The 54,294-nt window shown below is 40.5% G+C and overlaps 3 protein-coding genes across 5 annotated transcripts; 2 read left to right on the top strand and 1 right to left on the bottom strand.

Moving 5' to 3' along the window:
* The first annotated feature begins 6,012 nt into the window (after nucleotides 1–6,012).
* LOC109891205 (advillin) lies at nucleotides 6,013–27,807 on the top strand. Of its 2 annotated transcripts, XM_020483565.2 has the most exons (20): nucleotides 6,013–6,219; nucleotides 8,244–8,366; nucleotides 8,472–8,546; nucleotides 16,966–17,162; nucleotides 19,427–19,535; nucleotides 19,651–19,761; nucleotides 21,279–21,484; nucleotides 21,701–21,779; nucleotides 21,895–21,993; nucleotides 22,155–22,308; nucleotides 24,304–24,404; nucleotides 24,523–24,660; nucleotides 24,787–24,945; nucleotides 25,148–25,327; nucleotides 25,588–25,739; nucleotides 25,981–26,125; nucleotides 26,326–26,514; nucleotides 26,645–26,713; nucleotides 27,027–27,137; nucleotides 27,305–27,807. In XM_020483565.2, the coding sequence occupies exons 2-20, from the start codon at nucleotides 8,307–8,309 to the stop codon at nucleotides 27,416–27,418; spliced, it is 2,448 nt and encodes an 815-aa protein (XP_020339154.1). In that variant the 5' UTR covers nucleotides 6,013–6,219; nucleotides 8,244–8,306; the 3' UTR covers nucleotides 27,419–27,807. The 2 variants fall into 2 exon arrangements, with proteins under 2 accessions (XP_020339154.1, XP_031681197.1); XM_031825337.1 differs by lacking the exons at nucleotides 6,013–6,219; nucleotides 8,244–8,366; nucleotides 8,472–8,546 and adding an exon at nucleotides 15,059–15,338.
* Nucleotides 27,808–30,830: 3,023 nt separating this feature from the next.
* LOC109891204 (probable Bax inhibitor 1) lies at nucleotides 30,831–40,094 on the top strand. Of its 2 annotated transcripts, none has more exons than XM_020483564.2 (10): nucleotides 30,831–30,972; nucleotides 32,488–32,586; nucleotides 35,610–35,718; nucleotides 35,941–36,061; nucleotides 36,868–36,916; nucleotides 37,012–37,109; nucleotides 37,356–37,435; nucleotides 37,605–37,705; nucleotides 37,989–38,064; nucleotides 38,352–39,846. In XM_020483564.2, exons 2-10 carry the CDS (start codon nucleotides 32,531–32,533, stop codon nucleotides 38,370–38,372), a joined length of 711 nt encoding a protein of 236 aa, XP_020339153.1. In that variant the 5' UTR covers nucleotides 30,831–30,972; nucleotides 32,488–32,530; the 3' UTR covers nucleotides 38,373–39,846. The 2 variants fall into 2 exon arrangements, with proteins under 2 accessions (XP_020339153.1, XP_020339152.1); XM_020483563.2 differs by having other exon boundaries at nucleotides 30,839–30,972; nucleotides 38,349–40,094.
* Nucleotides 40,095–45,197: 5,103 nt separating this feature from the next.
* On the bottom strand, nucleotides 45,198–48,512 carry LOC109890244 (ly6/PLAUR domain-containing protein 1-like). Its single transcript, XM_020482227.2, has 3 exons — nucleotides 47,831–48,512; nucleotides 45,991–46,128; nucleotides 45,198–45,830 (listed from the first exon to the last, which is right to left on the bottom strand). Exons 1-3 carry the CDS (start codon nucleotides 47,880–47,882, stop codon nucleotides 45,610–45,612), a joined length of 411 nt encoding a protein of 136 aa, XP_020337816.1. The 5' UTR covers nucleotides 47,883–48,512; the 3' UTR covers nucleotides 45,198–45,609.
* Between the last annotated feature and the right edge of the window lie 5,782 nt (nucleotides 48,513–54,294).

Here is a 54,294-nt window from a genome sequence, read left to right as displayed (position 1 = left end):
AGTTGTGCCCTTTATCATGAAGTTAGAGGACTCATGATATAACCCATTTAGCATGGACTTTGCCATTTTAAAGTAGTCAACTGGGTGGGGATTCCAAAGATTTCGAAGTCAATCAGCCAATGAAAAATATAGCACGGGCAGCGCCATTGAGGCTGTCACAGACGCTATAATGGCACAGATACAAAGATGAGTCCTCTTATCTATCTCTATGCCCTGTTGTTGAAGCACGTATATGTCCTCTCATTGGCTAGAATGGTCAGACCTGATCTCGCCTGCCTTCATCTTTGAGGACATGTACAGTGCCTTGCGAAAGTATTCGGCCCCCTTGAACTTTGCGACCTTTTGCCAAGTTTGAAATATCCAATAAATGTCATTCCACTTCATGATTGTGTCCCACTTGTTGTTGATTCTTCACAAAAAAATTTATATCTTTATGTTTGAAGCCTGAAATGTGGCAAAAGGTCGCAAAGTTCAAGGGGGCCGAATACTTTCGCAAGGCACTGTATTGCTTGCTCTCTGGGGTTTTAGGCTCAGTTTCTGTTTAAGCAATTTGCAACAACTGCTGATGTATAAAGGGCTTTATAAGTAAATGCGATTGAAGTATTTCCATTGTTAGAGAGCAGTCACTTGACTATCTTGTTAATATAACAATCTTTGGCAATAGCTAGGGCAGATGCGGGGCTTATATAATGAAAGTGGGTCATTCTGATCACATAGGATTGTCCAATCACAGAGGTCAGCATGAGGAAATATAGCTCCTTCTCTGGGTTGTTAACTAATCCTTTTATGTTTCACTAATCTTACATTATTTCCATTCTGCAGGGGTTTCCCTGAGAACAGATCGCTTGTAGATGTTCCATGTTCCTCTGAATTTGTTTTCATCAAGGGTGAGGTAGTATAATAGTCACAAACTGTGACCAGATTCAACATTATGAAGCTCTGTACAAAATAAACTCAGCAAAAACAGAAACGTTCCTTTTACACGACCCTGTCTTTCAAAGATAATTAGTTAAAAATCCAAATAACTTCACAGATCTTCATTGTAAAGGGTTTAAACACTGTTTCTCATGCTTGTTCAATTAACCATAAACAATTAATGAACATGCACCTGTGGAACGGTCGTTAAGACACTAACAGTTTACAGACGGTAGGCAATTCAGGTCACAGTTATGAAAACTTAGGACACTAAAGAGGCCTTTCTACTGACTCTGAAAAACACCAAAAGAAGGATGCCTAGGGTCCCTGCTCATCTGTGAGAATGTACCTTAGGCATGCTGCAAGGAGTCATGAGGACTGCAGATGTTGCCAGGGCAATAAATTGCCATTTTTACTGTGAGACGCCTAAGACAGCGTTACAGGGAGACAGGACGGACAGCTGATCGTCCTCGCAGTGGCAGACCATGTGTAACAACACCTGCACAGGACCGGTACATCCGAACATCACACCTGCGGGACAGGTACAGAATGGCAACAACAATTGCCTGAGTTACACCAGGAATGCACAATCCCTCCATCAGTGCTCAGACTGTCTGCAATAGACTGAGAGAGGCTGGACTGAGTCCTGTTGTAAATGCAGGTCCTCACCAGACATCACCGGCAACAACGTCGCCTATGCCACAAACCCACCGTCGCTGGACCAGACAAGACTGGCAAAAAGTGCTCTTCACTGACAAGTCATGATTTTGTCTCACCAGGGGTGATGGTTGGATTTGCGTTTATTGTCGAAGGAATGAGCGTTACACCGAGGCCTGTACTCTGGAGCAGGATCGATTTGGAGGTGGAGGGTCCGTCATGGTCTGGGGCGGTGTGTCACAGCATCATCGGACTGAGCTTGTTGTCATTGCAGGCAATCTCAACGATGTGCGTTACAGGAAAGTCATCATCCTCCCTCATGTGGTACCCTTCCTGCAGGCTCATCCTAACATGATCCTCCAGCATGACAATGCCACCAGCCATACTGCTCGTTCTGTGCGTGATTTCCTGCAAGACAGGATTATCAGTGTTCTGCCATGGCCAGCGAAGAGCCCGGATCTCAATCCCATTGAGCACGTCTGGGACCTGTTGGATCGGAGGGTGAGGGCTAGGGCCATTCCCCCCAGAAATGTCCAGGAACTTGCAGGTGCCTTGGTGGAAGAGTGGGGTAATATCTCACAGCAAGAACTGGCAAATCTGGTGCATTCCATGAGTAGGAGATGCACTGCAGTACTTAATGCAGCTGGTGGCCACACCAGAGACTGACTGTTACTTTTGACCCCCCCTTTGTTCAGGGACACATTATTCCATTTCTGTTAGTCACATGTCTGTGGAACTTGTTCAGTTTATGTCTCAGGTGTTGAATGTTAATACAAATATTTACACATGTTAGGTTTGCTGAAAATAAACCCAGTTGACAGTGAGAGGATGTTTCTTTTTTTGCTGAGTTTACATGTTTGTGATGGCCTTAACACAAACACAAACACAACACTTCAACACAAGTAATTTGCCTGTCAAACTTCTCAGGCTGTTAAGGGCTCTCTGGTATTTGCATTATGTTTCCAACTAGGTCGAGAAATGCACTTTTGAGTTCTTGAACAAACCTTCCAGACTGCCTCCCCACTGGGCACAGACGTCAGTTAAACGTCTAGTTTTGATTTACATTTGGTTGAGTTGTCAACTAACGTGAAATCAACAAAAAAATTCACCATGTCATTGGATTTAGGTTAAAAGTTGGGTGAATAAAATAAGACATTCAATTACCTTTTACTTTTTTCAAATCCAATCAGTTTTCCACATTTATTCAATGTCATCAAAATATATTTTGTTGTTGTTGAAATGTTGTGGAAACAACATTTATTCAACAATTTTTTTCCCAGTGCGTATGTATGTCTGGCATGAACCATCAGATTTCATGGAAAGCTACAGTTAACTGCCAAAATAATGGAAACACTTGAGTAAATGAGTGATACAAAGTATATTGAAAGTAGGGAATTCCACACAGGTGTGGTTCCTGAGTTAATTAAGCAATTAACATCCCATCATGCTTAGGGTCATGTATAAAAATGCTATACAGGCCACTATGTTGGCTACCATGGCTATGCCCCCATTGGATCACAATGCCCCAACCACAGGGCGTGAGCGGTCACTGAATGGTTTGATGATCATGAAAACGATGTGAACCATATGCCATGGCTGTCTCAGTCATCAGATCTCAACCCAATTGAACACGTATGGGAGATTCTGGAGTGGTGCCTGAGAGTGTTTTCCACAACAATCAACAAGTCACCAAATTAGGGAATTTCTCATGGAAGAATGGTGCATCATCCCTCCGACAGAGTTCCAGACACCTCTAGAATCTATACCACGATGCATTGAAGCTGTTCTGGCTCGTGGTGCCCCAACGCCCTATTAAAATACCCTGAGTGTACAAAACAGCTCTTTCCATGATATAGACTGAACAGGTGACTCCAGGTGAAAGCTGTGATCCCTTCTTTAAATCAAATCAAATCAAATCAAATCAAATTTATTTGTCACATACACATGGTTAGCAGATGTTAATGCGAGTGTAGCGAAATGCTTGTGCTTCTAGTTCCGACAATGCAGTAATAACGAACAAGTAATCTAACTAACAATTCCAAAAAAAACTACTGTCTTATACACAATGTAAGGGGATAAAGAATATGTACATAAGGATATATGAATGAGTGATGGTACAGAGCAGCATAGGCAAGATACAGTAGATGATATCGAGTACAGTATATACATATGAGATGAGTATGTAAACCAAGTGGCATAGTTAAAGTGGCTAGTGATACATGTATTACATAAGGATGCAGTCGATGATATAGAGTACAGTATCTACGTATGCATATGAGATGAATAATGTAGGGTAAGTAACATTATATAAGGTAGCATTGTTTAAAGTGGCTAGTGATATATTTACATCATTTCCCATCAATTCCCATGATTAAAGTGGCTGGAGTAGAGTCAGTGGCATTGACAGTGTGTTGGCAGTAGCCACTCAATGTTAGTGGTGGCTGTTTAACAGTCTGATGGCCTTGAGATAGAAGCTGTTTTTCAGTCTCTCGGTCCCAGCTTTGATGCACCTGTACTGACCTCGCCTTCTGGATGACAGCGGGGTGAACAGGCAGTGGCTCGGGTGGTTGATGTCCTTGATGATCTTTATGGCCTTCCTGTAGCATCGGGTGGTGTAGGTGTCCTTGTCACTTGTTAAATCCACTTCAATCAGTGTAGATGAAGGGAGCCTTGTTAAGCCTTGAGACAACTGAGACATGGATTGTGTATATGTGCCATTCAGAGGGTGAATGGCCAAGACAAAAGTTTGTTGTGTGTATCAAGAATGGTAAAGGACATCCAGCCATCTTGACATAACTGTGGGAAGCATTGGAGTCAACATGGGCCAGCATCCCTGTGAAACGCTTTTGACACCTTGTAGAGTCCATGTCCTGACGAATCGAGTCCGTTGTGATGGCAAAAGGGGGTGCAACTCAATATTAAGGTGTTCCTAATGTTTTGTGCACTCAGTGTACACTTAATTATTTAGATTTTTCCTTTATTTTGGCAGTTACCTGTACTTCTAGAGTGCAGCTAGATTTGGCTTTAAGGACATCCAGTGAGAGCATTCTAAAAATCAATAACGCCATTTGAAACATAATCAGTGTAAAGTGAGTGTCACGTAGCTCTGTGTCATCATGTGAGATTCTCTCCACAGTATTGGCCTCTACTGGAGATGGCTCTCAGGACCTCTCCACAGTATTGGCCTCTACTGGAGAAGGCTCTCAGGACCTCTCCACAGTATTGGCCTCTACTGGAGGTGGCTCTCAGGACCTCTCCCACAGTATAGGCCTCTACTGGAGATGGATCTTATGACCTCTCCTACAGTATAGGCCTCTACTGGAGATGGCTCTCAGGACCACTCCACAGTATTGGCCTCTACTGGAGATGGCTCTTAGGACCTCTCCAACGTGTTGGCCTCTACTGGAGATGGCTCTCAGGACCTCTCCACAGTATTGGCCTCTACTGGAGATTGCTCTCAGGACCTCTCCCACAGTATAGGCCTCTACTGGAGATGGCTCTTAGGACCTCTCCTACAGTATAGGCCTCTACTGGAGATGGCTTTTAGGACCTCTCCTACAGATAGGCCTCTACTGGAGATTGCTCTTAGGACCTCTCCTACAGTATAGGCCTCTACTGGAGATGGCTCTTAGGATCTCCTCTACAATATAGGCCTCTACAGGAGATGGCTCTTAGGACCAATCCTACAGTATAGGCCTCTACTGGGGATGGCTCTTAGGACCTATCCTACAGTATAGGCCTCTACAGGAGATGGCTCTTAGGACCTCTCCTACAGTATAGGCCAGTACTGGGGATGGCTCTTAGGACCTCTCCTACAGTATAGGCCTCTACAGGAGATGGCTCTTAGGACCTCTCCTACAGTATAGGCCTCTACTGGAGATGGCTCTTAGGATCTCCTCTACATTATAGGCCTCTACAGGAGATGGCTCTTAGGACCAATCCTACAGTATAGGCCTCTACTGGGGATGGCTCTTAGGACCTCTCCTACAGTATAGGCCTCTACTAGGTATGACTCTTAGGACCTCTCCTACAGTAAACCTTCTACCTGGAAGGACCTTCTAATGCCTAGTCATTATAGGCAGCAGCTGCATTACAGCATCAATAGTCCATTGTGCAGTGCATCATTTATCAAAACATCTATAGCTCTGTGGCTTCCTTCCTCATACAGCCAGATGCATTTCCTGGCAAAGGGAGGGTTATTTATTACTCCCCCTCCCTCCCTTTCATTCTCCACCTCCTCTCCCCCCCTTCCCTCCCACCTCCACTGTCACTAATGTGTCCTTTAAGCCCGTGGTCTTTTGAATATGAGTCGTGTCTGCTCTCTCATTTCCCTGCTGATTTGTGTATCTTTCCTTTTCTCGAATAAGAGATTGGATGGAGCGATAGGAGAGGTCCTGGAACATGCAAACTCAGTCAAATCTCCCAGGGTCCAAGGGCCAGGAGGAGGAAGAGGAGAAGAAGCATGCTTTGATGCTCCAGTGACAATCCTAAATCCTCTGGTACTCTCCTGGGGATGTACTGCTGTGTCCAACCTTGAGTCAACAGAAGAACCATCCAGACACACACAGAGACACTTATTCCTACAATCAAGCAAGTAACTTTCTAGCTGGACACCCTTGTCTTCTACCTCTGCAACAGCAACTCCAGGTACTGTTTGACTTGATCATATCTGCCCTCTGTGATTTCTGAGTTTCATGGTGTGTATTGAGAGAAGATAATCAGGATGTTTTATAGCTGGATCGATATAGGCATACACAGCTTTGACCATCAGAACAGTAAGATACAGTATGTTGTGGACTTTGTGACATTGACTGAATCTAATGTATAGTAATGGATGTCAATGGCAACGCAGTGCTTTTGAATGCGTCTCCCTCTTTTTCCGACAACACCCATTTTTTGATGCAAATACAGTGCCATGCGAAAGTATTCGGCCCACTTGAACTTTGCGACCTTTTGCCACATTTCAGGCTTCAAACATAAAGATATAAAACTGTATTTTTTTGTGAAGAATCAACAACAAGTGGGACACAATCATGAAGTGGAACGACATTTATTGGATATTTCAAACTTTTTTAACAAATCAAAAACTGAAAGATTGGCCGTGCAAAATTATTCAGCCCCTTTACTTTCAGTGCAGCAAACTCTCTCCAGAAGTTCAGTGAGGATCTTTGAATGATCCAATGTTGACCTAAATGACTAATGATGATAAATACAATCCACCTGTGTGTAATCAAGTCTCCGTATAAATGCACCTGCACTGTGATAGTCTCAGAGGTCCGTTAAAAGCGCAGAGAGCATCATGAAGAACAAGGAACACACCAGGCAGGTCCGAGATACTGTTGTGAAGAAGTTTAAAGCCGGATTTGGATACAAAAAGATTTCCCAAGCTTTAAACATCCCAAGGAGCACTGTGCAAGCGATAATATTGAAATGGAAGGAGTATCAGACCACTGCAAATCTACCAAGACCTGGCCGTCCCTCTAAACTTTCAGCTCATACAAGGAGAAGACTGATCAGAGATGAAGCCAAGAGGCCCATGATCACTCTGGATGAACTGCAGAGATCTACAGCTGAGGTGGGAGACTCTGTCCATAGGACAACAATCAGTCGTATATTGCACAAATCTGGCCTTTATGGAAGAGTGGCAAGAAGAAAGCCATTTCTTAAAGATATCCATAAAAAGTGTTGTTTAAAGTTTGCCACAAGCCACCTGGGAGACACACCAAACATGTGGAAGAAGGTGCTCTGGTCAGATGAAACCAAAATTGAACTTTTTGGCAACAATGCAAAACATTATGTTTGGCGTAAAAGCAACACAGCTCATCACCCTGAACACACCATCCCCACTGTCAAACATGGTGGTGGCAGCATCATGGTTTGGGCCTGCTTTTCTTCAGCAGGGACAGGGAAGATGGTTCAAATTGATGGGAAGATGGATGGAGCCAAATACAGGACCATTCTGGAAGAAAACCTGATGGAGTCTGCAAAAGACCTGAGACTGGGATGGAGATTTGTCTTCCAACAAGACAATGATCCAAAACATAAAGCAAAATCTACAATGGAATGGTTCAAAAATAAATAAATAAACAAATTAGAATGGCCAAGTCAAAGTCCAGACCTGAATCCAATCGAGAATCTGTGGAAAGAACTGAAAACTGCTGTTCACAAATGCTCTCCATCCAACCTCACTGAGCTCGAGCTGTTTTGCAAGGAGGAATGGGAAAAATGTTCAGTCTCTCAATGTGCAAAACTGATAGAGACATACCCCAAGCGACTTACAGCTGTAATCGCAGCAAAAGGTGGCGCTACAAAGTATTAACTTAAGGGGCTGAATCATTTTGCACGCCCAATTTTCAGTTTTTGATTTGTTAAAAAAGTTTGAAATATCCAATAAATGTCGTTCCACTTCATGATTGTGTCCCACCTGTTGTTGATTCTTCACAAAAAAAATACAGTTTTATATCTTTATGTTTGAAGCCTGAAATGTGGCAAAAGGTCGCAAAGTTCAAGGGGGCCGAATACTTTCGCAAGGCACTGTACATTCGTTCTGCAGTAAAACTCCATAAATCCTGAAATTGATATTGAAGTCATTTTTAATATCCATCTCAATAACCTCCTGTGTCCGATAATGCAATTTGGTTCAGTGGTTACAGAAATACTCCTTCTTCCAGGGTCCAAAAATCAGGTCCAAGGAACTTTCCCTCATAGATTGAGATTGCCTGTATCTGAGAAACATGGAGTACACATTCAGAGCAGTATCCCACAATCCTGGGATTATAATCTGGCGAATCGAGGTAAGGCAGCTGTCAGTCAGTGTATTCTTTGAAAATGATCAGGGTGTGGATTTCACAAAGTAAGTTGTGAAAAAGACAGACGTCTGCATTTCTTTGTCCTCACAGAAAATGGAGCTGGTGCAGGTCCCTGAAAAATCACATGGAAACTTCTACGAGGGCGACTGCTACATCCTACTCTCTGTGAGTCTCGGGGCCATGATACTCATCAGGGATGTCATATCAGCACATTAATTTGTTGAATGAGGGAGTTATGATTTTCAGTGCCTAGTGAAAGTCTACACACCCCTCTTCACATTTGTCTGTCTTAAAATGTAATCTAAAAGGGATTCAATAGTTTTTTCCCCTCTACAGATATACACAACTTCTCCCCAAAAATTTTGTGGTACTTTTTACCCCTTTTTTTGTGATATCCAATTGGTAGTTCCAGTCTTGTCTCATCACTTCAACTCCCAACTCGGGAGAGGCGAAGGTCGAGAGCCACGCATCCTCCGAAACACGACCCTGCCAAGCCGCCCTGCTTTTTGACACACTGCTCGCTTAAGCCGGAAGCCAGCCGCAACAACGTGTCGGAGAAAACACTGTACAACTGGCAACCGTGTCAGCGTGCAAGTGCCCGGCCCACCACAGGAGTCGCTACAGCGCGATGGGAGAAATACATCCCGGCCGGCCAAACACTCCCCTAACCTGGACAACGCTGGGCCAATTGTGCCAATTGTGCCCTGCCTCATGGGTCTCCCGGTCACGGCTGGCTGCAACACAGCCCGGGATTGAACCCAGATCTGTAGTGACGCCTTTAGCACTGCAATGCAGTGCCTTAGACTGCTGCGCCACTCGGGAGGCCTACTCCACATTTTCAAAGTGAAAGAAAGCTATAGAATAATTTCCAAATTAACACAAAAAAAACTAAGATTTCTTGAATGCGCATGTCTTCACACGCTAGAGTTAATACTTGGTGAAAGCATCTTTGGCAGCCATTACAGCTGTGAATAGTTTTAAATACGATTTTACCAACTTTGCACAACTCTTAGCGCAACATATATCCATCATTTTTGTCAAAACTGGTCAAGCTCAGTAAATTTGCTTGGGAATCATTGATGAAAAGCAATATTTAATCCTTGTCTCAGATTTTTTAAATAGATTTAAATCGGGACTGAGACTGGGCCATTCAAGACCACTCAACTCCTCTTGGTATGCCATTCTGATGTCTTTACATAAACATTTGTGTAATTGTCCTGCGGAAATATAAAACCCTATCCCAAGGTTAGGTTTTCAGAAGACTACGGTAGGTTTTCCTCTCAACTTTTTACCTGGGATTTGCTCCGTTCATATTTATTTTGACCCTGGCAAACTCCCCAGTCCCTGCCAGTGACAAGCATACCCATAACATGATGCTGTCACCACAATTCTTGAAAATACAAAGGGATCCACAACATTGCATTCACTCCATACTAGCCTGTGTGATAAAGTAAAACATCCACTCCAAATCATCCATTCTGTTTCCAACAAGGATGTTAAGCAATACTGCAAGACAACACAGTGAATACATTAAGTAAAAAAACTACAGGTTTGGGTCAAATCCAATACATTACAGAGGGAAACCCTCTCTATTTTCAAGTATTGTAGTGGCAGCATCATGTTATATGTATGCTTGTCATCGGCAGGAACTGAGGAGTTTGTCAGGATCAAAATAAATATGAAAATAGCAAAGCCCAGATAAAAAGTTAGAGGAAAACCAGCCTCAGCCTTCTGAATACCCTTGGATAGAGTTTTATTTTACAGCAAGACAATTACACCAATGTTAATGCCAAATACACACCAGAATGGCTTTCAAAGTGGTGTTGAGTGTTTCTGAATGGTCAAGTCTCAGTCCTGACTTAAATCTGCTTGAAAAATCTGAAACAAGGTTTGAATATTGCAGTCCATCAATGATTCACAACCAAATGTAATGTGATTGAGCAATTTTGACAAAAACAATGGATATGTTGCCCTATATGTTGGTAGAATCATTTTCTAAATGATTCACAGCTGTAATGGCTGCCAAAGGTGCTTCCACCAAGATTTTATTTTTATTTTTATTATTTAACCACATATTGACTAGGCAAGTCAGTTAAGAACGCATTCTTATTTACAATGACGGCCTACCCAGTCCAAACCCAGACAACGCTGGGCCAATTGTGCGCCGCCCTATGGGATTTCTTAACTCTGGGTTGTGAAAACATACGCAATCCAGATATATTTGTCTTCCTTTAAACTTTGAAAATGTTGTGTTGATCTGTAGGGAACCCCCATCCCCCACACACACATTTAATCAATATTTAGATTGAATTTTAAGGCAGCAAAATGTGAAGACTGTACATAGGGTGTGTAGACTTTCACTAGGCACTGCATGTTAATTAATGCCCTGGAGGGAATCAGTGTGTTTGCTTTGGAGTCTGTTTTGCATGATTATCATAGTGGTGACAGTATTTGCTTGCTAACGGCTATATACCATTGGTCCTGGTTTGATGGCCTGTGAGTCACAAAATGCTCTTTGTGATGTTTCCTCTTTCTATCTCTGTCGGTTTGTTTGTTTATCTGTCCGCCTCTACCTCCTCTTCTTTCAATCTCCCTCCATGCTTTTTATCTCTTTCTATCTCCACCCTCTCCCTATCTGTCGCTCTGTTAATCTATCTACAGTGCCTTCAGAAAGTATTCACACCCATGACTTTTTCCACATGTTGTTGTGTTACAAGGTGGGATTAAAATGGATTTAATGGTCATTTTTTTGTCAATGATCTACATAAAAATTATAATATTGGTCCAACATTTTTTCATGAAAAATAAAATACTAATATACATTATCTTGATTACATAACTATTCAACCCCCTGAGTCAATACATGTTAGAATCTGTGAGTCTTTCTGGGTTAGTCTAGGATTTTGCCTGTGCTTAGTTCTATTCTGTTTATTTTTATCCTAAAAAAAACTTCCTAGTCCTTGCAGATGACAAGCACACCCATAACATGATGCAGCCAGCACCATGCTTGAAAATATGAAGAGTGATACTCAGTCATATGTTGGATTTTCCCCAAACATAACACTTTGTATTCAGGATATAAAGTTAATTTCTTAGCCAAATTTTTTGGGGCCTTTCATGCCTTATTGCAAACAGGATGCATGTTATGGAATATTTTTTTATTCTGTACAGGCCTACTTCACTCTGTCATTTAGGTTAGTGTTGTGGAATAACTTCAATGTTGTTGATCCATCCTCAGTTTTCTCCTATCACAGCCATTAAACTCTGTAACTGTCACAATTGAAATCCCTGAGTGGTTTCCTTCCTCTCCGGCAACTAAGTTAGGAATAATGCCTGTATATTTTTAGTGACTAGATGTATTGATACACCATCCAAAGTGTCATTAATAACTTCACCATGCTCAAAGGGATATTCAATGTTTGTTTTTTGTATCTTTACCCATCTACCAATAGGTGTCCTTCTTTGCGAGACATTGGAAAACCTCCCTGGTCTTTGTGGTTGAATCTGTGTTTGAAATTCACTGCTCGACTGAGGGACCTTACAGATAATCGTATGTGTGGGGTACAAATCATGTTAAACAACATTATTGCACATAGAGTAAGTCCATGCAACGTATTATGTGACTTGCAATAACAAAGGGGTTGAAGACATTTTAGTAAAAACATCATTCAACTTTAACATTATGGGGTATTGTGTGTAGGCCAGTGACACAAAATCTCAATTGAATCCATTTTAGTTTCAGGTTGTAACACAACAAAATGTGGAAAAAGTCAAGTGGTGTAAATACTTTCTAAAGGCACTGGATCTATTTCTCTCGCTCTCTCAATTCAATGGGGCTTTATTTACATGGGAAACATGTTTACATTGAGAAAGCAAGGGAAGTAAACAATAAACAAAAGTGAGAAGACAAAACATCAACAAACAATTATTAGAAATTAACAGTAAACATTGCACTCACAAAGGTTTCAAAATGATAAAGACATTTTAAGTGTAATATTATCAACTATGTACAGTGTTTTAGCAATGTGCAAATAGTTGTAGTAGGAATAGTAGGGAAGATAAATAAACAGATAAGTGTTGGTGGTATTTACAGTGTTGTTTCTGCTCCACTGGTTGCCCTTTTCTCATGGCAACGGGCCACACATCTTGCTGCTGCGATTGCACGTTGTGGTATTTTGCTAAACAAATATGGGAGTTTATTCATGTTTTATTTGTTTTCAAATTCTTTGTGGGTCTGTGTGATCTGTGAGAAATATATATCTCTAATGGGGTCATGCATTTGGCAGGAAGTTCAGCTCAGTTTCCTCCACATTTTGCGGCCAGTGTGCCTGTCTTCTCTCGAGAGCTATGGAGCTATGGCGGACTCTCGCAATAGCAAGGCTATGCTCACTGAGCCTGTACATAGTCAAGGATGTTCTTTAATTTTGGGTCAGTCACAGAGGTCAGGTATTCTGCCACTGTCTACTCTCTGTTTAGGGCCAGATAGCATTCCAATTGGCTGTTTTTTGGTTAATTAATTTCCAGTTTGTCAAATAGTTCTCTTTTTGCTTTCTCATAATTTGGTTGTGTCTGATTGTGTTGCTGTCCTGGAGCTCTGTGGGGTCTGTTTGTGTTTGTGAACAGAGCCCCAGAACCAGCTGGCTGAGGGGACTCTTCTCTAGGTTCATCTCTCTGTATGTGAGGGCTTTATGGTGGAATGTTTGGGCATCGGTTTGTTTTAGGTGGTTGTACAATATAACACCTCTATTCTGGATTTGGATAACTACCGGATATAGTCCTAATTCTGCTCTGCATGCATTATTCTGAGTTTTGCGTTGTACACAAAATATATTTTTGCAGAATTCTGCATGCAGCGTCTAAATTGGGTGTTTTTTCAAATTTTGTGAATTCTTGGTTGGTGAGTGGACTCCTAGACCTCACAACCAGAGGACAATGGGTTCTATAACTGATTCAAGTATTTTTATCCAGACTCTAATTGGGATGTCGAATTTGATGTTCCTTTTGATGGCGTAGAAAGCCCTTCTTGCCTTGTCTTTTAGATCGTTCACAGCCTTGTGGAAGTTACCTGTGGTGTTGATGTTTAAGTAATGCTTGACTTGGGATGAAAGAAGTGCAGGAGCTGTCTTTTTCCAAGTTGGTTCATTAGACTATGCTCGCCGAAATTCACAAATTACATTATGCTACAGAGACCTGATTATTCACTGTTAATGGTTTATACAAATTTTCCATTACTTCTCCAAGATTTTTAACCACGTTTTCATGACTATTATTATAGCGTACATTAAAAGTAAGCATTATTGACACTGGAAGGCTGCTGTGTCTGATCCCATGTAAACTTACCATCTCCTGCCATTGTGCCCTTGATCAAGGCACTTAACCTTCAACTAAGTAGAACTCCAGTTGTCACATGTTGTCAACATGTGGTCAACCCTCAATCTGGAGAGCTCCTGGGTGAGGAGGCTTGGCTATTGATCCAGCCCTGAAACACACAAGTCTACCCTGTTGAGCAGCTCCTGTTTTGACTACTATGTGGTTAGACCAGGGCTTGAACAAAAGCCTGCACACTCAGTAGCTAACCCGGAGGATGGTTACCACCCTTGATATAAAATATTGCAACATTACAACAAAATTATTTTGTCTTTATAAAATGATTCCCTCATTCAATGAATCAGGGATCAAATGGATAAAGTAAGCTACTTCAAAGCCAGGTATCTAACTAGACATATTTATATATAAGGCTATAATATTCATGTTTTGGGGGAGATCTATGCACAGCATGTTATTTGTCAATTAGACTATTCTTCGAATATTTTTTAACATTGTTGCAATTATGGCTACTGTCTAGTAGAGGGGAATCCCAACTTTCCAACATTGCAGATTTATTTAGGCTCTACAGTGGTGGTGGAAATGTGACAAAGACATTAATGCTTAGTTAGCTATAGCAAGATAACTTGTAGAAATGATGTTTTGAATTGGCTATCTAGTTAGTCTCGTCTGTAATTATTTTATACCTTCTGCTGAAATGTCGCGCTCTTCCTCAGGCAACGGCCCACTCGCACTGGCACACAAACAGCACACACAGACAGGCACTGAAGGGTCATTCCCATTTAAAAATGTGCCTTTAGTTGAAAAATGATTCAACTAATTTCCATGACTTTACAATCCCTAATTTGACAACTTGGAACAGCATTCAGGCTGGCACATTTTCAATCTGCGCACTTTCAAACAGTTTACTGTTACGCACAGATTCACAGACTAGCAGCAAATAAACTTGAACAAAACGGAATCAGGAAATGAATGCCCACTCTCCATTGCTATTCAATGCAGATCTCGCCTTCATTCCACTTCGATCAATCATTTTTTGCCTGTGTGTGAATCTGGGCCCAGCGATAGACTACTTTGTTTTATAGAGGAGGTGGTACGCAGTTCCCCTAAACTTTGAAGTGCCGGTATGGCGCTCTATACTGCTCTGGCCGAAGTCAAGCAATGTGTCACGCCCTGACCTTAGAGAGCTTTTTATGTCTCTATTTTGGTTTGGTCGGGGTGTGATTTGGGTGGGCATTCTATGTTTTTTATTTCTTTGTTTTGGCCGGGTATGGTTCTCAATCAGGAACAGCTGAGTATCATTGTCTCTGATTGGGAAACATACTTAGGTAGCTTTTTCCCACCGATGTTTTATCGTTTTTTTTTCTGTTTAGTGTTCTTCACATGACAGGACTGTTTCGGTTTCGTGTATTCACTTTGTTATTTCTGTTTATGTGTTCAGTTCAATAAAAGTAATGAACACTCACTACGCTGCGCTTTGGTCCGATTCCTCCTCTTCCGACGACGACACCCGTTACCCAATGTGTTTAGGCCAGGAGCTCAACTTTCAACATGCCTCCTAATGAAAAATCGTTTATTTTTTATTTTTATGTTTGCAAATTTATTTACAAAAACAACAGATATGTAAATAACGTAAGTATTCAGACCCTTTGCTATGAGACTCGAAATTGAGCTCAGGTGCATCCTGTTTCCATTGATCATCATTGAGATGTTTCTACAACTTGATTGTAGTCCACCTGTGTAAATTCAATTCCTTCGACCTCATGGCTTGGTTTTTGCTCTGACATGCACTGTCAACTGTGGAACCTTATATAGACAGGTGTGTGCCTTTCCAAATAATTTCCAATCAATTGAATTTACCACAGGTGGACTCTAATCAAGTTGTAGAAACATCTCATAGATGATCAATGGAAACAGGATGCATCTAAGCTGAATTTCGAGTCTCATAGCAAAGGGTCTGAATACTTATGTTAATAAGATATTTCTGTTTTTTTAAATTTCTAACATTTCAAAAAACCTGTTTTCACTTTGTCATTATGGGGTATTGTACGTAGATTTGTAAGGTAACAAAATGTGGAAAAGTCAAGGAGTCTGATTACTTTCCGAATGCACTGTGTACGTGGTCTGTCGTATGGTTTTTTGGTAAGATGCCAATTTGACATTTGCTCAGGACATTGTTTTCACTGAGGAAATGTTGGTGTCTGCTGTTGTTGATACTGCAGAGGATTTTTCTGTGATTGCTGTTCACACAGATTCCACAGTAATTATTGGGGTGAAATTTGTCTCCACTTTTGTGGCTTGTGGTGATCAGACTTTGGTTCCAAATATTGGGGAATACGCCAGACCTAAGAATAATGTTTAAGAATAGCCCATTTGAATTTGTGGTCTGTATATTTTATCATTTTGTTTAGTATACCATTAACAACACAGGCCTTTTCAGGTTGGAGGGTTTGTATTTGTCCGGTAGCTCATCCAATGTAATTGTAGAATCCAGTGGGTTCTGGTAGTCTTTAATAGCTGATTTATGCTGTTATTCTTTGCCTTATTCTAGAATTGATTACATTAGATTTTTCTCTCATCAATCTACATATAATACCCCATAATGACAAAGTGAAAACTGTTTTTTTGAAATGTTAGAACTGTTGTTATATTGCTGAAGAGGTTGGAGAAGTGGTTTATCCATACATCTCAATTTTGAATAGATAGCTCTTCATTAAACCATTTCTCATTGCTGTTAGTTTTCTTAGGTCCTCTGCCTGAATTAAAATGTGATATGTTAGCTGATAGGTCAAATCTATTGTTCAGGCTTCCTACTTCTAAGTTTACACCTTCACTATTGCAGGGAATCATTTTGTCCAGGAAGTTCTCTAGGGGTGATTGGCTTTGTTTTTGGCCACCTTCCATCGATAGCGTTTCTCAATAGCATGCAGTTTTTTTCGGCTTCGGTGCCTCATGGTTGAGTATTGCTCTCTTCAAGTAGATTGTGATTTTGCTGTGATCTGATAGGGGTGTCAGTGGGCTAACTGTGAACACTCTGGGTTAAGGTCAGTGATAAAGTGGTCTGCAGTATTACTGCCAAGAGATGAGCTATAGGTGTACCTACAGATGTAGTTCCCTCGAAGCCTATCATTGACTATGTACAGACCCAGCGTGAAACAGAGCTGCAGGAGTTGTGACCTGTTTATGTTGGTTGTTTTGTTGTAGTTGTGTCTAGGGGGGCATATTGATCTCTCTCTTTATCTCCCCCTGTCTATCTCAGACCCAGAAAGTGGGTAGCTCTCTCTCCTATGACATCCACTACTGGATCGGCTCCCAGTCCAGTCAGGATGAACAGGGTGCGGCCGCAGTCTACACCATCCAGCTGGATGAGTTCCTGGGATCAGGGCCCATCCAGCACCGCGAGGCCCAGAACCATGAGTCGGATGCCTTCCGGGGATACTTCAAACAAGGGGTCATGTAAGTATATACAGTGGCTTGTGAAAGTATTCACCGCCCTTGGAATTTTTCCTATTTTGTTGCCTTGCAACCTGGAATTAAAATAGATTTTGGGGGGGGTTTGTATCATTTGACTTACACAATATGCCTACCACATTGAAGATGCAAAATATTTCTTCTTGTGAAACAAATGACAAATAAGACAAAAAAACTGAACTTGATGGTGCACACCTATTGGGGTATGTCTCTATAAGCTTGGCACATCTAGCCACTGGGATATTTGCCCATTTGTAACAATCTTCTTCATCTGAGGAATAGGAAAGATCGGACCAAAACGCAGCGTGGTAAGTGTCCATGTTAATTTAATAACTGAACACGAAATACAAAATAACCAAGTGAAACAACGAAAATCGAAACAGTCCTGAAAGGTGACACAACACAAAACAGGAAACAACTACCCACAAAACCCATGTGGGCAAGAGCTACCTAAGTATGGTTCTCAATCAGAGACAACGATAGACAGCTGCCTCTGATTGGGAACCATACCAGGCCAAACAAAGAAAACATAGAAAAACAACAGAATGCCCACCCCAACTCACTCCCCGACCAAACCAAAATAGAGACATCAAAAAGGAACTAAGGTCAGGGCGTGACACCATTCTTCAAGGCAAACTGCTCCAGCTCCTTGAAGTTGGATGGGTTCCGTTGGTTTATAGCAATCTTTTAGTCATACCACAGATTCTCAATTGGATTGAGGTCTGGGCTTTGACTAGGCCATTCCAAGACATTTAAATGTTTCCCCTTAAACCACTCAAGTGTTGCTTTAGCAGTATGCTTAGGGTTATTGTCCTGCTGGAAGGTGAACCTCCGTCCCAGTCTCAAATCTCTGGAAGACTGAAACAGGTTTCCCTCAAGAATTTCCCTGTATTTAGCTCCATCCATTATTCCTTCAATTCTGACCAGTTTCCCAGTCCCTGCCGATGGAATAACATCCCCACAGCATGATGCTGGGGATGATGTTCTCGGGGTGATGAGAGGTGTTGGGTTTGTGCCAGACAGCATTTCCCTTGATGGCCAAAAAGCTAAATTTTAGTCTCATCTGACCAGAGTACCTTCTTCCATATGTTTGGGGAGTCTCCCACATGCCTTTTGGCGAACACCAAACATGTTTGCTTATTTTTTTCTTAAGCAATGGCCTTTAACTGGCCACTCTTCCATAAAGCCCAGCTCTGTGGAGTGTATGGCTTAAAGTGGTCCTATGGACAGATACTCCAATCTCCACTGTGAAGCTTTGCAGCTCCTCCAGGGTTATCTTTGGTCTCTTTGTTGCCTCTCTGATTAATGCCCTCCTTGCCTGGTCCATGAGCTTTGGTGGGCGGCCCTCTGTTGGCAGGTTTGTTGTGGTGCCATATTCTTTCCATTTTAAATAATGGATTTAATGGTGCTCGTGGGATGTTCAAAGTTTCAGATATTTTTTTAGAACCCAACCCTGATCTGTACTCCACAACATTGTCCCTGACTTGTTTGGAGAGCTCCTTGGTCTTCATGGGGCCGCTTGCTTGGTGGTACGCCTTGCTTAGTGGTGTTGCAAACTCTGGGGCCTTTCAGAACAGGTGTATATATACTGAGTTCATGTGACAGATCATGTGACACTTAGATTGCACACAGGTGGACTTTATTTAACTAATTATGTGACTTCTGAAGGTAATTGGTTGCACCAGATCTTATTTAGGGGCTTCACAGCAAAGTGGGTGAATACGTATGAACGCACCACTTTTCCGTTTTTTATTTTTTAAATAATTTTTTTAAACAAGTAATTTTTAAAATTTCACTTCACCAATTTGGACTATTTTGTGTATGTCCATTACATGAAATCCAAATAAATATCCATTTAAATTACAGGTTGTAATGCAACAAAATAGGAAAAACGCCAAGGGGGATGAATACTTTTGCAAGGCACTGTACATAAAATATATATAAATATATACACAGAGACAGAGATGGGGAGAAATCAAACAATCTCATCGTTATACTCTGTTCAGTATTCCCATTCTGATCTTATTCTGAGGCACTGTGGGTAATTATTCTGTGGGTGTAGGTTGGGCAAAGCAGCATAGTTATCAATGGTGATTAGTGTACCCACCCATACAGATTTGATTATTGAGCAAAAGCTCTTATTTCAACGTCACTAAAAACACAATGTATATTGTGCACGCAATATTGTGCACGTAATAAAACCAAGAGAAATGTATTTTATAGCCTACTTACCTCTCTGTCTCCTACAGCTATAAGAAGGGTGGGGTGGCATCAGGAATGAAACACATAGAGACCAACAGTTATGACATCCAGAGACTGCTGCATGTGAAAGGGAAGAAAAGGGTCAGCGCCATGGAGGTGAGAAACATGGATACAGGTGGATTTCATTCTGTGTAACACAACAGGAAGTGCTGCTGAAAATGCTTGAAAATGAACTTGTAATGTATCTGGCACAATTCTGCCTATACTGTAGGTAGAGATGAGCTGGAAAAGCTTCAATCTTGGGGATGTCTTTCTGTTGGACTCTGGTAAAACCATAATTCAGTGGAATGGACCAGAGAGCAACAGACAGGAGAGGCTCAAGGTACGGTAACGATCTGTGCAATTGTTATTCTCAAGGAGTGCATCAATAGTGAAGTCAATGTAATCTTATTACACCTACCTCCTATCAGTGACACGATGAAGCTAATTCCACATTGGTAGCTCAATAAACCAAGAGTGGTTGAAGTGAAATCCACTTTACTCCCCTAAAGATTGGCTGAAGAGACCCCTAGTAGAAACACATTAGAAGCAACACTTTAGATTAGAATCACAGTAAATCAATCACGCACCTCTGGGTTATTCCACCAATTCTGTGCCTTTTGAAAATATTTGATTTCACCTAATTTTAACATTCTGTCATAAAGAGCACATGTTCATGTAATGCGGTGTGTGCTGGTGGCAGGGAAGTCAGGCGCAGGAGAATGAACTTGGTAAAAATGGAGCTGTTTAATAAACATTCCAAAAACCTCAGAAAACCAGAGTATACAAATATAACATAATAGGGTGCAAAACCCGTCGCACACCAGAACAAATAACACACCTACATACAACAAACAATCTCTGACAAGGACATGAGGGGAAACAGAGGGTTAAATACACAACATGTAATAAATGGGATTGGAACCAGGTGTGTAGGAAGACAAGACAAAACCAATGGAAAATGAAAAATGGATCAATGATGGCTAGAAGGTCGGTGACTCGACCGCCCTCTCCGAACAAGGAGAGGGACCGACTTCGGCGGAAGTCGTGACAGTTCAACTTTATTCAAAACAAATCTTTCCATCTTGAAAGGTTAAATAAATAAAAAATACTATAATAAGTGCCTATTAAGTGCCAGAAAAAGTAACAGGGTTGATGATTTCATCTTAAATCCGACATAAATCCCATTGTGACAGGGGGAATGGAAGCTTGTTGTGTGCAACAGAGAGCGGCAGTTGAATGCAAGCTTCACAAAAAAACGTTTATCTCGCCTGTCTATCTTATGGGTAACAGGGTTGACAGGTGTTATGCTCGACCTGTTTAGTTGTCCCATCACAAAACACCAGAAAATTGACAAAAAGAGTAGAACCAGCTCACTTGCATTTACACTATGATTTCAATGTTTCTTTTGGAAAAAATGATCCAAAACTCAATAAAAATGCAGTTATTGTAACAGAGTTGACCTTAAAAGAGGGAGACACGTAAATTGAACCACTAATCACATTAAATAAATAATCTTTTGAAATTAATTTGGCAAATCAAGTTAATAACTAGGGCTTTACAAAGATGGTGAACCTTGGGAAATGTTTGGTGGGTTGAAATCTTCCTAAAAGTGACACAGGGACGATAGAGGGACATGTACAAATGCAGAGGTTTTGCACTTTATAAGCCATAATTCATATAAAAAAATCTGATTTATCGAATTCTCCAGGTGGTATATATTAAAGGGCACTTCATTTAATTTAACAGACTTTTAAAATGCAATATTGGTGAACAATTTCTACTGAAAATATCAAAGGGACGCAAGATGCACTCTTTTCATGGTACGACATCTTTAACTTTACATTCTGTGACTCTTAGGGCATGCTGCTGGCTAAAGACATTCGGGACAGGGAGCGAGGGGGTCGGACGGAGATAGGGGTGATAGAGGGGGAAGCAGAAGCAAATTCCTCTAAACTGATGGACATCCTGACTAGCATCCTGGGGCAACGGACCTCCAAGCTGCCCAGTGGAACGCCTGATGAATTAGCTGACCAACAACAGAAAGCACAGCTTACTCTGTACCAGTGAGTGGCTAAGGGCCCATGTCCAGATGTCCTGTATTTTTGCATGTTTGGATTGTGTCAGGCATTTATTCCAAAAAAAGTTAACTCCAAAAAGTTTAAAACTCATTCTGAATCATAGTTAGCCTAGTCCAAGCCATGTTTGGCATGACAATAAGATACAAGGAGTTGATATGATAGCATGCTTAGTCATTAGTAAGTATGTCCTGTCCCCAACAGTGTATCTGATGCTGAGGGCCAGATGAAAGTCATAGAAGTTGCCACTAGGCCACTGGTTCAGGACATGTTGAATCATGACGTAAGTCTGCAAAGCAGAAAATTGTACAAGTCGGACATCATTTGATATAAGCATTATGAAGAGTTGTGGGCTCCCAGTTATAGACATTTGCTCATGTGACTTAATATTTCTCCAGGACTGTTATTTCCTAGACCAGGGAGGGGTGAAGATCTTTGTGTGGAAGGGGAAGCGAGCCAACAAGGCAGAGAGACAGGCTGCCATGTCCAGAGCTTTGGTGGGTATAAGAGATCACACATACTGCATGGTATCTTCTTTTTGTTTCCTCTTTTGTAACAAAAAATCAGCTATAGTGGCAGCTTGAGTTTTGTGTGCCAAGTAACCAGTTGCAGTATCTGATGGGAATGCACTGAATCTGTCTCCTTCCTCTGTGAACAGGAGTTCATTAAGCTGAAGAACTACCCCACCACCACCAATGTGGAGACAGTGAATGACGGGGCAGAGTCTGCCCTCTTTAAGCAGCTGTTCCAGAGTTGGAGTGTGAAGGATCAGACTGTAGGCCTGGGCAAAACACACAGTGTGGGGAGAGTGGGTATGTGTTTCTATGTTAGGTACCAGATCCAAATCAATAGCTAGAAATGGGATAAAAGTTATTGTCTTTAAGTGACTACCTTTCCCCCTTTTGGATGTATGTTTGACATGAGGGCTTGGAAAATACTATCTTTAGTATCTAATTGCTCACTTTGTATTTGTCTATATTTTGTGTAGTCATTAAAACTCGTTTTTCAACCACTCCACAAATTTCTTGTTAACAAACTATAGTTTTGGCAAGTCGGTTAGGACATCTTCTTTGTGCATGACACAAGTAATTTTTCCAACAATTGTTTACAGACAGACTATTTCACTTATAACTCACTCTATCACAATTCCAGTGGGTCAGAAGTTTACATACACTAAGTTGACTGTGCCTTTAAACAGCTTGGAAAATTCCAGAAAATTATGTCATGGCTTTAGAAGCTTCTGATGGGCTAATTGACATCATTTAAGTCAATTGCAGGTGTACCTGTAGATGTGTTTCAAGGCCTACCTTCAAACTCAGTGCCTCTTTGCTTGACATCATGGAAATATCAAAAGAAATCAGCCAAAACCTCAGAAAAAAAATTGATGGTTCATCCTTGGGAGCATTTCCAAACGCCTGAAGGTACCACGTTCATCTGTACAAACAATAGTACACAAGTATAAACACCATGGGGCCACGCAGCCGTCATACCTCTCAGGAAGGAGACGCGTTCTGTCTCCTAGAGATGAACGTACTTTGGTGCGATAATTGCAAATCAATCTCAGAACAACGGCAAAGGAACATGTGAAGATGCTGGAGGAAACGGGTACAAAAGTATCTATATCCACAGTAAAATGAGTCCTATATCGACATAACCTGAAAGGCCACTCAGCAAGGAAGAAGCCACTGCTCCAAAACCGCCATATTTTTTATTATTATTATTATAATTATTTTTTTTACCTTTATTTTACTAGGCAAGTCAGTTAAGAACAAATTCTTATTTTCAATGACGGCCTAGGAACAGTGGGTTAACTGCCAGACTACGGTTTGTAACTGCACATGGGGACAAAGATCGTACTTTTTGGAGAAATGTCCTCTGGACTGATATAACAAAAATAGAACTGTTCGGCCATATTGACCATCGCTATGTTTGGAGGATAAAGGGGGAGGCTTGCAAGAGGAAGAACACCATCCCAACCTTGAAGCGCCGGGGTGGCAGCATCATGTTGTGGGGGTGATTTGCTGCAGGAGGGACTGGTGCACTTCACAAAATAGATGGCATCATGAGGAAAGGAAAATTGTGGATATATTGAAGCAACATCTCAAGACAACAGTCAGGAAGTTAAAGCTTGGTCACAAACTGGTCTTCCAAATGGACAATGACCCCAAGCATACTTCCAAAGTTGTGGAAAAATGGCTTAAAGACAACAAAGTCAAGGTATTGGAGTGGTCATCACAAAGCCCTGACCTCAATCCTATAGAAAATGTGTGGGTAGAACTGAAAAAGCGTGTTCGAGCCAGGAGGCCTACAAACCTGACTCAGTTACACCAGCTCTGTCAGGAGGAATGGGCCACAATTCACCCAACTTATTTTGGGGAGCTTGTGGAAGGCTACCCGAAACATTTGGCCCAAGTAAAACAATTTTAAAGGCAATGCTACCAAATACTAATTGAGTGTATGTAAACTTCTGACCCACTGGGAATGTGATGAAAGAAATAAAAGCTGAAATAAATCATTCTCTCTACTATAATTCGGACATTTTACATTCTTAAAATAAAGTGGGGATCCTAACTGACCTAAGACCGGGTATTTTTACTATGATGAAATGTCAGGAATTGTGAAACTGAGTTTAAAAGTATTTGGTTAAGGTGTATTTAAACACTTTTTTTTGTTTGTGTGTTATTATAAGTGTTATATCATAGTTTTGATGTATTCACTATTATTCTACAATGTAGAAAATAATACAAATAAAGAATGAGTAGGTGTGTCCAAACTTTTGACTAATACTGTATACATATATATGTTAGCCAACGTCACTCAGGAGAAGTTTGATGCCACACGGATGCATGTGATGCCAGATGTAGCAGCACAGGAGCGCATGGTGGATGATGGCACTGGCCAAGTGCAGGTAAACTCACAAAAACATTAACTCTGATTTATGTAATTTGTTCCAAGATATCTCTCGGTCATTTGACTCACTGTTTGTTCCTTGTGGACATTTCATACACTCTCTGTGACACATGCAGGTGTGGCGTATCGAGGACCTGGAGCTGGTCCCAGTGGAATCCCAGTGGCATGGCTTCTTCTATGGAGGAGACTGCTACTTGGTCCTCTACACTTATGAGGTCCACAACAAACTCAACTACCTCCTTTACATGTGGCAGGTAAAGGAGCTCACTGCCATTGTAGAACGCATGAAGGTTCATCCATTTATTTGGAATAACATGGCAATAAAATTGCATTACTTTAGACCTAAATACATCATCATTATAGTTCATATTTTTTTTCAGGGGCGTCATGCCTCTCAGGATGAGATAGCGGCATCTGCCTTCCAGGCCGTGGCCCTGGATCAAAAGTATGGTGACCAGCCTGTACAAGTAAGGATCACCATGGGCAAGGAACCCAGACACTTCATGGCCATGTTCAAGGGTAAAATGGTTATATTTGAGGTGAGACAGTTTTATTTTTTGATTTAATGGTACAATGATACAATTTAAGAATTGTGAAACTGGTTTTCATTTTCTGATATCCATGGATTGTCTTTTGTTTATCTGTGATTATAGGTTGATTTAGGATTTCAAACCATGAAGTACTTGATTACAAGATATTTAAATCAAACCTGACCTGCTCTCCTCATCTTCTGTTCCTCAGGGTGGTACCTCCAGAAAAGGGACATCTGACCCAGAGCCCCCCATCAGATTGTTCCAGGTCCGCGGTTCTGACGCCTCCAACACCAAAGCCATCGAGGTGCCGGCCCTGGCAGCCTCGCTCAACTCAAACGATGTCTTTCTGTTGAGGAGCCAGTCCGGGATTCACCTGTGGTGTGGCAAGGTACTGTAGGGAGGATAAATAGATATATCCAGGTGTGGAATCTGCTGGTTTTCTGTTCTACCAGATAATTAATTGCACACACCTGGTGTGACAGGTCTAAATCAGTCCCTGACTGAAGGGGAACAATTAATAAAATGAAGTGGAACATGCTTCGAGGTCCAGAGTTGAGTTTGTGGGGTATAGGGAATAGGGTGCCATTTGGGACACAGACACAGAGATGTTACAACATTCTGTTTAATAGTCTCTCTCTGATTGGCCAGGGATCAAGTGGGGATGAGAGAGCCATGGCTAAGGAGGTCAGTTCTGTAATTGGACAGCACTCAACTGCTGAGGAGATCGTGGCGGAGGGTCAGGAGCCTGTTGAATTCTGGGATTTACTTGGAGGGAAGGCCCCTTATGCCAACGACAAGAGGTAATAAACCTCTTGTCATAAAGTATGTCAGTATGTTACCTTGCCATTATCTGTATTTCAACCAAATATTCTCTCATATAATGTCAATTGGAGCAGCTGTATTACGTTAGTGAAGTGATTGCAATCCTAAAACATGTACAATTGATTGATGTGAGTCACTGTGCTAGATATGTTGGATTTCAAGTAAACAGTTTGGTGTATTTACATTTGTGTGTGTGTGTGTGTTTCTTGTCTCTGAAAGACTACAGCAGGCTGCTCTGGATCATCAGCAGCGTCTCTTTGAATGCTCCAATAAGACTGGCCGTTTCATCGTTACCGAGGTGACCCAGTTCACACAGGATGACCTCAGCGAGGATGATGTCATGCTACTAGACACGTGGGACCAGGTACAGTGTGTATTGTTAAAACACAACTTGCAATGTTAACCAAATTGGTATAAAGTAAATCACACAATTATAAAACATATTACTAACAAAAAGGTAATAGGTCTGCAATCAAAGCGCTGTCACATGAAGCTTACTTTATTTTGTATATTTTATATTACATTTGTGAACTGTCATCAGATATCTGATCATGTTGCATCCAGGTTTTCCTCTGGGTAGGGAATGAGGCCAATGAGTTGGAGAGGAAGGAGGCTGTGGTCACCAGTCAGGAGTACCTGCGAACCCACCCAGGGTCCCGGGACCCTGACACCCCCGTCCTCCTCATCAAGCAGGGGTACGAACCCCCCACCTTCACCGGCTGGTTCACCGCCTGGGACCCCTCCAAATGGAGCGTGAGTGCAAGTGATCTCCTTCTCTTCCAGTTGAACTCTTGGCCTGTGTGTGTGTGTGCGTCAAATTGTACACAACTGTTTAAGTATATAGATTCCATAAATAATACTGTACACACATTTGTTGTTTTAGGGAGGGAAAACTTACGAAGAGCTGAAGAAAGAGTTGGGGGAGGTGACATTCCTCGTAAGGATCACAAATGTAAGCACAATTTTATTTATCTATGCATTCACCAAAACTTGGTGTAAAGAGGGGGATTGAGAAAATTATGAGCTGAATCTATCAATCAATTGACCTAACCTTGCTGTGAACTCAACCCAACAGACGAAGGGATACCTCAATTGTATTGGCCCTGTACACACTCAGGCCATTACAACAGATTTACAACCCACTTTGGTTGTGATACAACTGATCGTTTAGTTTGTCTGAACAAACATTATTACACATCCATTATGCCTCGGCAGCCGTTGTGTAAAAGAAAATTGTCAGACAAAGACTAATCTTTGCCTCTCAGGAGCAGAATGGTGTTGAGACCAAGAAGAACTTCCAGTCTTACCCACCTAAGGACCTGATCAACAAACTAGCCAATGAGCTGCCTAAGGGTGTCGAACCCACCCAAAAGGAGGTAGGTGTACTGAGCTGCTATAATGAAGTGACTAGTGTTCAAAGTACTGCCACACTGATACACTCAGATGCTGTAGTACAACTTGTTTTAAGTGTCTTGACAAATGTATTCTTTACACTTGAATGTTGCCTTGAAACATGTAAATGGTCTCCTCCTCTGTCTTCCAGAAACATCTCTCAGACTCAGACTTCAGTGCCATATTTGGAATGTCTAAAAACCTGTTTGCCAGCCTGCCTCTATGGAAGCAGCTGAGCATTAAAAAAGGCAAAGGCTTATTTTAAGGGGACTGAATCTCTCATAATGTTGCATCAATTTCCAGATGTTTAAATTTGCAAAGCATACTAATTGTACCGTTCCAACATTACTTTTAATTTGTGTCTTATTATTTTGTTCTAATTTCAAAGACTGTCGTAAATTCAATGGACGTCAGAAGACATTAACTGAGATATTTAATGTTTTGTGCACTTAAAAAAACATTTTGATTGTACATGTCTACCTCTCAATCAAACATCCATGTTAAATACAATCAATCGAATAAAGACATCAATGTGTGTATTCTCAATGATTATATTATTGCCTCTTCGGACCACGCACAACTACCATATATCCTGTAGTTTAGTTGATTGTAATATGGTAGGACTCAATATACAAATAAAAAAGGGGATATGTCTATCATTGTTATGTGTGTTTCATGCGTGCAGTTCACAAGAGGCTTTCAGGGTCTTGATTTCTTGGTGTAATTATCTTTCTCCTAATCCATCTTCAATAAATTGATGTTAATAATGTCAAAATCAAACATGCATAATTGTGAATGAATTGTTCTGAGTCCTGAATATATATTTTATGGCAAACTATTTTTATTAGCAGACATTTTTGGAGGTGTGTTGTGTTCAATGCAATGCATGCAACCTTTGTACCATATCGTTGCACTATATTCGGGGCGTGTCTATTCCTATGTCACCACGTACCCTATAGTTATGTACACATTGAAACAACAACAGAATCTAAAGCAGAGATACAGAAATGCACTATAGAAAAAGAAGGAACAGCACTGTCAGAAATCAACTCAATGTAATCGAAGACTCCATAGACTCTAACCACTTCTGGGAAAATTGGAAAACACTAAACAAACAACAACACGAAGAGTTATCTATCTAAAACTGAGATGCATGGGTAAACCACTTCTCCAATCTTTGTGGCCCAATAACAAAGAACAAACAGCAAAAACATATACATTGTCAAATACAAATCTTAGAATCAACTATTAAAGACTACCAGAACCCACAAAATGCAAACCCTCCAACCCAAAACGGCCTGTGGTGTTGATGGTATCCTCAATGAATTTAGAAAATATACAAACCACAAATTCCATTTGGCTATACTTAAACTCTTTAACATCATCATTAGCTCTGGCATCTTCCCAAATATTTGGAACCAAGGACTGATCACCCCAATTCAGAAAAGTGGAGACAAATTTGACCCCAATAACTACCATGGGATATGCGTCAACAGCAGCCTCGGAAAAATCCTCTGCATTATCATTAAAAGCAGACTCGTACAATTCTTCAGTGAAAACAATGTACTGAGCAAATGTCAAATTGTTTTTTTTACCAAATTACCGTACGACAGACCACGTATTCACCCTGCACACCCTAATTGACAAAGGGTCTGCTATACAAATTGATGGAAAGTGGTGTTGGGGGAAAAACATATGACATTATAAAATCCATGTACACAAACAAGTGTGCAGTAAAAATGAAAAAAAAACGACACACATTTCTTTCCACAGGGCCGTGGGGTGAGACAGGGATGCAGCTTAAGCTTCACCCTCTTCAACATATATATCAACGAATTGGCGAGGGCATTAGAAAAGTCTGCAGCACCCGGCCTCATCCTACTAGAATCTGAAGTCAAATGTCTACTGTTTGCTGATGATCTGGTGCTTCTGTCCCCAACCAAGTAGGGCCTACTGCAGCACCTAGGTCTTCTGCACAGATTCTGTCAGATCTGGGCCCTGACAGTAAATCTCAGTAAGACTAAAATAAGGGTGTTCCAAAAAAGGTCCAGTTGCCAGGACCACAAATACAAATTCCACCTTGACACCGTTGCCCTAGATAACACAAACAACTATACATACCTCGGCCTAAAAATCAGCGCCACAGGTAACTTCCACAAAGCTGTGAACGAGCTGAGACAAGGCAAGAAGGGCCTTCTATGCCATCAAAAGGAACATAAAATTCGACATACCAATTAGGATCTGGCTAAAAAAATACTTGAATCAGTTATATAATTCATTCCCCTTCATGGTTGTGAGGTCTGGGATCCGCTCACCAACCAAGAGTTCACAAAATGAGACAAACACCAAATTGAGACGCTGCATGCAGAATTCTGCAAAAATATCCTCAGTGTACAACATTAAACACCAAAAAATGCATGTAGAGCAGAATTAGGCCGATACCCGCTAATGATCAAAATCCTGAAAAGAGCCATTCAATTCTACAACCACCTAAAAGGAAGAGATTCCCAAACCTTTCATAACAAAGCCATCACCTACAGAGAGATGAACCTGGAGAAGAGTCCTCTAAGCAAGCAAGCTGGTCCTGGGGCTCTGTTCACAAACAGACCCCATAGAGCCCCAGGACAGCCACACAATTAGATCCAACCAAATCAAGAGAAAACTAAAAGATAATTACTTGACACATTGGAAAGAATTAACAAATCAACTGAGCAAACTAGAATGCTATTTGGCCCTAAACAGAGAGTACAAAGTGGCAGAATACCTGACCACTGTGACTGACCCAAACTTAAGGAAAGCTTTGACTATGTATAGACTCAGTGAGCATAGCCTTGCTATTGAGAAAGCTGGCTCTCAAGAGAAGACAGGCTATGTGCACACCGCTCACAAAATGAGTTGGAAACTGAGCTGCACTTCCTACCAAATGTAGAGACACATATTTCCCTCAGATTACACAGATCCACAAAGAATTCAAAAACAAATCCAAATTTGATAAACTCTTATATCTACTAGGTGAAATACCACAGTGTGCCATCACAGAAGCAAGATTTGTGACCTGTTGCCACAAGGGCAACCAGTGAAGAACAAACACCTTTGTAAATACATCCCATATTTATGTTTATTTATTTTCCATGTTGTACTATTTGCACATCGTTACAACACTGTATATAGACATAATGTGACATTTGTAATGTCTATTATTTTGGGTCTTCTGGGAGTGAAAAAAAAAACAATAAAAATGAACATTACTGTTCATTTTTATTGTTTTTTTTTCTTCACTTTTGTTTATTATCTACTTCACTTGCTTTGGCAATGTTAACATATGTTTCCCATGCCAATAAAGCCCTTAAATTGAAATGATATTAAAGAAAGGAGTAGCTCTGGCTAAAGTACGTAAAGAAGCTGCAAGATTATTCTACTCAAGATAGACCACATAGTGGGCAGAGCCAAGCAGCATGTATTTGATATAAATCTAAACAACGCAATTTTTAAATAACCTTTTGCAAAGGTTAAAATCTACAAAACTCAGTCCACTCTGTTCGTAACAGATTCTAGTTTTGGCAACAGTAAACGGTATTGAGATCAAATGTTTCATCGATGAGAACCTTTGCATAATTCCGGACAAAATCCATCTCACTCCATCTTCTCCCACTGGGCTTCCTCTCATCGCCATATTTGGTAATGAGCGGAAACGCCAACCGGATGCTTCACACTTGTACTAACAGTGAAATATCTGGCTCATCTGTGGAAACAGCTTGCCTTTCGTTAGCTATTTAAAAATCTATCTGTTGCTGATCGTTGTCCAAATATCACCATCAGGTAATTTGTATTATATATAAAATGCAGCTATCCAGAAAGTTGTAAACGACACCTGCCCTTATGTTCGTTTTGACGTCTGACAATGAAAAGCGTTGTTAGCCAATGTCGATGCTAACATAAACTAGCTAGTTAGTGGGCTTGTTCGACATTGCAGCCAACAGTGTAGGCGGCTACCGACTGACTGATCTAAATAACTGTCAATTAAAATGTCTAGATCAGTCAGTCAATTCACCCATGCTTACATTACGTTTTTGATGCTCTCGAACACGGCCAATGTTAGCTAGCTAACGTTAAATAGTTGACTTTCTACACATTTTATTTATCCACAAAAATGATCTAACGTTATCATGTTACCTGGTTTTTATGTAAAGGGTTGTGGTTAGCTATATTACAATAGGCAACTGTAATTAATCGGAGTGAAGTTGGCTAGTTTTAGATCGCTTGTTCGCCGTTTCGTGTAAGGTTAAGTTTGAGTTACGCATGATTGGGTAAGGGCCTTCGTTAGCCAAGTTGTCTAGGACAGCGTGCTGGCATTAGATGTCTGGCTATCATGACAGCGCCCCCTTCAACTAGCCATCTGTTTGGGAGCATCTAAACGCTAGCTATCTTAGTTTACGATTGCATTAAATAGCTAGATACATTAACAATGTAATCTGAAGTGAGTTAGTTAGCTTCCTGGTTGCACTATCCTCTTCCACCACTAAAAGCACTTGCCACGTTCATGTACTAATCGGAACTCGGAAATGTACGACTTGCTTACTGGTTGTCGTTATACTCGTGACGCGTTTAACCATTTGGCAAGTCGTACAATTCCGAGTTTCCTAGTTCAGACTAGCAAATTAACCTGGCAACTGTCATTTTGAATCAGTGCGTCTGTGGCCTGAGGTCAATTGTCGACTCTTCTGCGATTACGACAAGGTTTCATTACGTTTGACAAAAGTGTTGACTATTTGTTTACTGTAGGCCTAATTACCCGCAATAGTTTGTTACTCTGGGGGATTTTGGCCAAGGTGTATTAGCTAACAGTAGCTGTGTTAGCTACTGTAGCAACAGTTGCTTACCGATAACTAAGTGAATCTGAAACGTAGCCAGAGATGGTCATGGTGAGACTGAGTGCTATATAAGAATTGAACTCAGGAAGCCCCTTACCACAATCCCTTACAACCAAGTCAGTAAAAAGCTCAACCCCATCCCAGACCGTCGTAATGCTAGACTAATCATTACACGAATTATTGCTTTGCATAAGAGGCTACATTCATTCAATTTCAGACCCACACAGTGAACGTTAGCTGTCTATTTGATCTGTCCAAGTATATGATCCATAATATAAAGAATGAAGTGAAAAAAGTACTTTTGGCTTGGGTGATTCAGCCAGATATATTTTTTTCACTTTCATTCCAGGACATATAGCTAGTTCAAATTTGATTTAATTAAGAAGGCTGTTTTTATTTCAATCCATTACTGTACTAATCAACAGTAATGCCTAATGTCCATCACATATTTGTTTTGTTTCAGGAAATTTTACTCCAGGAACAGGGTCCAACCAAGTCCAGACAAGATGAACATGTTTGATCGGAATATACATTTTGATTCCCTTTTTAAATTTTCCCAAATGTAAGTAACTTGCTTGGTTTACTATTTCCACACACTATCTGACAACATTAAGGAGACTTACTGGCATCATTAGTGTTGTCATCATGAGTCCGTCATTGAACAGAAGCAGTCTGTACTGGTCACTAACAGGCTTTGCTACTGTTGCAGGCATTGATGTGTTACTAAATTACAATATGACTAGATTAGCCTAACTGATGAGTTGGACATTTTATGTTAAAATACATTTTCTGTAGAGCTAAACCTGTTCCTCATACAATAAAAACTCTCCCCTTGATCTCACCTCCTGCTCCACTCAGGCTACAAGCATACCTGATTCTGGGTGGGTTGGGTGTCGTCATAGATCAATTCTCTGTTGATGTTAGGCTTTGTGGGTGTTGCATGTGATGTGCACTACCGTTAAAACGTTTGGGGTCACTTAGAAATGTCCTTGTTTTTGAAAGAAACGCTCATTCTGTACATAAAAATAACATCAAATTGATCAGAAATGCAATGTAGACATTGTTAATGTTGTAAATGACTATTGTAGCTGGAAACGGCAGTTTTTTAAATGGAATATGTACATAGGCATACAGAGGGCCATTATCAGAAACCATCACTCGTGTTCCAATGACGCGTTGTGTTAGATAATCCAAGTTTATCATTTTAAAGGGCTAATTGATCATTAAAACACCCTTTTGCAATTATGTTAGCACAGCTGAAAACTGTTGTACTGATTTAAAGAAGCAATAAAACTGTCCTTCTTTAGACTAGTCGAGTATCTGGAGAATCAACATTTGTGGGTTCAATTAGACTCAAAATGGCCAGAAACAAAACTTTCTTCTGAAACTTGTCAGTCTATTCTTGTTCTGAGAAATGAAGGCTATTCCATGCCAGAAATTGTCAAGAAACTGAAGATCTCGTACAACGCTGTGTACTACTCCCTTCACAGAACAGCGCAAACTGGCGCTAACCAGAATAGAAAGAGGAGTGGGAGTCCCCAGTGCACAACTGAGCTAGAGGACAAGTACATTAGACTGTCTAGTTTGAGAAACGGACACCTCACAAGTCCTGAACAGGCAGTTTCATTAAATAGTACCCGCAAAACATCAGTCTTAACGTCAACAGTGAAGAGGCGACTCCGGGATGCTGGCCTTCTAGACAGAGTTCCTATGTCAAGTGTCTGTTTCGACCATCTTAATCTTTTCTTTTTATTGGCCAGTCTGGGATATGGATTTTTCTTTGCAACTCTGCCTGAGACATGAGATACATAGAGAAGATTAAGAGAGATGTGTGTGTATGTGCATGTATATACAGTGAAGTCGGAAGTTTACATACTTAGGTTGGAGTCATTAAAACTCGTTTTTCAACCAGTCCACACATTTCTTGTTAACAAACTGTAGTTTTGGAAAGTCTGTTAGGACATCTACTTTGTACATGACACAAGTAATTTTTTCCAACAATTGTTTACATACAGATTATTTCACTTAAAGTTCACTGTATCACAATTCTAGTGGGTCAGATGTTTACATACACTAAGTTGACTGTGCCTTTAAACAGCTTGGAAAATTTCCATAAAATTATGTCATGGCTTTAGAAGCTTCTGATGGGCTAATTGACATCATTTGAGTCAATTGGAGGTGTACCTGTGGATGTATTTCAAGGCCTACCTTCAAACTCAGTGCCTCTTTGCTTGACATCATGGGAAAATCAAAAGAAATTAGCCAAGACCTCAGAAAAAAACATTGTAGACCTCCACAAGTCTGGTTCATCCTTGGGAGCAATTTCCAAACTCCTGCAGGTACCACATTCATCTGTACAAACAATAGTATGTAAGTATAAACACCATTGGACCACGCAGCCGTCGTACCGCTCAGGAAGGAGACGCGTTCCGTCTCCTAGAGATTAATGTACTTTGGTGCGAAAAGTGCAAATCAATCCCAGAACATAAGCAAAGGACCTTGGGAAGATACTGGAGGAAACCGGTACAAAAGGATCTACATCCACAGTAAAACAAGTCCAATATCGACATAACCTGAAAGGCTGCCCAGCAAGGAAGAAGCCACTGCTCCAAAACCGCCATTAAAAAATAAAAGCCAGACTATGGATTGCAACTGCCCATGGAGAAATAGAACTGTTTGGCCATATTGACCATCGTTATGTTTGCAAGCCTCCCCCTTTTTACTCCAATCTGAAGAACACCATCCCAACCGTGAAGCACGGGGCTGGCAGCATCATGTTGTGGGGGTGCTTTGCTGCAAGAGGGACTGGTGCACTTCACAAAATAGACAGCATCATGAGGAAAGGAAAATTATGTGGATATATTGAAGCAACATCTCAAGACATCAGTCAGGAAGTTAAAGCTTGGTTGCAAATGGGTCTTCCAAATGGAAAATGACCCCAAGCATACTTCCAAAGTTGTGGTAAAATGGCTTCAGGACAACAAAGTCAAGGTATTGGAGTGGCCGTCACAAAGCCCTGACCTCAATCCTGTAGAAAATTTGTGGGCAGAACTGAAAAAGCGTGTGTGAGCAAGGAGGCCTACAAACCTGACTCAGTTACACCAGCTCTCAGGAGGAATGGGCCAAAATTCACCCAATTTATTGTGGGAAGCTTGTGGAAGGCTACCCGAAATGTTTGACCCAAGTTGAACAATTTAAAGGCAATGCTACTAAATACTAATTGAGTGTATGTAAACTTCTGACTCACTGGGAATGTGATGAAAGAAATAAAAGCTGAAATAAATAATTCTCTCTACTATAATCTGGACATTTTACATTCTTAAAATAAAGTGTTGAGCCTAACTGACCTAAGACAGGGAATTGTTACTAGGATTAAATGTCAGGAATTGTGAAACACTGAGTTTAAATGTATTTTGCTAAGGTGTATGTAAACTTCCGACTTCAACTGTGTGTGTGTGTGTGTGTGTGTGTGTGTGTGTGTGTGTGTGTGTGTGTGTACACACACACGTACGTGTGTGTGTGTACACACACACACGTACGTGTCTGTGTGTTCCTCATACAGTACAACTCTCCCTTCTGTCTCAGCTCCCGCTCCACTCAGCTGCACCTGAAGAATGTCTACTCCAGCCTGGCCCTGTGCATGTTTGTGGCTGCAGCTGGAGCCTACGTCCACGTCATCACCAGACTATTCCAGGTAAATGGAGATAATGGTAGCCATAGGAACAAGTACAACCAAACTGAAGCACTCTATTAGTGTTGTAACTATTATGAACACTTAAGTGTGGAGTTTGGGGTAGATTTCACAAAAGAGGGCCATATAACATATGTGTGGTAATGGTTCGCATTAAATGGTGATTGTCAATTACCAGTTATCTTATTACATTATAACGGTTGCTGTGTGTTTTATGTCCATTAGGGTGGGCTGTTGACAATAATGGGCTCCCTGGCCATGATGGTCTGGCTGACGATGACCCCCCACTGCCCTCAGACGGAGAAGAAGAGACTTGCTATCCTCTCTGGCTTTGCCTTCTTCACAGGTAATCTCTTGTGGACAGATCTACGTAAATATAACTGGTAACGTAGAGTCTGTCGGGAAGGAATGGGACGCGTAGGATAACGAGCAGCAGTAGTTTCGTTGTTTGGGTTTTCCGTCACTGGTTATTTGGACAATCACGATTTCGCAGGTGTTAGCATTTTTTGGAAGGGGAGGGGACATTCAGCCCCGTAACTTGCAAAGAGGGGGTGGAGCTCCTCGTTCCAGTTCCGCTCTGTTTTAGCATCTCTTGATCCCTTCTCTTAACACCTATGGACCCAGAACTTAATTGAGCAGCTGAGCAATTACACAATACTTTAGTTCTGGGTTAACCAAGGTTACTTGACATCTGGTTACCAAGGTTACTTGACATCTGGTTACCAAGGTTACTTGACATCTGGTTACCAAGGTTACTTGACATCTGGTTACCAAGGTTACTTGACATCTGGTTACCAAGGTTACTTGACATCTGGTTACCAAGGTTACTTGACATCTGGTTACCAAGGTTACTTGACATCTGGTTACCAAGGTTACTTGACATCTGGTTACCAAGGTTACTTGACATCTGGTTACCAAGGTTACTTGACATCTGCCTCATAGCGCTGTCAGAAAGCTTTGGATTGGTGCAAACATGGCTGGAGGGAGTTGCCACCATATTCCTTACACCAGTTCATTCTTTTTAATAAATCCTTGAGGGGGAGGGTATGAGTGCACACTTCCAAAGAAGGGTAGAGAGACTAAACGCAGCCTAAGTATTTTTAGCTATTGTAGTGGTCATGTGCTGATGTTTTGTTTTCTTCTCAATTCCAGGTGTTGGTTTGGGCCCAACCATGGATTACATCATCTCTATTAACCCTAGGTAAAATGACAATAATGATCTGTAAGTAGCTAGTTTCCTTTTGACTGAAGGTTTTTTCTTAATGTTTCTCATATCTACTCTCCTTCTCCAACCAGCATCATAGTTACAGCCTTCCTGGGGACCTCCATCATCTTTGTGTGCTTCACACTGAGTGCTCTTTACGCCCAGCGTAGGAGCTTCCTCTTCCTCTGGGGTAAAGTGTTGTCTGCTGCTAACCACATTGTGTAATGTAAAGGAATTGAAACTATAGAACGTAAACTTGCACACCTTGACGTGCTACTAGGTCAGATACATGGACAAAATAGTCTAGTCATTACCAGTGTCCTGGAGTTTTATTTTTTATTAAGGGACTGAAACTAATCACTCCGGTTTTAGTGAAACTGTACTGTTGTACAAAATAAATGTTACTAAATGAAAATACCCCATGTCTGCCTTTCAGGTACTCTGACATCCGGATTGTCCATCCTGCTCCTGGTCTCTTTCTTCAACATGTTCCTGGGGTCTGTCATGTTGTTCAAGGTAAGAGGAAAACATCCTACCATAGTCATGTTTGCATTGTTTTGAATAATAATAATAATACTATACACAGTGCTGTCCAACACTACTCTTCATGGACTTAGTTATAGTATGACTTACAGAATGTGTGCTGGTTGTCATTTTTACCAATCAAGTGTTTTTATGTGTGTAGGCTCACATATACCTTGGCCTGGCCATCATGTGTGGATTTGTGCTGTTTGACACTCAACTCATCATTGAGAAGGCTGAGATGGGAGACAAAGACTACATATGGTAAGGGGGACACACTCTCTGGACCTGGTGAAGAGGGTGGGTGACTTGTTGTTGAAACAGTCTTTTGCCATTGATCTGGAATTTACAAATGTGCATGGGTGTGTCTGTCAGGCCATGCAATCTTTCCTTATCTAACACAGAAAAACATAGAGTAGGGTATACAATGCAGTTGGTACGGACTTGGTCTTATGTAGACTGTATCAATAGCTTGGCTCTTTTACAATGAGCTTTTCAAGTGTTTTATAAGATATGTTAACTCTTTTCTCTCTTCACCCTATTGAAGGCACTCTGTGGATCTTTTCTTGGACTTTGTGACTATCTTCAGGAAGCTAATGGTTATTCTGGCCATGAATGAGAAGGTACAATACTGGCAAGGGTGCTCTAACACAGTGCATTTTTATATAGTATACCAACTATACTATACTTCCACTAACTCTTATACACATTGCTATGTTTTGAACAATCTAATAACATGCACATAGGACCAGAAAGCATCTTAAATACTATGTATGATTAACCAGCATAGTGCACCTTATAGTAATCTTGTACTTTGCACTGCCAGGTTAATAATGGTTTGAGGTTAGTTAGGTGAGAATTTGTATGTTTTATGTAGAGCTGTATTGAAAATATGTTATTTATTTAGCAGGACAACAAGAAGAAGAAGTAAATTAAGTGGAGGAAAGATCTGTGACCTGGAATTGCATCAGGAGTGCGTCTGGTGCATTCGCCTTAACTGCTTGATAATTATGAATTATTTAGACCATGATTTGATTTTGTTCTTTGGTATATTGTCTTAATTTTTAGGAACCGATTGGTTGCATTTGGATTTTGACTTTGGCATAAGGTTTGATGTCTTTGAGCTTTAATGTAAAGGTCTAGAAGTCCCATTTTGAAGGGACCGTGTAGTTGCTTTGAAGTAATTAACACAGACTTATTTTGATAGTTATTTTCACATTGTGTTGAGGAGACGATTATATATATTTTTCTTTTCCATGTGAACAATGCCTCAAATTATTAAAGGCCACTTTTTATATACCCACTGATAAGTACAATAACAGTTTGCATTTGTGGGACCTCTTCAGCAGCTGTTAATATAATGGAAATGGATACCTTTACTGCAAAGAGGATGATCATTCTGTGAATATTATCTGTTCAGTTGGGAATTCTGCCACTTAAATAACCCCCCACACCATATTCGTCTCATAACGATGACATCGCAGGATTTCAGTGTTGTGATTAATGAAGAACATGAGTTCGTAGGGTGGTCATTTACATGGTTTATCATTGTTATTAGCATACCGGTATAACAAATATTACTACTTCTATTACAGTACAATCCCTTTCTAGGACATTTATTTTATGTCTGTTAACTGATCAGAGTAATTTACTGGTTTCATTTAAGCCATTGTCTTTCTCAAAGTGAGGATGCTCTTATATCAGTATTTTTTATTTTGTAGGTTGTCATTTAGGGGATGTTCTCAGAGTTTTTTGATGCAAACGATTGCATTCGAGGATTTTAATCATGTTAAATATCCAGACCTGGCCCAAAGCACCTCAATCAACATAAAAAATGATTGCTATAGGAGTTGTATGGTAATTGCTGGTGGTGTTGTCCGCCATGGTGTCTAGAAAGTGATATATATTGATTGACTTGTGTTGAGAAGTGTAATATATTTTTCCAGATATTTCTTTTGTCAAGCTTGTTCTGTCTTTTCCTTACTAAAAAAAGATTCAGTGCTTGAAATGGGTGAACAGAAGAGAACCTGTGTTTCATGTGCTATGGATTTCATTTTATGTATTGAGGTGAAATGAAATAAATAAATCCAACTCATCTTAAAGGAATGTCCAGGAGTAACAAAATTGATTTACAAGGTGCACTTACAGTTGAATTGAGAAGTAATCTCTTGTGACAGGGGTTATGGGATTAATTGAGAAGGTATGGCATTTCTGCCAAATTCAAACTATTCCAGTCAATTCAGTCACTGAAGCACATGGCATAGCATCCAATTACCAGTCAGAACTAGTCCTCTTCTACCCATTAATTATGTGTCCTTGGCTAAAGGATGAGCTGTTACGAATGTTTCTTCCTTGATGTTGAGGGGAATCAAGATGCAGGGAAATTAACGGTTTCCATTCTGATATGTGTCATATTCCTTAGGTTTTCAACATTGGTTGAATGAAATTGAACAGTCAAAGATCCTCCCTGCTAGGCTTTATTTTCTTAGTGCCAATAACAATACAGGTTTACCAAACTATTACTTCTCATCTGAGGATTTTACGGTTTCAAAAATTAAACTGCGCTTATACTGTGAACTTTTGCTTTTCTGCAACAATTGCTGTTGTAAATCTGCTAAATTAATGTAAGAATAAAAACGTGTTAAAGTTTAAATCAATGGGACTTGTAATTTATGTTCATTATGATTTTTTTATGGGTTGCAAAGTATCACACACATCCCAAGGGTTTTTTAATCCTTAGTCTATTGATGCACAGGGGCCTGTTGCACAAAAGTAGAATTAAGACATCCGGGATAAATGACTCAGCTGAGCTCAATGAAGCCAAAACATGTGCGTCCAGGCTTAATTGGTTGCACAAAGACCAAGCCAGGATGAGCAGACACGGATTCATTAAGCCAGGTGAAACCAATCCTGGATAGGTGCGCGCTCACGGCTCACTCAAATAGACCCCGCCACAGATCACAGATTAACTGATTTACCATGGCAACTAGAGCCGCGTACTTTTCCCCGTCGGAAGCACAAATCCTCATGGAGGCATACGAGGAGGTAAAAGATATAATTAAGAAGAAAGGCAACACCGCCACAGTGATAAAGCAAAGAGAAAAAGCGTGGCAAAGTATTGCAGACCGCCTGAATGCGTAAGTAGTGCACAATTACACACTCACCGCTCCGCTGAAACATCACAATTACAATTCAAATATTTAATTCACATCTCCAAAAATGCAGTTGTACTGTAATTATGAAACGGTTAAATTTTTTATTGAAATGCACTGCAGATATGAGTGAAATTGTGTAAAGTAACTCCATCACACTGTATAAAGCTATGATAAATTTTTTGATATTTTTACTGAAAACAAGACAAAAATACCAAGTAATTTTTTGCAGTGTGACTCCATTAAATGTGTGTGTGTGTGTGTGTGTGTGTGTGTGTGTGTGTGTGTGTGTGTGTGTAGATTAAACATGAACGGGCCAAAACGGACATGGCAGCAGGTCAAAATCAAATACAAGAACATTCTGCAGAATGGTATGGTCCCTGACTAATATTTAACAAAGCACAAGCATATATTGTACCCAGAAGGTGCCTGCTCACACATTGTCTGTACTGTTTTAGCAGTGAAAAAGAATACCCACAGACAAGGCACGGGTGGTGGGTCACCAAAGGCTGGCCTTACCCCAGCAGAGGACATGGCCTTGGAGCTAAATAAAGGCAGGCCCGTCTTAGAGGGGATCCCTGGGGGGAAAGAGACGAGCATAGGTTCCTCCCAAGATGCCACCCGCTTCATTCAAGGTATGTCCTTCCATCTCTACATGGGATACAACCACATTCATATTGAATCAATTTGGACTGTCTGACTTTGGTTTACCTATTGCCTTGCAGTGTCTGGCAGCACTGTGTTCCTGTTAGAGCCACCAGCACAAGCACCAGACGATGCTGATCCAGTGAGTACTCCATCAAAGGCATACTGTAGGCCTGGCATGTCTTGTCTACTAGCTTCAATATGAATCCGATTAAATGTGATAGGGTGAAGGCCCCAGTGCAGCAGCAACAGCACATGATGGAGACGATGATGAGGAGGAGACCATCTCTCTGGATTCCAGAAGGCATGAGGTATCATGTTAAGACTGTGAAAGTACTATTTACTCTACAATGGTGAGGAGTCCTCATCAAAATCAAAAAATCTAATTTCTTTTTCAGGACCCAGATGCTATACAGTGGGAAAACCAGCCTGGCAACAGTGCATATTAATAAAAGGACACCACATCCTGCCAAATTCCAGCTGCGCTAATTGTATTGTGTTCACAGAGCTCACAAGCTATCAGAAAGTTGTATGGCAACCACCTCCGGCGCCAAATAGAACTGGCAGACATAGACATTCAGTACAAGAAGAAAAAGATGGAAAATCTTGCACTGGAGTTCGAAATAAAAAAGAGGACAATTAGGAAACTGGACCTTGAAATAAAAAAACTTGAGAGGGAGGTGAGATATGCCTTCAATGTACACTGTATGCTAACTGTAACACAAATGTATTAATCATTATTTTTCTTTCCTCCCCCAGCTCCAAGAAGATGACACAGCTCAAAATAAAACTTAGGTATATTCTCGTAAAGTCAAGTGAGCCACGACATATGAGCTCTTATTGTGAGCACACAGGACGGTGGCATCTTTCTAAGTTTTTTTTTATTTTCCCAGCAATCAGTACAACCAAGTCATCGTTATAAGGCATCGCCCTCTTTTGCCCACCCCCCCAGCACCAGGTGTGGCCACTAGCCTATATGAAGGCCCAAAATTGTGTGTTCCTTTCTGCTCTGACAATGGCATGCCCATTCGTGCGAGATGTGGTGGATGAAGAAGCACTTGTGCTGAGGAGAGCCTTCAGGCGAGAAAGGGTCTTCAGGGACCGGTTGGACCCACTGGCCTTCCCTGATGACCATCTATATGAAAGATACAGGTTTTCTGCAGATGGCATCAGGTATCTATGCAGACTACTGGGTCCCAGGATTAAGCACCGCACTGCACGGAGCCATGCACTGAGTGTGGAGCAAATGGTTTGTGTGGCCTTGCGCTTTTTTGCTAGTGGAGCCTTCCTGTACTCAGTGGGGGATGCAGAACAGCTGAACAAGGCCACAATTTGCCGCACAATAAGGAGTGTGTGTCTGGCTATCAAAGCATTAGCAGATGTCTTCATCTCCTTCCCTGGCCACAGAAGACTCTGTGACATCAAAGAGGAGTTCTATAGGATTGCAGGTAAGAGGATCTACAAATTACAGGACAACTGTTAACACATAGTAGGATACTCATTACTTTGTGTGACAGGTTTCCCCAATGTCATTGGTGCAGTGGACTGCACACACATAAGGATAAAAGCCCCCTCAGGTGCCCATGAGGCCGATTTTGTGAATAGGAAATCCTTTCACAGCATTAATGTTCAGGTGAACATAACTTTTTGATATTGTCCATTGACGAACACTCTGCATTGCCAGTGATGTGCATTGATTGGTGTAATATTCCTCATCTTATGATTTCAGATGGTCTGCAATGCTGACTGTGTGATCAGCAATGTTGTGGCAAAATGGCCTGGCTCAGTCCATGACTCCAGAATCTTTCGGGCCTCTGAAATCTATCACAAGGTAAGCCACACAACCCCTATTTATAACCATCATGGCTGTGTCAAGAATATCACTGTGTTTATGAGGTAGTAATGATGAGATTTTGTGTTGACAGGTGAATTCTCTGGTGTGTTGCTGGGAGACAGGGGGTATGGCTGCCAGCCTTTTCTCCTGACACCTTTCACAGACCCCCAGGAAGCACAGCAGGCCTACAACCATGCCCATGCCAGGACCAGGGCCAGAGTTGAAATGACCTTTGGCCTCCTGAAGGCACGCTTTCACTGCCTTCACAAATTAAGGGTCAGCCCTGTTAGGGCATGTGATATTACTGTGGCTTGTGCTGTCCTCCACAATGTGGCCTGCCTGAGGAAGGAGAGGGCCCCCAGAGTGCCACCAGCCATGGACTGGGACAATCCGGCAATCTTCCCTGATGACGACAGTGGTCGGCTGCTGAGGGACCAATATGTGTTGAATTATTTTAGTTAGTATGTGTGCTTTCAATTTTGGTTAAATATGTCCTGCGGTGGCAGAGGAATTTGGGTTTTTTTGGGTTCGTTTTTTGACGAATTTGGCCTCATGATATTTGTGCGGTATACTGTGTGTAATACAAGGCTGCAGGGAGGCTACTGCATCCATTCATTTGTCTGTTCAGTTGATGTGTATGGATTTGTCCTGCATTTATTTTAGTGTGCAGACATGCAGGGTGTGTTATATACAGACCTTTGAATGTGTATGTATCATTTTGTATAATATGCTTGGATTCTGTGCTTTCCATCTTGTAGAGTCACTGTGACTTCAGTTTCGAAAGGAGCTGATGGTTTACCTGCTTTGTTTTGTCCTTATTCAATAAAGGAACATAATGTTACACATTGTGTTTTTATATTCATATGGAATGTGTATTTGTTTATATGACAGAGTACTAGGGCCACACTGAAGAAAAAGGATAAAGTCATAAATTTATGAGGCTGGTTCTTTCTGCAGAAAAGCTACATATTGTTTTTACAGTTTTGATACTTATGACAATGTGATACTTAATATTATGGCACATCAGCATGTCTTTGTTTATGAAACCATACTGAAGTACAATTTCACGAAATGCCCCACATCTGTCATTTTAACAACTGTCCTCCTTTAAAACAACTGGTTACAATATTATGACTTGTGTTTTTTTCCCCTCTGTGGCCCTAATATTCTATCATTTTATATATAGCCTTATAGTCTATGGGAAACTGTAAATTATCTAATGATAGCAACATCTAAAAATCATTTTTTATCCAAAATCATTGAAATTAATGATCACAAACGTTTAAATAATAACAGTGGGTCTAGTTATATGTGATAACAATGTATAGTGAGCAGTGAAATAACTATTGGTTTCCATTTGTGGTGACTGCTGACTGACATTAGGGATGAGATTAAATAGATCCTGGAATTTAGCCTGGTCTGGAGCAGGCTAGCTCCACAGAATAAATCTCCATGGTAATTTATACCATAACATATCCTCCTGCCCCCTATCCATCTTTAGTGCAACCGGATTACGGATCAATTGAGCCAGGATCACCAAGATATCCTGGCTTAATCCCTTATCCTAGTTTTGTGCAACAGGCCCTGGGTGTGTCAATCTAATTAACATGATAAAAACATCCCCATCAAAATCTGTCAGTTTAAGATACATTTTTTTTGCATGGGCTTCATCTCATCTTTGTCAGCCTTCCAAATCTGCAGTGGACAGTGAAGACATCAGGAGACATCCCAAAAGTCGGTATTCTCACGAAAACCTCTGTAGCATCCTAACAGTTTGGCCTTTAACTATTTTGACCACTAAGGAAAGAGTCCTGTGGGACTCGCCTGAAGTCAGTACTGCCGATGTGGCAACTTCTGTCTCTACCGTCCAAACTGTTTGGACAACAAACTAATTTGCTCTTCAACCCCCACAAGTGTCATGGGACTTGTCTCAAGGTAACCCATACAAATGTCATGGGACTTGTCTCAAGGTAACCCATACAAATGTCATGGGACTTGTCTCAAGGTAACCCATACAAATGTCATGGGACTTGTCTCAAGGTAACCCATACAAATGAATGGAGGTAGTTTTGTGGCAACAAAAAAGCGGTTAATATCTCCTAGATATTAAGACAGACACTTAAACCATATTCCATATGATTTATTTTTAGGCTGTCTTTTTTTGCCATGTATTATTCAATGTGTTTCTATGGGCTATAGTAGTAAAGGCCAAATTCAATATTTTCTTTTTTTAATATATTTTTTGATACATAGTGGTTCTAAAATTCAAAATCAAATTGCTTAATGATCCATGGTTTGAGCATCTTAAAACAATTCTATATGTTATCTTTGTAGACAAATTTCACTTATGTTTGTCACTTTTTTGGGTCAATGGAGCCATATGTGTCAGTCAGCCCTGTTGGTAGATTGTAGAATCTCTGTCCACAGTAGACCTCGTTTTTCCAGTCATCTCTCAGGGCAGTGTCTGTTGGCTCCAACGCAAGGCATCTCCACATCTGAGAACCTTCTATCCAATCCAGCCAATACTAGTGTCCACATCAGGGAAGTGTTCCCATGGCAACAGTGATGATGAGGAGAGTAGTGGGAGGATGGGTGGGGGCCAGGGAAATCCTGGGGGGGCGGGGTCCGTTGCAGAGGGGGGTGTTACAGCAGCTGATGCACACAGAGCCCACCCGACCCGGGACGCAGAAGGACTGATACCCTGCTGATACGATCAGACAGGTGGAGAAAGAGGCACAGGTCTTCCTGTAGGACACACCTGGAGAGAGAGAACACTGAAACATCAAAACCTTAGCCAAACATTACACAAGTCAAAGGGTGCAATTTTGTTTGTTATTGTAAAACAAAAAAAAAATATTACTATTAACCCTGCTAGAATGGATTCAGACTTGACAGCAAAAAAAGTACACCAGGCTCACCATTTTCACCCACAATCACCTCCTTCTGACAGGCATTCTGGATGTTTGCTGTGCAGTTGACAATGAACTTTGGAGCTGAACAGTCATTGTCCAACAGAGTCTCTTCACAATGGTAACACTGCATCTGAAAAGGCCAGCCTGACACACACGCATGCTTAAAATACATGGAAGGAAACATCTAGTTATGGTGCAATACAACATGGAAGCGCATTCACGTGTTTCCAAGCAACGTCCATGGAGATAAATGCAGTGCAGAATATCCACAAGAGGGAGCCATTTCCTTCTGTTGATGCCTCTATTCCTTCTCTAATACGAAGACATGACCATTTGCTAGTACCCTTTTCAATTAGCATGGGTTTAAACCCTCTAAAAATGCTACAGCTATTGCTTTTACACTGTTTCTCGTTTTAACACAATATTATTATGACCACTGTCTCAGCAAAAAAAGGGAGCGATCATCACATGCACCTTCAAGTTTGAAAGCTATCCAATCACTGCCACCATACAGAGAATCATTAGTATTACGAATCCTTGGCAATCAGTAGTCACCCAGCTCTGATCAACATAGATGTTTGGAGTTGATCTGTTGTTCGTCCTCTGACTATCTGGGCTGGATTGATGTTTATTTATTTTATATTTATTTAAACAGGGTGTCACCAATGAGACCAGGGTCTCTTTCGCAACGGAGACCTACACATACATAAAAACGAACTAAATACAGTACAACAAACAATCAAGAAAAACAGCCACATTCCTCGGCAAATAGTTCCCCAATCAATATTTTAAATTGCCCAAGTGTTATCAGAGCATCCAATTGCAGTGTATTTTGCAATTGGTTCCAGCAATGAGGGGGATTAAAACAAAACAAAAATGACGTATTTCGGTGGAAACCCAAGGAACCTCAAGAGTTAACCAAATCCTGGGAGCGGGTTTGGTTTCTCATGTTTTTAAAAAACTTTAACAACGAAGTTAGGTAAATTGGAAGCTTGTGTAGTAGGGGTTTTTAAACAGAAAGAGAGTAATGAGTTGATCTACGGGACTTTAATGAGGACCAGCCTACCTTTTGATCCAGGATGCAGCGGTGAGTATTAAAACTGTCACCAGTGGTAAAACGAATGGCGCTATGGTAGACGGCATCCAAAGGTTTAAGAGTAGAGGCTAATGCAATCTGTTATGCCAGCATGATCTGATGGGTATTGCTTGCAACTCATGAACAACATTATAGCAGCACGTTGTAAAACACATATCTCTATACAGCTCCACTATTTTGAAATCGTACTATTTTTCTGTTTGATTGCATCCTATATGCATGGTTCAACATTGATCTGTCTGTCTGTCTGTCTGTAGGGTCATCTACCATAAAGAATAATCCAAAGTGGCCACACATACAGTATTATTATTGCATTATCCACCTTTCAAACAAAGAGATTAACTGGTCTAACTATAGGCTAATGCTGTTGGAGCAGAAATGATTCATGCGTCTGTCTAAATGACAGAGACTGGTTTCACGATTTTGTGTTTATGACAGGTTGTCTCAGACTTCAAAGGTAAAACAAGTTAAATAAATCATTAACTTCTGTCAATGTTCGTAATTGTGCATGGTTAGCTTAAATTTAAAACGATTGCATACATATTTAGTCTACATTTTAGTTTAGAAAGTAAAATAAAATACATTTGTGAGAAGCCTTCCCACGACTAAAGGCTATATTCTTAATTTGAGAGGTTTTAGGGCACCGAGGCAATAATTGAGAAAATAATCAATACTGGGGATTGAAAATATGATCCATAATATAAATAAACCTACACTGAACTGTACAAAAGAGAAACAGTAGATATGTACCTGAGCATAGGACGCATCCACATAGAGAAGCGAGGAGAACAAACGATTGCATCTTCCATAAACTCCATCAAAAGGTTACTGTGTCTCCCAAAAAATATTACCCAGGTGTAAGGTTAGGCTAGACTTTAATTCACGCCTGATAAAGTATAGTGGAAGCAGTAATATCACCAGTAAGCGTCCAGTAGCCGAAATTGGTTCCAGTGGGTGGGTTTGCGTTTCCTAACTTGGATGCGGTGAGTGCGCTCTTGTGGGCAATCAATCTCAGAGTGCTGTGTGTAGTGATGTACAATTCGCAAACGATTCGTTCCTTTTGAACAACTCTTTTTACGGACTCGAGAGTCATGATTCATTTTTCTGAGTGACTCGTTCATTTTAGTCGTACATTGACCTGCTAGTGCTGGTCGCAATGGGCCCTACAGGAGGATTAAGAGCAAATGTATGCTTGATCTGTAAAAGTGTCCGGAGACTCCATTTGGAGGGTGTGACGCAATTGCGAAGCTTCCAGTGGCATGCAGAGGCCAAATTGTGCTCTGTACTGCATCGCTGTGCAGCTCCTAAATGTTGTAGGGCTCTGCATGACCAATCCGACGTCTGAAGTGGCCGTACATAATTTACCGTGATACAGCCACTAAAGACATCAGGGCTTTCATACTTCTTGCGCTTAGTGGAGCAGAGCTATTGCGAAGGAAGTTGTCAAGGAAGCGAGTTTGTGTTTTTACAGGACGTCCTGCCCTCACCTACTGTCAACCAATCATGTCAACGCAGCGCTATTGCCCTCTACATTTAAAAAATAATATTTTTTAAATACTGTTTTTTATTTTGAACAACAAATCAATACATACAGCACATGAGGGAACACAAGCATACATAGATTACAAACAAGACAATCGAGCTAGGGGGTACAATATCACATTACAATTACAAGGACCTTAAGGGACATGCATATACTTACAATTCTAACAGCTTTTTTGTTAGAAGAGCATTTAACCGTCTTAAAATACAGTTACATTTATTTTTGTAGGGTACGAAAATGTGGTTTTCTGTTTGTAAATTTACATTTGTGTATATGAAATTTGACCAAAGGAATAATGAAATTAATTACATAAAAATGTTTCTGCTTATTTCTATTGTATGTAAAGAATCCAAACAGTACATCTCTCCACCATAGTGTAAAATCTTTATAAATGGGTTCAACTACTGATGTCTTGCCACAGTTTTCTTACATGCACACAATGCCAAAAAATATGCAACACTGTTTCTGGGTGGTCATTACAAAAGGAGAAATTTGAGTTGATGTTTTCCTTAAACTTCTTCATATAGTGGTTGGCAGGATAATATTTATGAATAATTTTAAAGGAAACTTCCTTAATTTTGTTAACAGGTAGGCATGTGTGTGGCAACATCCAAACTTTTTTCCAGCAGATAATATCAATAAATCCATTCCAATAAGGCATGACATAAGGTTTGCATACAACATCCTGCTGAAACAAGGTTCGTATCGCTCTGTTGTTGAATGGGCCAAAAGATAAACAAATCTTTCCTACTGATGAGTCAACAGGGTCAATAGAAGGTAGGCTCTGAGGGTCAGGTCTTGACACGTTCCTGAATAACAGAGCAACACCTGAGGGAATGGCATCTAAAACAATTGCAAAATCTTTAGGTGTTACAGGGACATTGTAAAGTGATAACAATTCCTTATAACTGAGTAAAATACCCTCTGCATTTACCAGTTGGCTCACCAATAGGATATTATTCCGGAACCAATATTCTAAAAACAAAGAAGTGTTTTTATACAATATATCCCGATTATTACATATATAATATCTGTGCGGATAAAAATTGTGTTTATAAATTAAGGACCATGACAAGAAAACCTGCCGATGAAAAGCAGAAAGTTTCACTGGAACTTTGTCAATATTATAATTGCAAAACAACATGAAGTTAAGGCCACCAAAAGTAGAGAAGACATGATGAGGAATACAATTCCAGATAGAAGAGGGTCTTAGGAATTGTTTTATCCAATTGATCTTAAAAGTATTTTTTAAAGTAGTAAAGTCCAGAAAATTCAGCCCACCATTCTCATAAGTGTTCATTACAACAGTTTTCCTAATGTAATGGGTACGGTTTTTCCAAAGAAAGTTGAAAAGCATCTGGTCTATCTCCTTTTTTATTTTTATTTTTTACCTTTATTTTACTAGGCAAGTCAGTTAAGAACAAATTCTTATTTTCAATGACGGTCTAGGAACAGTGGGTTAACTGCCTGTTCAGGGGCAGAACGACAGATTTTGTACCTTGTCAGCTCGGGGATTTGAACTTGCAACCTTTCGATTACTAGTCCAATGCTCTAACCACTAGCTGCTTATTTTACTGTCAAGATATAAAGATAGAGTGCCATGTTTAGTCTAGAGATGCCTTCAGCCTTGGTTATTAGGAGACTCTACCTTTTAAAGATAAGTCCCTCTGTAGCCATTGATTTAGCTTCTTCTGGGTTTTTTTAATAAGAGGGTTACAATTTAGTAAGCCTCTAGACTTCTGATCCTTTGTAATGGTTATGCCTAAATATGTAAGTTCTTATTTTACTGGAATACCATAATATGAAGGTGTCACACAATCTTTGACAGCTATGAGTTCACATTTATTAATGTTATGATATAGACCGGACGCTTTGGAAAAGGATTGTATCACATTGATCGATATGGGAATTTGGTTAGCGTCTTTCAGAAAAAGTGTAGTATCATCAGGCAGCTGGCTTATAATAATCTCTTTACCAGCTATGGAAATACCTTGTACAGGACTATTATTTAAAGAATTTGCAAGAAGTTGGGTGATTTAATAAAAACAGGTACGGAGAGATAGGACAACCTTGCCTAATTCCTCTCTTTAACTCAAATCTAGGTGAGGTGCCATATTTCAATTTGATAGAGCTTTTACCATTTGCATAGAGAGTCTTAATAGCCTTACAGAATAAATCCCCAAAGCCAAGTCTCTCAAGGGAGTGGAAGAGAAACTGATGCTCTACTGTGTCAAATGCTTTATAAAAATCTAAAAATAATATGAAGCTATCCTCAGTTATTAGGTCTGAGTAGTCAAGTACATCTAATACTAGTCTGACATTGTTAGAAATATGTCTGTTCCTCATGAAGCCAGCCTGTGTTTCATCAATGATTGCATCCAGGACCTCTCTAATTATTTTTGCAAGTAGTAAGGCTAATATCTTATAGTCATTATTAAGAAGACAAATTGGACGCCAGTTATCGATGAGCAGCACTTCTGACTCATTGTAGGAGGGAGAACATTGTTTTTAATACTCTCTAAAAATACTTCAAATAGGAAGGGAGCTACTTGTTCAGAAAATTATTTGTACAATTCTGATGTAATTCCATCAACACCTGGTGATTTATTGTTCTTTAGATGTTTGATAGACTCTATCATCTCTTCAACTTTGATGGGTTCATCACACTGTTTAGATTCCACATCACTGATAGAGTGAACATTTTTCAGTGAGTTAAAAAACATATTTGTGGATTCCTGACAGTACGTAGAGCTATACAATTTTCTGTAAAAATTGCTACAGTATTTAGCGATTCATTTTTGGTCATCTGTAATAACACCATCAATGTTGTGGATAGTGTTATTTTTAGAGTGAAATTTCTCAAGTTTAAAGAAATAGGATGAATTCTGTTCTCCCTCCTCAATCCATTTTTCCTAGATCTAATAAAGGCTCCTTCTGCTTTTAATTTATATATATTATCCAGTTTATTTTGTAATTCAATTAGTTCCATCTTCTCATCCCCTGAGAGGTCGGCTGGGGACCTCTGAGAAAGGGAAGATACCTTTTCCTCCTCAGCTCTTCTGGTCTTAGCGAGATTACTACCATATTTTCTAAGGTATTTGAACACCTCATATTTAAAGAGCTCCCAGTTCTTGCAATAAGATTTTTCTTCACAAGCCCTTTCCCAAAAGTGTGAGAGCAGATTTCTAACCTCAAACTTAACTATATCATTATTCAATAATGAGCTATTTAGCTTCCAGTATGATGCTCTACCAAGGTAAATATTAGGGGGTAAATATTTTGATATCAATGTAAATAGCCCTATAGTCTGTGAGGGGAGTAGTACAAATATCTGTAGTAACAAACTCACTATCAATACATTTGGATATAAGCCAAAAATCTATCCTGGACTGTCTGGAACCTGTTTTGTTACTCCAAGTGAATGATCTGTCAGCCGGAAACCTCTCTCTCCATATATCAGTAAGATCAAACTTTTCCATAAAAAGTATTAAACCCAAATTCTGATTGGTTGGCCTACCTGGGGGCCATCTATCAGTTGAATTATCTATAGTAATGTTAAAGTCCCCTCCTATCAATAATAACGATTTGGGAAATTTATATAACCAATGACCTATATGTTTCTCTATACATTGAAGCAACTCATCATTCTCATGTTTGGTGTTGTACCCGTAGAAGTTTACAGTAATGAGCGTAATGTCATTGTAACTGATCACAAGACAAATAAAGTGTCCAAAGGGGTCACATTCCGAGTGTAGAATATTACCACCAAAGGTATTTTTCATTGTAGTGACACCAGCGGAGCGTTCAGATCCATGGGAAACCCAAATATCGTTGTCCCACTACGACCTCCAGAAGTTGGCATCAGCTGAAATTGAGTGAGACTCTTGAAAAAAGCAAAAATCTGTTTGAAATTGTTTAGCAAATAAAAATAAGGCCTTGCGCTTCACATTGTTTCGTAACCCCCTAGCATTAAGAGATACTATAGACAAAGACAAAGAACAAAGATTATATAAAAGTATAAACTGTAGTAGGATGAGTCAAAAACGTAGGAGCAGTCAACGTAAACGATAAGGAACCGAGATCTGCACCATTTATGTCAATTTAAAGTGAAAATAGCTTATTCCATAACCTTTGAGCTAGACGTTATCCGGCTTTGAAATTCAACTCAACTGAAAATGATGTTCAAGACCAAACCAAGGATTCTTGTAGAAAGAGAGACTAAAAACCCTCTTTAGTGTAATCAGGAACTATTCGGAGAAATAAAACAACAAATAATAATAAAAGGGTACCTACTATTTTAAGTACATATGAAAACTGATCATAAAATAATTGAATAAAAAATGTTTTACATATAAACGTTCCTAAGACCTTTTTTGGAAATAAGTATTAATAACTAGAGCAATAACTGTGTAAAGTCAGAGCAGACCTGTATGCCCTTTAAAACAGTATCTTAGTTACTGTATACATAAAACATAAATTCAGCTTTCAATCTTCTTCGTAAGTTTGTAAACAAAATAGGTCCTCTGGTCATACAAGAACAAACTAATAAATTGAAATGCCTGAGTATTCCTGAAAAATAGTCACCTGATGCTTGTTAGGTAAACCACATAAGGAACATGAGAATAGCATTGCTGAAACCATCAACCTGTTCCTTCTAGTGAGATTTTAGGGAGGAATATGGATTTCTGAACCGGTGATGAAGCCTCGTTTCACCACATGCAAACTCCACAGTCTTTTTAAAGCCTTCGATAACCATGGTGTTCGCGCCAACCATTTTCTCAATGGCTTCACACCTGGAGTTGATGAGTAAGGAGAGGTTAGCCACGATGTCAGAGTTCATGTTGGGTTTTTTGGAGGATGGAGGTTTGCACGGAGTAATCGGTAAAGAGGGGAATTCGTCATCTTCAACAGCATTCGAAAGCATGATATTATCCATAGGCCAAGCGTAGTTATGGCAGTTGTCTATAAGCACGTTTCTCTCTTGTTGATTAGCAATAGAACGGCTAACTTCTTTCTTTCTTTTTTTGTCACGACTTTGCATGGACATGCCGAAATAAATGATCCAATTATTATTCCAGTCACAGGAAAGGTCTTATATCTTGAACAAATAAAAATAGTAATGATTGTAAACTAGTTTTTTTTCTTCACAATCTTTCTGAAGTTCGGTACGGAGCTCGGTAAAAAAGCGTCTGTTCAAGCCGCCATTTTGGCACCACCAATTGCCCTCCACATTGTTACAACATTTGAGAGGAGCACTGGGATACTGTATGGAGCTCAATTTGGCCTCTGCGTGCCTCCGTAGGCTCCTCGAACGCATCACACCATCCATACAGCATCGCCGACCACATTTTCAGATCAAACATAAATTGTCTCTTATACTGGACCTCCCACCCCCAACTACCGTCAACCAAGCATGTCAATGCGGAGCTATACTGAGCCCTCCACATTGTTACAAAATTTGAGAGGCGCACGGTGATGCAGTAAGGAGCTTGATTTGGCCTCTGCATGCCTCCACCGACTTCGCATTGCACCCTCCATAAGAAGCCTCAGACCACTTTTTCAGCACAAGCATAACAAAAAATGCAAAGTCAAAGGTTGCGAGTTCGAATGTCATCACTGACAACTTTAACATTGAACTAATTAGCAACTTTTCAACTACTTACTACGTTTT

This window comes from Oncorhynchus kisutch, linkage group LG5 (assembly GCF_002021735.2).
Source record: "Oncorhynchus kisutch isolate 150728-3 linkage group LG5, Okis_V2, whole genome shotgun sequence".
NCBI lineage: Eukaryota > Metazoa > Chordata > Actinopteri > Salmoniformes > Salmonidae > Oncorhynchus > Oncorhynchus kisutch.
This window is presented reverse-complemented; position numbering and strand designations above follow the sequence as displayed.

Bases quoted from the DNA above. Each gene is read 5' to 3' on its own strand.
- LOC109891205 (XM_020483565.2), top strand. From the start codon at position 8,307: ATGGAGTACACATTCAGAGCAGTATCCCACAATCCTGGGATTATAATC. The intron at 25,328-25,587 runs GTACTGTAGGGA...CTGATTGGCCAG, and splicing joins TTCACCTGTGGTGTGGCAAG to GGATCAAGTGGGGATGAGAG. The intron at 27,138-27,304 runs GTAGGTGTACTG...TCTGTCTTCCAG, and splicing joins TCGAACCCACCCAAAAGGAG to AAACATCTCTCAGACTCAGA.
- LOC109890244 (XM_020482227.2), bottom strand. From the start codon at position 47,882: ATGCAATCGTTTGTTCTCCTCGCTTCTCTATGTGGATGCGTCCTATGC. The intron at 46,129-47,830 runs GTACATATCTAC...CGTGTGTGTCAG, and splicing joins TGGATGCGTCCTATGCTCAG to GCTGGCCTTTTCAGATGCAG. The intron at 45,831-45,990 runs GTGAGCCTGGTG...CTCTCTCTCCAG, and splicing joins GGTGATTGTGGGTGAAAATG to GTGTGTCCTACAGGAAGACC.
- LOC109891204 (XM_020483563.2), top strand. From the start codon at position 32,531: ATGAACATGTTTGATCGGAATATACATTTTGATTCCCTTTTTAAATTT. The intron at 32,587-35,609 runs GTAAGTAACTTG...CTTCTGTCTCAG, and splicing joins CTTTTTAAATTTTCCCAAAT to CTCCCGCTCCACTCAGCTGC. The intron at 38,065-38,348 runs GTACAATACTGG...TTATTTATTTAG, and splicing joins TTCTGGCCATGAATGAGAAG to CAGGACAACAAGAAGAAGAA.